This window comes from Rattus norvegicus, chromosome Y (assembly GCF_036323735.1).
Source record: "Rattus norvegicus strain BN/NHsdMcwi chromosome Y, GRCr8, whole genome shotgun sequence".
NCBI lineage: Eukaryota > Metazoa > Chordata > Mammalia > Rodentia > Muridae > Rattus > Rattus norvegicus.
The window spans coordinates 42,402,655-42,474,743 of record NC_086040.1 but is presented as its reverse complement, the minus strand read 5'-3'; the positions used below and the strand labels follow the sequence as shown (position 1 = coordinate 42,474,743).

Here is a 72,089-nt window from a genome sequence, read left to right as displayed (position 1 = left end):
CTGAGGTTTAAACGTCGAGCCAATTTCCCAATACTGTAATGTAATAAATGGCTGAGTAAGACAGCCACACTTTATCTGTCTTCATGGCATGGCCTCGTGAGAAATGCAAGTCAAGGTACCTTGGCAGGGAATTCCAAGGATCAGTACATGGCAGCTGAAAGTTGTCTTGGATGCAAGACTGGGAGTAAGGCACAATTCAGCCGAGCCCCACCTCAGGATTCCGGAAACAGAACATCAGAATATGTTAGAGAGTGAGGGACTAAACTAAACATCTGGGAGTCCTCAGCAGATTGTACAGATCCAGGGCTGAGGGTTCATAATTATGTTCGTCTTTGTGGGGGTGGAAAGGAACACTTATTTAGATTCCCACCTCCTAGTATGTGCTACTACAGTGGAAGCAATACCTTTAGTCCAAGGTATTTTGTTTTGTCCTGTGTGTGTGTGTGTGTGTGTGTGTGTGTGTGTGTTTGTACATGCATGCATGTGAAGTGTATAATGTAGGGCCTAATCCATTTCTCTTCTACCTTATTCATTGAAGCAGCATTTCTCAGTTAAACCCAGAGTTCACCAATATGACTAGTCTTGACAGCTGTCTTTCCATGGGGATCTGCCCTATCTCTCCCTCCCTGGTCTGGGAATCTATGTGGGCCACAAAACCTACCCATCATTTACCTGAGACCTGTGAGCCATCTCCTCAACTGCTAAGGTTCAATTCCCGGTGTTGGACCAATTCCTTTACTTTTGATTTCTTATTTTTTTTTTGTCTTGGTCATAATATCAGAACCAGGTTAAGGTTTGACTGGCTCACTCAAACTATCACTCAAATCCCTCCACACATATGTGTTCTAATAAGGAGGAGGACACTGCTGACCCTCTGTTTTGTAAATCATACCTCAACGGATGAGTTAAAGGATGGGATTATCCTAGTGGGTGATTGGGGATACTGTTGTTGATGTTGAGGGGCGATGGCAAATGAGGGGCCACAGCTGAGTCACTTATAATAACAGATAGAAAGCTGAGTGTGATAGTCCATTCCTATATTCTCAATACTCACGAAGATCACAAGTTCAAATCCAGCCTGGGCTACATAGTATGTCCAAAGACAGCCTTGGCTACATAGTAAGTCCATGGCCAACTTGGGCTACATAGCATGTCCAAGGTCAGCTAGTCCTACTTACCTGGCTCTTTTCCATACAACAACATATTTTTTTTTCCTTTTTGGTTTCTGTCTCTCCTATTTCCTCTACACTGATACCAGTGCTGTAGTTTGGGGTGTGGGGGAGAACTTTCATCATTTCTGATGGTCCAGGATCTCCCAAGCAGCATGGCAAACCAAACTGTGCAGCAAACAAGTCTGTTTCGATTGTTGAAGAAAAATATTAAGACAGCTGAAGTGCTGTCTGAGGAAATGGCTCTAAGATGTGACAATGCATTGGGAGGCTGGGCTTGGATCTTGTGCTAGTTTCCTCGTGAAAAAAACAATGATGTTTTCAACCAGAGTCTGTGTTGGGAATAAAATGCTGTGCTTTCATTTCAACACTGCATAATCTCCATATGGCAACACTGGAAATCTTGTCTGATATTAAACAGATTATAGGAGAGACAAGATGTGTATGAACACATTCATTGAAAAGGGTTTAAACGATAAATATATATATATATATATATATATATATATATATATATATATATATATATATTTTAATTTATGTCTGTGGTACCAGGTTCTGTGTTCTGAATAAACTCTAAAGCACGGCAATTTTTTTTTAATCACCAAACAGAATGGACCTTATATTTTTCTATCTAGGTCTAATCGAGACGACAAATACCATTCCTTGCTTTAAAAAAGAAAACTAATTGTGTATCATTGGATTTTTTTTTGCTAATTTCTTATATTTAATGTTTTGAGATTCATTTTATCAATTATTTTTCATTGAATTAATTATTTTCTTATTTTCTAGTGTAGATAAAAATTTAGGATGCTGGTCTTTGTTTCTAATCTAAGAATTAGTGTTGTAAGGAAAGTTTCCTCTTAGCACCTTCATACATATGTCTCAAACATTTTGATAGTATGCTTCCTATCTTATTCTTTTTTTCTTACTTTTACATAGTTTCATTATTTCTTGACATATGGATTACTTGTGAATGTGTAATTTAATGTATCTGGACTGGGAGACTCCTGTTGTCTCTCATTGAAGACTTCTATTTCAGTTTTGTTGTATTAGCAGAACACATCCGGAGGAGCTGGAGATGCAGCTCAGTGGACAGAGTGCTCACTTGACTCTCACAGAGCTCTGGGCTCAACCTACAGTACCTCATCAGCCTGGTGTGGTTTTACATGCCCATAGTCCCCTTACCAGGAGGAGAACCAGGAATTCAAAATCATACTTGGGTGCATATTGTGTTTGAGGTCAGCCTGGGATACATGAAACCTGTATAAACAAATATGTCCCACAAGACATCTTTTCTTAGGCATTTGCCACACTTTGTTCTGTGGGTTCTGATTGTCTGAAAAGTCCAGGGGTACTTGAAGGAAAAGAACATCCTGGTGCTACTAAGGACTGTCAGTCGGAGATATTGGCTGGTGAAGCCATCTCATCCTAGCTGTTTTTCTGCCTGCTTCTGTTGCTGTTGGGCTGACCCATGTCCACAGCTTTACTCATAATCGCCCTGCTTCCTTTTTAGCTGTACCCATTTTTGCTTCCTGCTGAGGCTGGGATGGAGTAGTGACACAAAGAATTGGGGTCTCCTTCCAGCCCACTGATTCTCTCAACAATAAGTTCTTTCTCTGTAGAAATAGTTTCTCTGTGGACTACATTATCAGAAATAAATACAACACTCTTCTCTGTTTTATTTTGACACTGGGTTTCATTATGTAGATAGGGCTGGCCTGAAACTCACTGTTTAAACCATGTAGGCATTGAACTCAGAGAGATCAGCTTGGTTCTGAGTGTTGGGATTAAAGGGACATACCTGGCTCCTTCTTTTTTATATATTTTTTAAAAATTTATCTCTATGGTGTGTGTGTGTGTGTGTGTGTGTGTGTGTGTGTGTGTGTGTGTGTGTGCTTTCCAGGCTTAAAAAAAATCCCCAAGGCTGTAAATCTCAGCAGGTACCTAGAGAAGGAAGATGAAGGGGAGAAAACGGGGAAAAATCATGTCATTTGAGTTAACCCCACATTGAGGTCAGCCACATAGTAAACCAACAGTCACATAATGGCAGAGGAGTCATAATAGCAGAGAGTGAGTAAAATTCAAAGTGTGAAGGAAAATGTGGTTAAAACTAAGATAGAAGGGAAAAAAAGAAACTTATTTTGGTTCATGGTTTTATAGGTTTCGGTCCATGATCACATGTCCATGAAAGGGGCACAGTAGAGCTCAACTGGTATCCTCATTGGCATCCAAGTAGCATCAACACAAGAAGAGACGAAGGACAAAAAAACACCCTCCAAGACATGTCCCAAATGACCAAGGCCCTTAATTTCCTATCTCCTAGTTTCCCGCCACCTTCATACACATCTATCAACAGATGAACTCATTGATTTCAGCACACAGGTTCCAATTGCTTTTCATAGTCCCACCTTTGAACTTTGTACTGGGACAATGTGTATCTTAAACAAATAGGGTAGGGCCAGAAGGTTGTGTCAGAAGTCTAAACTTCACCTCACACTAGAAAAAGCTGGGTAGGTTTCTCAACATCTCCTACTTCTTTCTGGTATTGAGCTACACCATGTCTGCATTGCAGCATTTTGTCTGGGGTGAGATACCGTCAGCAGTCAATTGTAAAGACGCCCTCCCACCATGTGTTTGCTTGAATGTAAAATGGGACATCTATAATATAGACACACACGCATATACACAGACTCACAGAGAGAGGGCAAAAGGGAGGGAGTTGAGTCTTAGGAACCCTCAAGGAAGAAGGAGTGGAAATATAAGATACAGATGTCAGCGAGAACCAGAACAAAGCAGTGTCTTCTATACACAACAGGACAAATATCCCTCAGCCCTAGCTGATAGGAAAGGGAGAGTCAGTTTTCTACAAAGATATAGCTGGTGATAAGCTGTCCAGGCTCCAGTGGCTTGCCCAATGCCCATGAATTTATGTGCAACAAAAATGACTTGAGTGGGTTATTACAGAGGGCAGAAGGAGAGCTTGAAGTTGGGAGAAGGGATTAGGTGGGGATGGATCTGGAAGGAGTTAGCAAGAGATGTGGGAAGTAAATTCTATCAATATATAGTATACGAAGTTCTCGAGGAACTAATAAAAGTGGTTTTTATAATAACATGTCTGTACTGAACACATACGAACCATTTTTCTTGTCATCTCCTAAATAAGAGCCCTTCATGATTTCATTTCATTAAGTACAAAAGTAATTCAGAGATTATTTAAAATGTAGGAGGATCTGGGGAGACGGCACAGGGGTAAAGCCAAGTGTGTGGTCACACTTGCAAACAACAATGCTTGGTATGGGAACAGGATGATGATGGGGGCTTCCTGACAGGGAGCCTCACCTAAGGTTCAGCAAGGGACATTGTCACAAGTGAATAAAGTAGGTAGTGAAAGAGCAGAACACACTCTACACTCCCCCAGCCTCTGAACTTACATGTCTCTATGAACACAAGCCCACACACACACATATAAATATGACTAGACTATACAAGTGGCTTGCATAGGTTATATGCAAATGCAGTGTTGTTTTATCCAAGGAACCTGAGGACTTTTAGATCATTGGGTGTCCTGGAGGCAACTCTCAGTGGACAGGATATATCTCCTTATTGTGCAAACGAATCCATTGTTGAGTGTGTGTCAGTGACTCCACATAATTCTCTTCCTCTAGGTTCCTGTGTATCACAGAGAATTATCTGGGAATACTGAAAAAATTATAAACTAAAGGCTTTGTTGGGGTTTCTAGGCTTGCGTTAAAATCATATTTATCACGTTTTATTAAATAAAAGGTAAAACTTCAGCTCCCAGCAACAATAGACTCAATCATGTTGGCTTCTGAGTTATCCCATTTGAATAGCAATTATTGCACAGCAATAGCTCCCCATGCTTTAAACTAAATCAGGATGAAGGGATATGTTTCCATATAGATAAGTAACGCCAATGTGGATAATCAAGTAGAAAGAGGGGAGGTATGATGCCTTTGGCTTATGTGAGAGTGATGGCCTGATTGGAAACTTGGTATGCAAATAACCATAACCTCTGAGAAATGAAATGTAACAATAAAATATACCACGAAATGGGATGGACACTCATTACTTGATTTCTTTTAAAAGAAAAAAAAACATACTTTAGGATTTTGAATAAGTGTGACTCTCAGAGGTTCAAATATTTGAATGTGTTTGTTTTCCAGGTTGTGGATTGTTTAGAAAGGATTGGGAGTTGTGTTTTTGTTAAAAGAGATGTGTCAATGGGAGGTGGGCGCCTTGAGATTTCAAAAGCCCAAGAGGCTTCTCTCTCTCTCTCCCTTCTTCCCTCTCCCTCTGACTCTGCCTCTGCCTCTCCCTCTCCCTCTCCCTCTCTCTCTCCCTCCATCCCTCCCTCTCTCTCACTCTCTTTTTCTCTCTCTCTCTCTCATCTGGGGAGCAGTATGTGAGCTCTCAGGAACTACTCCAGCCAGGAATGCCTGCCTGCCAGCCTCCTGCCATGGTGTCTACCATGACGGTCCATGGACTCGCCCTCTGAAACTGTAAGACCACAAATAAATGTTTTCTTTCATAAATTAGTTTGGTCATGGTGTCTCTACACAGCAATAGAACAGTAACTAAATCACACATATTCCTGTTTATTTTTCTAATACTTCTGTATTTATTTCATTTAAGTTACCTGTTGTCCATTGAACAGTTTTATGAATAAGTTTCAAGTTTAAAGACAAATAGTGAAAAAAAGGAGTGGCACTACTAGGAGGTTTGGGCTTGTTGGGGTGGGTGTGGTCTTGTTGGAGTAGTTGTGTCACTGTGGTCATGGGCTTTAAGACCCTAACCCTAGCTGTCTGGAAGACAGTCTTCTAGAAGCCTTCAGAGGAAGATGTAGAACTCTCAGCTCCTCCTGCATCATGCCTGCCTACATGCTGCCATGCTCCTGCCTTGATGATAATAGACTGAAACTATGAACCTATAAGCCAACCCCAACTAAATGTCCTTGTAAGACTTGCATTGGTCATGGTTTCTTTTCATAGCAGTAAAACACTAAGGCATACATACACACACACACACACACACACACACACACACACACACACGCACATATATATATATATGTCCATCTGATACACGTGTTCATGGAACATGTCTCTATCTGTTTCCTGTTCTAGGAAGTACGTGGACAACATCAGCAGACTCGCTTCATTTTGCTTTATTCTCCTTTTCAGCCTTAGAAATCTCAACTTACAGAGAGGGGAATATGGGAACTTGGTTAGATAGTTCTTTTTTCTGTAGGTAGCTTACATCTCAAGTCACAAAGGAAAAATAAATGTAACAAGAAATAATAATACACATCCAAACCATGATGGGAAATTCATATCCGTTCCCCTTAATGAGTGTCAACTTTGGAAATTGGAATCCACAATGAGATGAGACTTTTGAAAAATCCTAATTCTCAGGCAGGCTTTGGTATTTCTCTTTCCCTGAAAAGGAACACCACTAGAAAACGACAGACGGTAGGTTGCTTTTGTCCACAAATCTAATCAGAAGCATTTGATAATGAGCATAGAGGGGGCTCACCCCATGTTTACCAAAGAATAAAGTAATATGGGGGCAGGGGAGACATCTAAAGAACAGTTGCTGCCTTATTGGTATTAAAAAAATCCAGAAGTCATGAAATAATATTTGACAAAAGAAAAAAACAAGCTTTTCATTAGGCAGAACTCTTTTTAAAATAGCCTTCCTTTTAGTCATGGAAAGAGGGGGGTGGAGCAGGTCAGTCTGTAGTCATTCCCATCAAAATATTAAGAATAAAGTGGATTTTTAATTGACTTGAATAAATTAGAAATTTTAGCTTTCAAATGGGAAAAATTGTGTTCCAGAGAGAGACAAAGGAGTGTCCAAACTCATACTTGATTCTTTCAATAAATCTTCTGTTAACCCATTGTTTGTTGATATTAGGATTAAAACGCAAATTGGATATCTCGACTTAAGAGTTCATCGTGTGTGAATAGCTGCCAGTAGAAAGACTTGTCCTCGTATTTCTCAAAAGGCATGAAAATGTCACCGTGGACTTACTGAATTTCGTTTCAAAGACTAGCTCCTTATCTGCAGGGATGCAGAGCCTCAAAGGAAGGGCCTGAGACCTCCTAAGAGGTAGCGTCCAACAACTGAGGCCTGCGCACAGAGGGAAGTAGCCTTTCTCAGAAAATGGAGCTAGGAGAGCTAACAAATGAAGACGACATATCGATCAAATCGCTGTAATAGAACTACGGCAGCCAGTTCACAGAGCGAGGCAGCTGTCAGCGACTAGGCCAAGAACAAAGAGAAGTTGAAAAGATAATAACAACACAGAATTCACAGAAGCCACTATAGAGTCATGGGGACTGCGAATTTAATCCCATGTACTTTGGGCAAAGAAAACAATCCAAACCAGAGATCCCTCTTGCTCAGCCCAACGGAACGCTGTGCCGTGCCGAGGATGTCCCATGTCAAGGACTCAACCTAGGTACTGGAAGCATGTGAGAAACCGGAACTAGGTCATTTATGTTCTGACACCGGAAATGGCTCAAGTCTGCACCTTCATTGGAAGGAGAAAAAATAAGTTACACAGCACCGGAAGTAATCCTTGCCAGGGTCTATATGAGGTCGGAAGTGTACGGCGCCATGATCAATCAGTAAGCACTGCCTACACATGTCGTGTGAGCCCACACAAATGAGGAAATTATTTTTAAATTTAAACACAATTTCTAATAACTAGTAACTTTTAAGTGTCCAGTTTAGCACAATCTTTCAGATTATGTGGTTTCTCAGGCCGAAGAACACCACACAAGAAGTGAGATTGTAACTTCGGAGGTGCCGAATATATGACAGCAAACTAAGAAATGCATGGAGGTGGGGTGTGGTAAAACGAACTAGAGGAAACTATAAAACCAAGAAAGGAGAATTCAAAAAACTTGAATGGGAAAGGCCAGGAACAGGGATGGCTCAGAAGAAAATCCTCGTTTTCAGAGTTTATCACAGCAAAATTGCCAAAGACTGGTAGCAAAATTGCCACTTGTCCCTGTGGACAATCTCTGAACCTACACACACACACACACACACACACACACACACACACACACACACACAAACACGCACACAAAAATACACACAAACAGAGAGAGAGAGAGAGAGAGAGAGAGAGAGGAGGAGGGAAGGAGAATGAGAAGGGGAGGGGAGGGGCAAGGGGAGGGGAAGGGGGAGAGAAGGAGACAGAGACACAGAAAGAGAGTCAAACAAGAGACATACACACAGACACACACATGCAGAGATATACACGAAGACACACACAGCCCAATTGAGGATTTACAGAAAGATAGCCATCAAAGGACACAAATATTTGGGGCTAAATTATTTGAGCTTTCTGGAGGAATGAGTGCCTACCATTCTGCAGCCACCTACATGTTTCTGCACCCCCTTAGCTGTGGGGGTATTGCATACATGGCTGTCACTCCTACTTTCTTCATTTGTATTTTACTGTGGATCTCCCTTCTCCCCTGTTCAATGTGGCCAACTGTTTTTCATGTGGAAGGACTTCAAAATGCACTGTGTCTCCGGAGGCAGGGAAAACAATTTCAAAAGAGGCTCAGTGCTAGGGTAAACAGTACAAACAATGTATACTTCACCTCCAAAGGAGGGGCTAAAAGAATACAGAGGCTCTGATTGGCACACAGAGCCAAGCATACAAAGGTAGAGCCTACAGCATCACTGGGAACCAGACAGCAGCTCTCATTCAGCCCTCCATGCTAATGACTCATTCTCATGTCTTGAGACCAGACGAAAACAAATTTGGAAGATCCTCTCCCTAAAAATGAAGCTTGTACGGAAACTCTTATGAAACTTAAGAACAATTTAAATAGGAAAGCACACACAATGTAAAAAAAAAAGGCAGATTCAACAGCTTCCTCTGCGATACCATCATGTACACACACACACACACACACACACACACACACACACACACACCCCAGAAGACTACACCTACATAAAGGATACATTTCTAGGCACAGATATGTGTTGGGAGGAGGTTGATGTTCTAAAAACCTCAGCCAACCACTCCATTCAGAAGATACAGAAGCCCAAGACATTGGTTTACTCCTAGGAGCAGATCACTATCTATCTCACAGAACCTTTATGAAAAACAAAGACAGTTCAGCCTAGAATGAGTTAAACAGAAACCCTGTCAAGGCTTTTGAAGAATTTTGGAGCCAATCTCCACAGACAGTTAACAGAATAGATAGTGACCCATGACTGCAGTTTGTATAATACCACTGAATCTGCTGAAACATTTCCTACTCTCCTAGGAATCACAGAAGTGAGTGGGAACAAAGACATCCTGGGCAGCACACTTCAGTCTCCATACAATGTGCACTTTGCAGGCTAACACACACATGGCTAGTCTGCAGTTCACCAATCCTGGTCATGAAGGCATTGAAAAACAGTAGACACCCTACCTGGTAGAGCCACTGTCTCTGGTTTCTGCCTTCTGGACCCTCCATGGTCATTTCACCCTTAACTCTCCACCATCCTGTTGACAAGTGTCTGGCCTTTATCTTTGACTTAGGAGTATATTTTAGTCCTTTAGATCTCTCTCCTTCTCTCCCTCCCTCTCTCTCTCTCTCTCTCTCTCTCTCTCTCTCTCTCTCTCTCTCTCGATCTCTCTCTCTATCTCTTTCTCTGTGTGTGTGTGTGTCTGTGTGTGTGTTTTTGTGTGTGTGTATGTTTGTGTGTGTGTGTGTGTAAATGTCATAAAAGTTAATAAAAAGAAAAACTTTCTGGTTCCAGTAAAAATTTAAAAAAAGATTCATTTTTTAAAGCTTTATTTATTGATTCCATGTATGTGAGAACACTGTGACTGTCTTAAGACACATTACCAAAAGAGGGCATGAGATCCCATTACAGATGGTTGTGAGCCACCATGTGGTTGCTGGGAATTGAACTCAGGCCCTTTGGAAGAGCAGTCAGTTCTCTTAACCACTAAGCCATCTCTCCAGCCCTAAGATAAAGTTTCTTAAAAAGCAGTTTAGCATGGGAAGCAATAAAGATGCCCCATTTATGGATGAGCACTCATTCTCTTTTAAATCCTGGGGCTCAGGAAACATCTTGTACAAGTAGGTGGGAATAGTGTAAGACCCAGAGCGTGGGAAAAGTGCTGTGGTTTGCTGCCTTCAGGACATGACATGGCTGCTGTAATCATGAGCTCACAGCAGCTGTGGTCACCTGCATAGGTCTATAAAGGACCACCAGCCAGACAGAATCCCTTACTGAAGAGCTTTTCAGGTACTGATGGCAGCTGGGGTAAAAGAATCATTCTTCTCCGAGGGTTTGGTCACTATTAGAATTCCCACATTTTGGTAGATGGTCACACACCCATAAGTACATAACTAATGCTAATTGGGCTTAGTTGTTATAGGTTGGGAAAGAGGATATGAATTTTGTGGGATGGTTATTAGCAGAGAATTTAGGGAGAGCAGAGGGTGAAATGGAAGAGGTTATGGCCATGTTTCATTACACATGTAAGAAATTATCAAGGATAAAGACAATTTATTATTTGATAAAATCTTTAGACTATTAGCTTTAGCTGCATAATATAAAGCTGTATGACTCTAAAGAATTCAAATATTGAAAAAAAATCAAACCAATTGACTGCCTTATGATTCAAGGAGCAAATTATACGTACTTAATGTAATGGGCTTTCTCCCTCTTTAGGGCACTTTCTATCTCTTGTCTCTCTGTCTCTCTGTCTCTCTCTGTCTCTCTGTCTCTCTCTCTCTCTCTCACACACACACACACACACACACACGCAGATGTACACTTACATTACTTTTATGTCAAGGTGTTAAAATTCATGACACAATCAAAATAAAGGAGTAGAGGTTTGTTTAGGGCACACAGTCACAGTCATTGGGTTCAGACTGTCATGGCAATGACCACATGGCAACAGTGTATTGGTCTGTGGCACTGAGAGCCTGCATGAACCCTGCTTATATTTGAGTGGATCAGGCAGCCAAGAGTTCTGTCTGAACCAGCCAGCTCCCTCCTTCCTGCCCCAGTGGCCTACTTCTGCAAGGTCACAGTCTGTAAAGTTCCACAACCTTCCTAGACAGTACTTGAGACAAAGTCTTCCTACAGCTGAGACCATGGGGAAATTTCACACTCAAACCCTAATGACAATGAGCCAGGCTAGTGCAAAATGTTTTGTGGAAACAGTTTAATTTCAGTTCTGTAAACAGGACAGGGAGGAACCCTTTGATATGGACTGATTTAGACTTTAGCTTACAGAGTGCACGCCCAAAAGATACATAATATAGAACATGCACAGTTTTCTATGTAGTAAGCATGGCACTGAAAACAACACACTAATGAAAATAAAATGCAAAGAATGGGGATATGTAGTAATAATTCCAATTGTTAGTGTGAAAGGCTCTTTTATTTATATATGCGAGCTGTCGTTATTAGTTCCCTACTGGGTTGATTTTACAAGGAAAGAAAGTCATAATCTCTGACTATCCCATTGACCATGGTGTCATTCATCACAGTGTTATGGGGCTTCCATCTGGGGATTATTCATCAGGGTTTGACAGCAAAATCCATTGGCGCAATACATGAGGCTGTAGCGGAGAAAGTGAGGTTACAAGTATGTAATGCCCTTTAGTGTCTTCTCTGCCAGTCTGTTGTATGCATGACTTGTTGTTGACTATTGTCCTTGGTGGTGGTTGTTGTGCTTTTAAATATGAAATGTTGAATGCAAGGGCAAGTGGCATGGATCCGATAGATCTTTGCATCTTCACTTTCTCCTTCCCATCTCGGGCTAAGTCTCCCAATCTTCAGCTATCATTCAAATACACTGAAACAATTCAAATATACCGAAACAAAGTGAAATCAAGACACTGAAACAACTCAAATATACCGAAACAAGGTAAAGTCAAGATGCACTTGTCATCTCTAATTTGTGTTTGCATGTTGAGCGTCATCTTCTGGTAAGCCTTAAAAACTACATGATGGGTCTTAGGAGGATGGGTGGGTAAAACTGCTTGCTGCCTAAACAGACCTGAACTCAGATCCCAGTCATCATGGAACAGGCAATGGAAACCTGTAACCCCAGTGACAGGAAGGGGGAACAGAAACACGAAGGTCTGCTGGCTTCCATCCCGGATGAAAATGTGAGAGTTTGGTATCAGGCAAACACAACCTGTCTTAGTTAGGGCTCCATTGCTGTGAGGAGACACAATGAGCAAGGCAACTCTTAATAAAGGAAACATTTAATTGAGGCTGAGTTAAAGTTTCAGAGGTCCAGTCAGTTATTATCATGATGGGAAGCATGGCAGTGTTCAGGTAGACATGGTGTGGAGAGTGTTCTATATCTAAATCCGAAGGCAGCCCAGAAGGAAACTTGCAACCACAGGCAACTGTGTGTATTTTTGTGTGTGTGTGTAAGAGAGACTTTGTGTGTGTGTGACAGAGAGAGAGAGGGAGAGAAAGAGAGAGAGAGAGAGAGAGAGAGAGAGAGAGAGAGAAATAATTAGTCACCCAGTTAACACATGTGCATGCACACACATGGGGAAGCCCAAGGTACATTCAGGAAATATTCTTAATGTCTGTCTTGTTCACTGTGGCAGCAACTCTCACTCACAGGCAAAGCTCCTTTTGGTATGGTCATATTTCCAGACAGCTTGCTCTGGGCATCCTGCCTCTGCCTTTAAAGGTGGAATTATAGGCTGGTCTCCACATCCACCGAGCATCAATGAAAGTGTCTGGGGAGCAAGAGCTTAACTGCTAGACTCTCTCCCTAGCCCCTTCCAGAACATTCTGTCCCAAATCCCCTTTACCTTTTTTTTTTAGATTTATCGAGTATGCTTGACAAATGGAGACTATATACATTTGAAGTAGGAGGTGTAGTATTCTAATCACATTTTACATTGAATAGATATTGTAAGATCAAGCTCATTCTCTCCCTCTCTCCCTCCCTCCCTCCCTCTCTCTCTCTCTCTCTCTCTCTCTCTCTCTCTCTCTCTCTCTCTCTCTCTCTCTGTCTCTCTCAGATCCACTGACTTAACATTCTCCACATACACAAAACCCCAGTGACAATCAGCTCACTGATCCCAGGCTCTGATGTGTTGTTCATCCCGTAACCGAGTGATGTTGTACATTCTGTCCAATCTATTTCCAAAAGGAAAAATGAGCACACCAGTCACCAGTCAAAACCCTCAAATGTCTCCATATCACTGAGGTTAAGTTGGAAAGCTCCTCTGTTGAAGTCCCTCTGTTGATAGACAGATGCTGTTCATGAAAGACCAAAAGCTATGACACATCATCTCGAGTCAGGGAAGTCATAAGTTTAGCTTCTTGTGTTAGTAAACTGAACAGAATATGGTTTACAAAACAAGGAGAATGTAAAATTTCGTGTTGCTAGAATACTCAGTCACATAGTTTATAGAGCGATTGAACTTAGGGTTCAACAGGGGTGTGGTTGTAGGATTCATGTGTGTGTATGAGTTGAGTGCCTGTTCCCAAGTATGAGGGCACATACGTGTGTACATATGTGCAGAGATGAGTAGAATGTGGATTCTCTTACTCACTACTCTCTGTCTCTCAGTGAACCACAGCCAACCATTTTGACTAGTGTGGATGGCCAGGATGCTAATGGCGATCCACCTGCCTCCACCCTACAATGTTGCAGACATGATTAGCCATGCCTGGAGTTTTACAAAGTTGAAGAGAGAATATGAATTATTCGGGCTTGCAGAGCAAGGGCTCTTGCCCACTAAGCTATCTTCCCAGTCCCCATCAGGATATGGTCTATCGCAACCTTCATGCCATTCCTTCTGCTGTGTGTGTTTCTCAGTGTGCGAAGGGATATTCTCTCACAAAAACGGTTCCACCACCACATGCCTCTGTGCTTACACCCAGAACAGAGTGTCTCTTTTATCAGGAGAACTAATTCAGAGGTGGACATGTTCTGATTGCAGCTTCTGAGGTACAAAGAGAACTGTCTCCATCTTCAAGACTTGGGCTTTCTTACCCTGTGAACTGAAACCTTGTCCCCTTCCCTGGAAGATGGTGAACAGGAGAGAAGGATGAGGGAAAGATAAAGAGGCAAGTGTGTAGGGGAGAGGTTGAAGTCACTTTAAAAGTTCCAAGTTAGCATCAATCCTGAAGAGTAGACAGGGAGAAATTGACAGTGTTAGTGCTGTCAACACACACACACAGACACACACACACACACACAGACACACACACACACACACACACACACACAGACGTGTCTGCTGTGCTCAGATGTCATTGTCCCACTAAATAAAATGCCCTATTAGGCTTATCTGTCCCTCTCACGAGTAGCCAGTAATTAAATAACCACCTTTTAAAATCCTGCTAGTCTGAAAGAAAGCCATTTGAGCATTATCCTTAGCTGAATGAATTACACAGACTAGTGGTCCTTGATAAATGGGCCTGTTCTAAAGCGATGCATGAGAAAAAGAAAACTCTTCAAAAACAATTGATGGGGGATTAGATTCCACATCTTAGGCCTCACTCAGTAGACTCTGTCCCCAGCAGGGAGCAGAGTCTAACTAGGACCAGCTACAAGACTGGTCTTCCAGAGTGTATAAGATCCATGAGTGCCACTTCACGGACTCTGTCAGACCTCACTTTTCCCAGAACAAGTTCTGTTGCTGCCCATGCTGAGACACTGAAGCAAAAGAGTGAGGACAAAACAGCTCCCTTTGGCCACCATCTCTCCTAAGGAAGTTCCCCATCAGGGCCAAAGATTTTTCACTGCTGCTTCAGAGCCTGATCATGGCTGTAATGGCTGTATGTGGTGCTGACCCTTTACTCATAAAGTTCTTTCTAAAGAGTAATTTGTCTCCTCTTCCTTCCCATGGAACCCACCATGCCATTTACATAACAGATGTCAGCGTATCTTTTTAAAGAGAACACAACTCAATCCAGTTCTACCCTCTGGCTTCCAAAACACTTGTCATTTTCATAGCCAAGTATTTCAGAGTGCTGACTCACTCCTGAATCAAAAATTTCATCTAAATCAGTTCCTGGTGAGACTCAGGTATGATTCACCGTGGGGCACATCTCTGTACCGTTTATGAGCCTACAGAATCAAGAAAGGAAGATGCGTGCTGCAGCTAGCAGAAACTGGTTAACTATACCTCTGATCAACTCAGCATCACTTGAAGAGAGAGAAAAAAAGACAGACAGACAGACACACACACACACACGTGAGGGGGGGCTTAGCAAATGTCTTATTGTGTTATTGTGTTGCTCTGTGGACAGGCCTATGAGGAATTGCCTTGATTGTTGACTGACTTAGGAGGGCCAAGCCCACTGTGGGCAGCACCATTCCCTAGGCAGGTCGTTCTGAGATGTATAAGAAAGCTAGAGGAGCAGGAGCAAGCCAATTATGCAGAGTCCCTTGGTGGCATCAGCCTCAAGACCTTGTTGTAGTTCTTACTCTGACTCCCCTCCATGACCTGAAAGTTGAAGTCTAAACATTTTTCTCCCCTAAACTACTTTCCATTCAAGCATTTTATCAGAGGCACAGAAAGGAAACTAGAACAGACTCCATGGGGCACCAGGGAGGACTGATGCCTCACAGATTCTCAGGAGCCTGTGCTTGCAGCTTCTGGCTCTTCTATCACTGTAATCCACAGTGACCTGGGCAGGCTCAAGGGAAGGATGGACAGTCTGCACTACCTAGGAGATGACACAGTCACTTCTCTCCTTATTCCATATAAAAGAAAGAGTTCTAATGACCCAGTGGTTATAAGGTTTAACAGTGGGAACAGAAAGAGAGGAGGAACTTAACGCTTCCCACAGGGCCAACAAGAGGACCAGAGGCAAAGGTGAAGCTGGTGTCTGTAGTACATTTCCTGTGTGGGCTCCCTTCCCCCTCCTAGTAACCCAACTGAAGGTTCTAAGTCAAGAATGAAAGAAGAGAGCCATAAGACGAAAGAAAAACAAAGAATCTCAATACTGCCTCTGCCTCAGCTGCATTGCCCAGAAGTTTGTGAGTCTGTAGACATGTCCATGAGAAAGTGCTTTGATTGTTCACTGACTTAGGAGGGTCAAGCCCATTGTGTGCGGTACCATTACCTAGGCTGGTGGGCTCTGAGCTATATAAAATGACCCAGTCTTGCAGCTTGTCTGCGGCTCATGTGGTGTTTTTTCGGTTTTTTTTTTCTAACTGACAGAGAGGGCTACAGTATTGCCTAAAGCGAAGCATTGAGCCTGATGCACAAACTCAGCATCTTACTGTAAAAGAACTCAAGGAAAATTCCAGATCTCATTAAACAGATAGTGGCCACCTTTCCCCCTTCTCCAATTTCTAGTCATTAACAAATTTTTATGCTCCTGTTATCCCACCTTAACCACAACACACTCTAATTTCATAAGACTGATGGCACTCAAGCAGTGTAAGCCACCCGACAGGGGACAGAAGTAACAAACCCAAACATCCACAGCAGTTCCCAACTCAAATACTTACAGAAGCCTTGTCCACCTTCAGTCAAAACAGGCATCAAGTATCTCTCAATACCTACCCATTAATTGTCAAAACATTTGCACGTCTAAGTTCTTTCAGTTAAAGGGGTGGGGGGAATTCTTTCTACTTTTTGAGCCATTTACTTTAGTGTTGTTAAGCAGAGAAGTAGACAATGCGGTCGAACTTTACTCTAATAGGTGACTGATATATGCATGAGGCTCTCCCTGTTTCTCCAGTAACTATAAATCTAGATGCCTTTTCCTTGCAGGATGTAGGAAACGAGCCTCCTAACCCATCCTTCCTTTCTCATTCAGGAGTTGTCAGGATCACACTGGCATCCACCTCCTACCAGATCAGAAACACTGACCACGATCCCTTCTGCCATTAAGGATCAGACCCCACTGTGGGCTGGAGAGACGGCTCAGCAGCTAAAAGCACTGGCTGCTCTTGCCGGGGACTCAAGTTTGATGACTTGCACCCACATGGCAGCCCCCATACATGTGTAACTCTATTTTCAGAGAAGACTTTCTGCTGGCTTCCCTGAGCTCCAGGCATGCCCAAGGTACATATACATGCGTTCAAATAAAACAACCCTACACATAAAATATTTTATATATATATATATATATATATATATATATATATATATATATATATGCCTTAGAAGACAATGAGGAAAAGGAAAAGAAGAAAGAGAAGTGAAGGAGGCAGCCCTATGAAAGCCACAAAAACACTGAATTCAATTTTTTTTATTTATTTACTTTATTTATGAGTATACTGTAGCCATCTTCAGACACACCAGAAGAGAGCATGAGATCCCATTACAGATGGTTGTGAGCCACAATGTGGTTGCTGGGTTTTGAACTAAAGATGTCTAGGAAGAGCAGTCAGTGCTCTTAACTGCTGAGCTATCACTCCAACCCCTTTGGTTATTTTAAATTTGTAGTCCATAAGTCCGAACTCTTACTTTGAAGTAAATGCCGGGAATGTGTGTGCACACTGTATATTATTAATCCGGTGCTGATATTTAGAGACAGGTGGATCCTGGGGCTTGGGGGGCAAGCCTATCTATCCAAACTAGTGAAATCCAGTACAATGGGAGTCTTTGTTTCAGACTATGTGGGTGGAGGTCCTGAGACTGACACAAGACTTTAAACCTCCACAAACATGTGCACCCAACCGTGTGTACACATGATGCATACATTACAAAAATGAAAAATGAAAGGTGGAAATTCAATAAAGAAAGCTCCTTTCCAGCTGGTGGTGTAGAGAGGATTGCTTCTACGAGTATAGTTATCTCTGAAGAGGAAGTCAATAAATGACTCAGACAAGAGCCTTTGAAATATCAGCTGCCAACCCAGGGCCCAGACCTCCTCTCTGGCTGCAATTACCTTCTTAACATGGCTCCACATTGTCTCCTGGGTTCCAGGTTTCCCCTTCCCCACAGCTCTGCCCTACTTTGAGCCTAAGAAAACAAAGAGCTAGCCAAGAAAGGAGGGGAGAAAGGACAGGAAGGGATGGAGAGGAAGCTGCCAGTAATCCAGTCATATGCACAGGCCATTCCATTGGCACTCAGTCCATGGATGCCAGGCAATATCACTTAGCTGGATGCCCAGGAGGAAAGGCATGGTTTAATAATCAAATAGGTGGCGGTCTTTACCACAGTAAGTTGAGCCAGTTTTGAACACAGTCAGAACACAGAAGAAGATGACACCTCTCTGTGAACTGTGAACCCCTGAGTGCATGTGCATGCTTGTGTAGAAGGACTGTGCGTCTGTGTTTGTGCGCGCATGTGCATTGTTTTTTAAGGTGGGTTTCTTTCTTTTATTTTCACATATTATTAGTTCCGGAACTACTTCATTACTTAATAAATCTTACCAATATTTCTTCCGCTGTGCCTGTTAGCTCGGAAAACCCCTGCTGGTCACCCAGTGATGTGCTTTACCTTGTCAACTATTTCAGGGGACTTGGGGGAGGGTATTTCCGTGAAGCCAAAGAGACAAGAAGAGAACAGAAGCCCCACTTAGGCAAAACAATGCAGGTACATAATTGCCTGAAATTATTCGGGGTGGGCGAGCACGCGGATAAGAGAACGTGATGTGAGAACTGAGTTCAAGCTGGGCACAAAAATGGGGACATTGAACCCCACACAACCCCCCGCACCAAATGGTGCCTGAGGGTTTAGGCTTAAAAGTACCTTCCACGGAGATCCCAGATAAATCAGTACTGAGTCTGTTGGGACATTGGGGAGAATAGAAAGCCTTTGCCTCTGCTCTCAGTAGAAGAGACAACAGTAAAATGGGTTACGGATGTGTAGGGCTATTGGCAGAAGCAGCTTTAAAGAAAAAAACTTGAGTCATCGGCTTTGATTTAAAATAAATCTTTATTATGGGAAATGGTGGTTATTAGATAAAGATGCCTCACACATCCTCCGTTCAGTCAAAATGGCACTTTCAGCCCATTTCAGCTGGTTATATGTTCATGGATTAAAAGCCTTTTAATAATATCTACTAAATTTTTTTTTTTGCTCTCTCCCAGGGCAAGGTAGTACCAAAACTCTTTGTATGGCCATTTCTCAAGCCTGGACCAGAAAGATAATGGCCAAGGTTTATAAGTCAAGTGGTAATGATCAATTATACCCCCACAACTACTGCACAGCTCTGTTCTGTGATCAGCAGGAGTCCTGGAGTTAACCTGGATTTCGGGACCAGCAGATACCCGCTGTCCTCACTTGGGCTTCTCCGGGTGCAGGTCTGTCTCTTGTGCCAACAGGCAGGTAGTGTCCTACCAGCAACTCTGAGGAGCAGCAGGAGGACACTTCATAGAAACCAGGGCAGGAGAGAAGAGAGGAAAGGTGTCCTTCTCTTGCTCATAGACAAGAGGTCAGAATCCTGAGTACCTGCTTCTAACTGAGTACAGAGCACTCCCACCATGTGTATATGAACTGTGCTGGGGTCTCCAGTCTATGATCTTATTCACTTTCGGGCCATCATTTCCTACCGGAAGGAGAAGACAACCAGCTCCATCTAAAGTGACACTGAGAAGCAGCCCAATTACGGCGTGGAGGTGGAGAACAAGATTAATTAGCATCAACACAGACATACACTTTCAAGCATACAGACATGCATGACACATATAGCCGCATGCATATGCACACCAAGAACATGACCACACATGCATGCATGCACACATAAACATACATACATGGAACATACTGATAATATTAAAAATACACATATACATATTAGCGTGTGTGCACTTAGTTTCACACATGTGATATCTTTATACTCTATATATACAATATATTATATATATATATATACAATACATACACACACATATATATATATAACACATACACACATATATACATATATATAACACACATATACACATATACATATATATAACACACATATACACATATATATATACATATACATATATATATATATATACATATATATATATATACTAGTTTTGTAGTATCTGATTTCTGTATTCACTCTAGAAAGTGTCAGCCATTTGGTTCCCATTCCTAAAGCTTTTTCTTTTAATATGCATGACTGCAAATAAGCAGGTCACTAGGTCAGTAAAGTGTCTGCCTCACATATTAGTCTGCCTCTCTACAGCTGTGATAAAACACTCTACCCAAAAACAACTTGTAGAAGGAAAACACTTCTTTGGCTTGCACCTTGGATTACCAGCTTTTGTAGACAGTCAGACAGGAACTCGAAGAGAGAATTATAAAGGAATACTGCTCACAGCCTTACTCACTAGCCCATGCTTAGTTGACGTTCTCATGAATCCCAGACACCCTGGCCTAGGAATGTTGACACCCACAGTGGGCTGGGCCACGCTTCATCAACTGTCAGTTGAGACACACTCTCACACAGTAGGCCACAAGCCAGTCTGATGGAGGCAGCACTTCAGATGATTCTCTCTTACCAGGAGACTCTATATCAAGTCTCTTCTAAGTTATGTCAAGATGTCAGTGAAAACTAACCAGAATACCTCATAAGCATGAAGACATTGGTTTGATTCCCAGAACCCACATCAAAATGTGAATGGAGGGGCGGGGATTTAGCTCAGTGGTAGAGCGCTTACCTAGGAAGCGCAAGGCCCTTGGTTCGGTCCCCAGCTCCAGAAAAAAAGAACCAAAAAAAAATGTTAATGGAGAAAGCTTCTAATGCCAGTTGCAGAAACAAGGACAGGATCCCCAGGATCTGCTGACCACCACAACTGGAATGTTTTGTAAGCTCCTGGCCAATTAGAGACCCTGTCTCAATAACACATACCATGCCTGAGGATGAGGCCTGAGTTTGTTCTCTGACTCTACCTGAATGTGGAGACATATACACACATCTGCACACATATGCATCTACACACACCCATGAATGCACCTTAGATAAGTAGATGATAGATATCAGATAAACAAATGGTAGATAGATAGTAAATAGACAAATTATAGATAGACAGATAGACAAATGATAGAAAATAGACAGATAGATAGATAGATAGATAGTAAGTAGATGGATGGAAGGATAGATAAATGGATGATAATTGATAGACAAATGATAGATTAGATAGAAAATATAGACAGCCAGGCAGACAGACTAATAAGAAAAATAGAGAGCATTGTATTTGAATGCAAATACTACAGAACAGATTGGAGTCCTCCTCCTTCCATTTCAGAACATGACCTGTATTACAGGGGAACTCACAACTTTCCAGCAGAAAACAAGCATCCTATTCCAGCAGAGAGGTGGAAACAGATGTTTATGTTTTCCCTATGCCTTCGTGGGTCAGCACTGTGTATCACAAGATGAAAAACATGCCACTGTAATTAAGCGTTAATTTTGTTGTGGCAGAACATAAAAGAACGGCACCTCAGTTAGCAAGGAAGGCAGTTCCATCCAATGACTACATTTGCCCTGAGCTTTGCTGAGCCCTGAAGCAAGAACTCTGGATCCCAGCAGGCCTGAATTCTCATGCAAGGCTCCTGAGATTGTAAATGTCCTCTCCCTACATGAGTGATAGATCTCCTTTAACTTTAAGCAGCTTCTGTACTGGCTGTGTCCTCCCTGCAGCCAGTGAGGTCATTGTAGTGCTGTAGGTTCTTGAAGTATTGGATCTGGCCGGTAAACCAGTGTAGATGTTCATTGTACAAAGGCTTCTTGCCTGGTGGTATCTGGACCAGCACAGAGGTGAAGGGATGAGGGGCGTGGATAACAAACATCCTTCCTCCCGTGGGACCTCTAGAACCTATGCCCAATACCCTGCATTAGCTTTGTTCCCTTAGCTACCTAGTTCTGGTTATGTTAACATAGGGTGACTTCTGCTACTTTTTAACCTACATGAATGTCTAGCAGCTTATGTTACGTGACTTATCCTGGGTAGACCTTAACAATGTGTGCTCACCTCATGTAGTCCTCCAACTAGAAACAATTCCATTCAGGTCTACCTTATCATTGCTATTCAGGAAGAGACGAGTGGCTCAGACAACTCTATCAGTGGAAAACCCACTCCAGCATGGGAGACACTCAAAATAGCTACATCCTGTAGCTTTCAGCCCAACTAGCAAGCAGCTCCACCCAAGAAGCCCCCTTCATTATGGCTGCCCCCGACCCCCGGGGCAATTATTCTCATCTTATTGCTCTTTGGAACAGGACCTGAGCGTCATAACTTTCGAGATTCCTAAGCCTTATAGGTTTCTTAAGCTTCCTGAATCTTCTGAGCTTCTTTCTTCCCTCCAGAAAGGAATGCTTCAATTTCAATGGATTCCCACCACAACCCATTAATAAATAAAACAGAGTTCCCGAAACAATATTCATTCAGTCAATGTAACTAAAGCCAGAGTAAAGAACGTTCTTGCTAGTGCTGTCTTTGGATACCGAATGTCTACCAAGGTCCCGTGCTAAGGGGGGTGGGGGAGTGCTGTAGAGAATGACTGTTGTTTCCCCAGCAGCACATCCTAAGACCTAAGGTGAAACAGCCAGGATCGCTGCCCAACTCCCCGGACGCAAGAAGAAGATACAAGAAACCCAGAGAGGAAAATAGCTAAACTTGCAACAACCTTGCCCGCCACTTACAAAGTTGTGATTTACTCAAACAGAGGAAACTACATCTCCCAGCTCCACCCCTTTACTTTAGCATTAGCTCAAAATTTGAAACCACAAGTAAACCCAGAGTGATCCTATCAAAAACTGAGTTGAGCAAACAAAACTGTGTAATGAAGATGCATCGGAAACACAAGGGAGCCTGCAGCAAGCCGGGCTCAGTTCTACCTCTCAGGCTGTTGCCCCCTCCCTTCTCCACAGGGTGGACCTGCCTTTGCAGGGAGAATTCCACAAGTTCTGCCCCTCTAAGCAGCTCTGACAAGCTCCCAGGTGAGTTAAGAAGGACTTCCTACACCATCAGCCATGTCTCTTCTATGGTGACATGAATGAGACATGAAGCTTGGGGAAGTGGAGAGAAGAGAGGCTCGCCTCGCAGAGAACAATACTCACAGCTCTGCACATAAAGACCCATCCTAAATTCTCAGATTATGATAAACAGAAGGGAAGGAAGGAGACCCACACTGAGTAGTCCTGCGGCTGAGCAGATTTACCTTGTGTCTAGCACTAAGAGAGGAATAGTCCCACACATTCAGTGCCACTCTCCCAGGAAAAGCTAAGGCAATGGCTCCAGCAGCAGACATCCCACTAACAGTTGGCTGCTCATCATATCAAGAATAGCTTAAGAACAGTGTCCTGAATACAAATGGGACCTGGGATATACAACCACTCAACCCAGAGAACTGAGGACTATGACAGGATCTACAGAGGTTATTTCAGGGAAAGCATCTCCTCTTCTGTGTGGCCATTTCATGCCCACTGGGCTTGGGCCAATTTGAGAGCAGCAATGGATTCAGTGAGAGAGCCATAAAGTAGCTACAACACATGCCCATACATGGGGGATATCACAACAGATGCTCATTCTCTCAGTATTCTGGAGGTAAGTGTCTAGAGCCTAAGTGTCATAAGGGCGCCTGCACACATAAACAAACACACACACACACACACACACACACACACACACACACAGAGAGAGAGAGAGAGAGACAGAGAGAGACAGAGAGAGACAGAGATACAGAGAGAGACAGAGAGAGGCAGAGAGAGAGAGAAAGAGAGGGAGAGAGAGAGAGGGAGAGAGAGAGAGAGAGAGCTCCTTGCCCCTCCCCTTGTTTCTGCAGGATGCCACCATCCTTTGCTTGTGGACAAATCTTCCATCCCTGCTTCTTTTGTGGTATAGTGACCTCCTCTGCTTTCCATTATTCTCATGGTCTCAGAAGTCAACAGCAATGGAGCGGGATCCAACACTAGTCCATATGGGATCAGCTTCACTCGGCTACAATGGGTAAGTCCCTGCCTTCCAATCAATGACATACACAGACATTTGCATGTAAAGATGTCAACTCATCATTCTGGAAGGAGACAACAGGATCTTCACAAACTCTTCTCCCAGCACAAAGCCAGAACGGTACCATTGGCTCTCAAGACTGCTTCTAGTTAGTTGAACTGCTATTAATTGCGCTAATCAGTTCCCTTACTGTCCTAACAAAGTACCTGACAGAAGAAAAAAGAGGCTGCCACTGTACACCGAGCTCCCACGATATAGAGAAGCAGGCTGGAGTCAGGGACAGGCAGGCCATGTACCTCGCAGTCTGCCTCTGTGGCTCTATGGCTACCAGCTTGTCCCCGAGTCAAAGATGTTCCAAAATCTCTTTGCAAAATGTTGCCCACAACTGAGGTCTAACTGTTTAAACATGTGTGCCCTTTAAATGAGAACTTCTAGGAAGAAGCTGTCTGCGAAAGCTGACTGGCTGGTTAGAACTGCAGTGGTGAGGAGATGTTGCTGATCTAGAGACTAATTACCTGATAGTTTTAGCCCCCAGAACTTTTGCCTACCTCTTTTTCAAAACTAATGTATGTCATAGATTTAAGAAAAAAACTATTTGGGATCTATTAACTTAATAAACCCCTAGAAACCACCAAAACAAAGGTAAGAATGTCATCAGATAGCATCGTGGTGACATATAAAAGATCCCCCCAATTTGCTTTAACTGCCAGGCTTCTGTGACCACCAACATATTTTGCATTTCCCTTGCATTATAACTTTCTTTGTTCTGTAAAACTATGAAACTTCGTGAAACTGTGTCCACACTGGAATAAGGGGTGACTAAATTTGTGTTCCTGGACAAGATCATTCTACATGGCTCCAGAATATATCATCCTTAGTCCCTTAAGTCCCTTAGTCCCTTAAGGTGAGAGCTGTGTTTCTGCGTTTACAGTCTCTGAGGAGCATTTCACATTCAAACTATCCAAGAAAAGGAGGGGGTGCACCAGAGGGAAGCAGTGACCAACCTCTTCAGCCTGGAATGTTGAGTGTCTTTGCTCCTGTGTGAAGTCATGTGACTACAAAGTCCAATGCCTTTGCCTCTGTTATGTCTAATAATAAGATGATATGAAGCTATGGTCTTCACCATGGAAAAGAAGTGGGGGAAGGATGGAGGACAGGAAGGGAGGTCAAAGAAAGGAAGTAGTAGGGATGGGGGGAGGGCAAAATCTCAGGGAAGGCAAATCCAGACATCAAACATCAGAAAAAGCTGCAGTTGTCCCAAGTTCACACTCTGTCTCGACTCAGAAGCACAGCATCTTTATGCTAAGACCTACTCTATGCTCCCTCCATGAAGTAAAGACAAAGAGTCTGAAGGGCAAAACTTGGAGGCCAGACTCCAGTAAAAGGGTAATGAGTCAGAGTAGTAATCAGCCCATAATGGGAACACCAATAGCAGTACCGACAACATGTCAAACACGTCTGCAGAAGGACTTGAGTACTCTTATGGAAATCCAGAGAAGCCAGGAGACCTGTGCTGTCTGAGTCACACCAACACCCAGATTCCTCCAGCAAATGCAGAAATCCCAGAGCACACCAGGACAATCCTCACCAAATACAAGAGCCCTCTAGGTTTGGCACTGGGCTGTGGACAGGAGTCAAGGAGACTGAAGGCTTTTCTGAAGTGATAAGCATCTGCCTCCCACCGGGACTAGTTAGACATTTAAAATGGAAATAATGGGGCATTTCCCACCCACTAAGTTGCTAATGGTCCCGATAATCACCAGGTCTCCCTGAAGGGCCTATGTGAGCAGCTCAGACCTGACCCAGGGCTTCCAAAAATTCATATTTCTCTAGACATTTCCTGTAACACAGACATTGCAACAAGGGAATTGGAAGGGAGGGAATGAATAGCTGGATTTGAACTAATAGGCCTTACATGAATCTATATAAATTCTCAAACAATAATAAAAGAGATTAAAAAGAAAACACCTGGGGTTGGGGATTTGGCTCAGTGGTAGAGTGCTTGCCTAGCAAGAGTTAGGTCCTGGGTTCGATCCCCAGCACCGAAAAGAAAAAAAAGAAAAGAAAAAGAAAACACTTCATTCAAGTTCCAGTGCCTCCTTTGGTCAGCATTTTGCTCCAGGCTGATGATATGCTCAGCAGGTCAAGGCCCTTGCTGCCAGGTCTGAGGACCTGAGGTCCACATACGTGCAGTGTCAAGCTCACACATACATGCTAATTAATTAATTAATTATTTAATTAACTAATTAATTAAAGTAAATTACCTTTTCTTAATCAAGAAAACAATATAAAGCTGTCGCTTACATGAAAGGTTCTGCATTGTTAGCTTACCCCTGACCCATTCTCTCTCAGGCTAACCAAAGAGAGGACCATGAGGTACTATCACCAACCTGTGCTTAGCACCTGACAGAATCCTGAGTGTATCTCTGTCTGTTGAATGAAGGGCACCCTGGGCATGCAAAACATCACACAGGTCAAAGACAGAAGGGTGCCTCAGTACACGTATGCAAAACCAAAGTTCAAATGAGGTCATGAGAAACCATGAAATAACATACACCCTGCATTGTCAAACCTGAGCTTTCTCAGAATTAAAATTTGCCTAATTCTCCCTAGCATATCCCCTGAGGACCAGTAACCACGTCTTGTCTTGTTCTCATCCTTTCTACTCTATTTATATTTTGTTTAATAATAATTTTAGAAAATCCTAACTATTGGTGAAACACCATTTATCAAACAGGAATAATCATGTGTCTCTTGTTAAACAAGATGATTTTAATCTTTCTTGGTACTTTTAGACCTATTTGGGTGAGTTTTGTTGTTTTGTTTTTGTTTTTGTTTTCAACTTAATGCACACTTCCACATCATGGAACAAAGACTTGGGGGGAAATGCTGCCGGTTTAGAGTTTGCCCTTGAGAAGCCCCTACAGAGTTAGGCAGAGGACACTCTGGCTGTAGTCTCCTTTGTTCTGAGAGGAAAGAAGGGAGCTCTCTGTGGTGATTACACATACCTGTTTCTCTTTTATCCACTTGTCCCCAGATCCACTCTCGCTGCCTTCCCTGCCAATATCCTGCTATGGAATTAAATAAATGAATACATACATATGTGTGTGGTTGCATAAGCATAAGTATGGGAGGTCAGATGTAAACCTTAGCTGTCTTCCTCAGTCTCTGGCTCAACTCCCTTCAGTGGTCATGTTGACACACCTGGGAAGAGGAGATTGTACCTCCTTGTTCTATAATACTAATTGGGTTCCCCAAATTAGTTTGCAGGAGAAAGTCTGCACCTAGCTTCTGGGAACCTGCCCGCAGTTAATTCTCATTGGTGAATATGAATAAAGATGCTAGCCGCCAATAGCTGGGAAGGAGAGAGAGAGAGAGAGAGAGAGAGAGAGAGAGAGAGAGAGAGAGAGAGAGAGAGAGAGAGAGAGAGAAAGACGGGATTTAGGGTTCCCGGGTTTGGGTTCTGGAGCAAGCAGGACAGAGAGGTCCCCATGCCTTAGGGGAGTGTGGAGGAGGTAAGACAGAGGTTGTCATGGAAGGGAAATAACATGCAGAAGGGCAGAGCTGACGTATAAAAGGGGTAATAGATGACGGCCCAGAGGGCTGCACCTTGGATTCAAGAAGAGCCAAGATGAAGCATAGAAATTAATAAATAGTAACTTGGATTTATTGCTGGGAGGTGGAATCTAACAGGATGGAGGGTAGGCAGCTGCCCAGATATGGGCAACTTTAGATATAGATGCTGGGTGTGTTTCTTTCATTCGGGAACAGAAGCCATTGAGGTGAGTAACCCCGCGTCGGGATTTATTAATATTTTTTTTCCTCAGGGGACCTCAGCTGATGATTTGCTGCCATTGGATTTGCCTGTGGACAGATCTGTGAGGCACCTTTTGGAATAATGATTGGTGTGTGGAGGTCCACTGTGGATGACGCCACCTCTGGGTGGGCGGTCCTGGAAACAGAAGAAAGCACGTTGACCAAGCAATGATCAAAGAGCAATTAAGTAGTTGTTCCTCCATGGCCTCTGCTTCAGTTGCTTCCTTCAAGTCCATGCCTTGAGTTACTGCCCTGACTTTCTTCCTGATGGGTACTGATCAAGCGGAAGTCAACCCTTTCCTCAGTGAAATAATTCACACAGTATTTCATCTGAGCAAGGAGAAGTAACTGAGACAGTTCCACCCTTCCTTGCTTTGTTTTCTTGCAACAAAGTCTCACACTTACACCCCAACATACCAGTCGAGCTGCTGGACCAGAGAACATAGGGGATGCATCTGTCTACCTCTCTGGTACCAGGATTCAAGGCCACCATGTCTGACTTTTAGTTTTTAACGTGGGTTCTAGGGACCGAACTCAGACCCTCATACTTTCACGGCAAACACTTTACTGGCTAAGCCAGCTCCTTAGTGCAAAAACCCACCTCAGAACCTTTGAAAGACATTCCTCTGTCAGACCACAGTCTCTCATTAAGGCACACTTTCCTTCCATGACAATGCCATGTGGGTTAAATTTCTAATCAGAAGACAGGAAGCCAGGTTGAGCTATGAAGGATTTTGCATTGTTTCTCAATAGGGCGTCATTTTGTTTTTGTAAAATGTGAAGTTTCTGGAAGAAACCTTGTCTGCCTTATACTGGACAAAAAAAGGAAATACCTTTTGTCCATGAAATATAACACAACACCCACAGTAATCATGAAGAAGTCAGGGGTGGATATCATCTGTTTTGTTTGGTCCTGAGAAAGATCAGTTATTTAGCAGAGAGTTATCAAACATTTAACGGGGAGAGGGGTGATAAAAGAATGTAACTTAAAAATTATATTGACTTCACTATTCTTTGGGCAGAAGCATTTTAAATAATATTCCGTTGTACTTCCTAGTGCGTGTGTTTTAATTGTTGTATCACATCTACCTCCTGGAACATTGGACCTTATTTGAGTGTGTGTTTGCTAATTGCTAAGGAGGGCCGGAGGACAGGCTGGCAATGTAGGGTTCTGATAGGACAGAAGATGAGTTCAAATGTGGCTGGCAATAATTATGACCTTAGAATGGCAAATACAATAAATATATCTGCTGGAAATGTGTCTGATCACAGAAATATAAAACCAATCATTATCCCTTAATCCCAAGGGTGTGATTTACTTGGGAAGAAACACCAAAGCACACACAGCCAGTTCAACAGCCCAGCCATCCCACAGGACTCTTGGATCATCCATCTTTCTTATCTTACTTCCCTCAGCAGTTTGGCTATAATGTAGTCACAAGATGGCTGCTGCATCCCCAGAGAACACATCACACTCCTCCACAGCAGAACTCCAACACTGCATGGGAGGAATAGGAAAAGAGATGAAACTGTCTAGGAGAGCTCCCTATTTTTGACAGACAGAAAAATATCTTTCCTCAGAAGATTTTTGGTGTGTCTCAGTGAGTCTTCTGATGTACCTCAACACCAGTGGCATGCACAGAACAAAGCTAGCATGACTGATTCAAACTAATCAGGATACCCTCCATGATTAAAGGATAGAATGTCAGTTATACTAATATCCAAATGAAAATGGCTATTTGCAGTGAGAATTTTGGTGTATTTAAAAACATAGAAATATTATAAAAGTATGTTTTTGTTTTAATCTAGGCTGTGGGGTATGGGGCGGCTTCCAATTGTCAACAGTGGCTGACTATGATTTGTCTCGTGCTCTAGCAGGGACGTGATTTTGCGAGCAGCATATAGATTTTGCATGTGTGTAAGATTTGGAATGCTGGAGACTTTTCAGAGAACATATAAATTCTAGAGCCCCATAGGTGGGCTGCTTTTGGTTGCAGTTTGTTAAATAATCATGCCCAAATAAGAAATAAAAGATCCTGACAATGAAGATCAAACTTGCCCCCCAAGGAACTCGATTCCCCTAACCAACAAGAGGTCGTCAAATGGTGATAGAACCCATTTCCCTCTCTCCTCTTTTCTCTCCTATCTAGTGTTATGGGGTTGAATGTGAAAGAAAGGAGATCCTACAAAGTAGCAAAATGACGTCTAGAGCTATTGAATGAAGGTCCATCATCAGCCCCAAAGTATAAGGCGTGTGTATCAGGTAACAAGAGAGACAATTTTAGGAACCAGGCCAGTTGGATGCCACTGTGATTTAAATGGAATTTAGCAGCTCGGTAAACAGGTATCTTCCCTTCCCTATCATTTGGGGACATATACAATTCAAGGGTATATCCTTGTTTGTTCCATATGTCTCAGTCTCTCTCTCTCCTTCCTCACACTCTGGTGTCTGAAGTGGAAATTTCTGGTTGTCCTGTGATGCAGAGTCATGTGCAATTTCGTTAAGGCGAGTCACGTGATATTTGGAGAGATTACAAATATGACTCAGTAGACACTGATGGGGTGCTTGCATTGTTTGCCCTGCAATCCCTCCTTGGTCTTGATTCTCATTGACCTTCATTTAATTGAGGTGTGGCAAAGAGTTCCTGGTATTCCAGCTGGTTCTGGTCACTCCTGCTGACTACTGCCAGTTTGGTGGAGGCCCGACTGTTTCTGCTAGATTGTGCTACCAGTGCTGATTTGTGCTTGGTGACCCTTTTTTTTAAACTGGACTATTGGTGTCCTGACACTACGGGACTGGACTGCCGGTGTATTGACAGCTCAGATTGGATTTGCCCCAAAGAACTAAGTCTAAATAGGTCCACATCCTCTTGCACTATTTATCATCTTTTCTCCCCACCTTTGGACAGTGGGCCAGAAGGGGGCTCTAAGCATTTGAGAACACTTATTAAAGTAGGATTTAAAAAAATCTAAGTCTACATGAATCCCCATAAAATGAAGGGGTGTCAGACTCATTTCCATTACAATTTTTTTCCCTTGCATCTGTTTTTGCAGTTATCTCCTCTTTAAAGAAAGTGCTCTGGAGGTTTTCTGAGGAAAAATCATTACATGCATGGATGTTTAATAACATGTTTTCCCATTTGTGTGTATGCATATATGCATATGTGCTCTGCGTGTATGTGTTCATGTGTGTGACATGCAGGCCAGAGGAACAATTTACCTTGTTTTTGACCCAGGGTCTCTCTGTGGCCTGAATCTCACCAGTATAGCCCAGAAGGGCTGTCAATAAATCCCAGGAATTCTCCAAGTTTTGGTACAAGAACTTATACCCACGCTTAGTTTTTTACCTTGTGTCCAGTTCCTCAGGCTCAACTCCAAGCTGTATCCCTCATTCCAAGCAATGTGTTTGAAAATAAAACATTAAGTAACTATTACGACTAATGACCTGACCAGAGTGATTCAAGCAGCATAAGGGCATTACACACAAAGAGTGGGAATTCCGAGCATTGAGATGAGAATGTTAAAAGGAAACCCAGAGCCTATTAGGAAAAGGTGAAAACTGTGTCTTCACTCACTCAAGACAAGAATCAAGAGAAACCCAAGCTTGTGACAGCTTATATCCTATGAAACAGCAAAAGCTAGTTTCTTATTTAAGAAGCATAAGCCATTTTCCCTCTGATGCTGTCACTACTACGCCAAATGAAGTGGGGAACGGCGCCCTACAGCTGTGGGTTTTTCTGTAGACCAGTACCATATTGTCTCTCATCCCTGTCCCACCCCAATGTCATATTGGCACTTCCAATTAACCAAGTGACAACAATGGCTGGCTATTACTTCTGAAGATAAGCAAGAGTGTGCAAGGTCACAGAGCAGAATGCATTGATTTTCATCCTGAAATTGGTAAACATAACGTTCCCATTTCCTGTTTCGTTAGATGGGAAAGTATTGTGCATATCCGGCCCTATTAGAGATGTGCCTCTCTATGGACAATAGAACAAAAATTGCACTAAGACCTGTATTATCTTGAAAAACATCTACTCGAGGCTGTTCTCCAAGACAAGTGGTGTGTGTGTGTGTGTGTGTGTGTGTGTGTGTGTACACTCGTGACTTGTGTATGTGCATGCGTATTGGGGTCAGAGGACAATATTGTGTGTCATTCCTCTTTGTAATAGTTTTACTTAGTCGGGGTTGACACATACATGCTACAACACATATGTAGAGACCAAGGGACATGTAGTAGGATTCAGTCCTATATTCCACATGGTGAGTCTTGGGGATTGAACTCAGATCCTCAGGCTTGGTGGCAAGTGCCCTTGCATGCTGAGCTATCTTCCCAGTGCCTGTCTTTGTTTTTGAGGTAGGATTTTCTCAATGGGATCTTGGAACTGATGCCTGTGATGGTTTGGGTGTGTGCATGCCTGTGTGCCTATGTGTGTGTGTGTGTGTGTGTGTGTGTGTGTGTGTGTGTGTGTTCAGCCTAGGGAGAGGCAGCGTTAGAGGTATGGCCCTGTTGGAGTGTATGTGTCCTTGTTGGAGTGAGTGTGTTGCTGTGGGTGTGGGCTTTAAGACCTTCATCCTAGCTACCTGAGAGCCAGTATTATCCTAGCTGCCTTCAGATGAATATGTACAACTCTCAGCTCCTCATGCACTATGCCTGCCTAGATACTGCCATGTTCCCACCTTGATGGCAATGGACTGAACCTCTGAACCTGTAAGCTAACCCCAATTAAATGTTGTATTTATAAGAGTTACCTTGGTTATGGTGTCCATTCATAGCAGTATAACCCTAAGTAAAACATTGACCATGGGGTGGCCAGTGAACTTCAGAGGTCCCCATGTTTCTGTATCCTTCGTTCTGGGGTCAGAGTGCATGCTACCACTTTAGACTTGTTAGTTGGCTCTGCAGATACAAGCTCAGGTCTCCATGCATGTGCAGCAAGCAGTTGACCTACTGACACATATACTTTAGCTAACAATGGGTTTAAAAGGAGATAGACGTACATCCCAGAAGCCTGACATCACGGAAGCTGAGCTCTGGTGCACACAAGGGCAGCTGTTACAGGGTGAGGGCCATGGTACAGGGGACATAACAGGGACATGCTTGGGACTTACTTTGCCTGTGCTGCCTCCACACAGAAGCCTGATGATACCGGTGCAAGCTAGAGGAGAGCCATCTCCATTGGTAGAGGTTGCTGTGATCTAAATGTCTCCCCTACCCCACCCCTAAGAAGATGTCACCAAAGATGACATCATTGGGAAGCAGCACTTTGGAGGGTGTGACTTCAGTCATAAAGATGGACTCCCCTCTGTGTTATTGGTGCCCCTGTGTTTAAAAAGTACCCCCAGAGAGCTTGCTGGACCTTCTCAGCCCAGGAAAATATAGGCAGAATGCACCATCTACAAGCCAGGTATCAGGCTTCAGAAAATTTGCCAGGGCTCTTATCTTGGACTTGAAGCCTCTTTATCAGCCATCCAGTCCCTGAGACTGGAATGACAGCATGCTGGCTGGTTCCTGGGTTTGGCAGGAATCAACCAGGAGAGGGGTGAACATAAAATGTGCTTCTTGATTTTAGTGAGAACAGAATGCAGATGAATGCTTCAAGGCTAAGTAATATGAGAGGCACGACTTGGTTAATCTCGGGCCCAAAATATAAAGCAAACAAGAAAAATAAATTGTATGAGAGAGTTGGCAGACATGATCGCTAATCTTGGTTGCTGACTGGAGTGGCTCTGAATTCAATTAAAATGCATGCATCTGGGCACTCTTCTGAGGGATTTTCTTGATCAGGTTATTTAAATCAGGAATTTTTGCCCTAAGTGTACGTGGGACATTCAGGTGGAAACCCAGATTTAAGAATATGAAAGAAGGAGGCTTTGATTATTGTCTGCCTGCTTTCATTCTCACTGGCATGTTCATCTCTCCTGTGGCTGCTGCATTCCTTTGCTAATATTCTAACCACCTTCTCTGATATCTCATTGTAGACTGAAGACCAACGACTCGAGGAAACTCACAGCACAAGATTAAATTGGCTGAGGCATTAATCATCATAGTCTGAGCAGCCAATGTGGTTCTCAATACCCTTGTATGGGACAGCCATTGTTAGATCATCCAGTGTCCTGTAAGCCAAATTAACTTTTTTGTGTTTGGTGGTTAGAATATGACTGGACCACCATAGACTCATGTGTTTCAATGCTTGACCCATGAGGAGTGATACTATTAGGAGGTGTGGCCTTGTTGGAGTAGGTGTGACCTTGTTGAAGTAAGTGTGGCCTTGTTGGAGTAGGTGTGGCATTGTTGGAGGAAGTGTGCCACTGTGGTGGCTTTGCATTGAGATTTGTATATACTCAAACTATGCTCAGTGGTACAGGCAATCCCTTTCTGCTGCCTGTGCATCAAGAACTTTGGGTTCCTCCAGCACCAAATCTGGCTGGATGCTCCCATGATTCCTGCCATGATGATAATGGACTTAACCTCTGAACCTGTAAGCCAGCTGCAATGGAATCTTGTCCTTTATAAGAATTACCTTGGCTGCTGCATCTGCAGCCATGAGCATGCTCAAGCTACAGAAAATCCTTGCCTCTAGTGTCCTCCACTGTGGTAAAAAGAAGGTCCAGTTGGACCCCAATGAGACCTATAAAATCGCCAATGCCTACTCCCATCAGCTGATCAGGGAGCTGATTGAAGATGTCCTGATCATCTGGAAGCATGCAACTGTCCATTCTCAGACTCGGTGAAAGAAACACACCTTGAAGGGCAGGCATATGGTCATAGGGAAGAAAAAGGGTACTGCCAACACTTGGGTGCTTGAGAGGGTGACCTGGATGAGAAGGATGAGGATCCTGCACAGGCTTCTCAGGAGATACTGGGAATCTAAGAAGATTGACCGCCATATGTATCACAGCCTGTACCTGAAGCTTAAAAGGAATTTATTCAGAAACCAATGGATTCTTATGGAGCAGATCCTCAAACCGAAGGCAGAAGAGGACCTCAAGAAGCTACAGGCTGACCAGGCTGAGGCTCGCAGGTCTAAACCAGGGAAGCACAAAAACGCCTGGGAGGAGCGCCTCCAGGCCAAGAAGGAGGAGATCATCAAGACTCTGTCCAAGGAGGAAGAGACCAAGAAATAAAGATTCCTTCATGTCTGTGCATAGTGACCTCACTGTGGCCTCACATGATCAGTCATTAGAATAAAACAAGCCTTAAAATAAAAAAGAGTTACCTTGCCTATGGTTTCTGTTCACAGCTATGGAAATCTAACTAAGACAATGTGTATTCATTCTGCCATTTCTGTTTCTCTGGAAACCCTAATACAATAGTGCTCTAGAGAGATGAACAAGTACCCACCAGACAACATAAATTCCAGTTTACTTTTCTGGTGAATATGAAGTTGTTTGGTTTAAAAAAAAATACAAACTTGTTTTTTTGTTTGTTTTTTTTGGAGTTTTTTTTTTTTTGTTGTTGTTGTTTTGTTGTTTTTAAAGAAGAAACACATTAAGCCTCTTCATTCCTATCTGGCTGGCAAACACCCAAGCCCACATCAGCTAAAGTGATTAAGGCATTACGAATGTGTTTACTCAAAAACATAAAGTTATCCTGTCAAGTTCAGATGAGAGACAACATCAGCCATGTGGGCGAGCCTAGAGCCTCTACCATTTAACACAACCAAATCAGGACACACTGTCAGAAGCCTGTAAGGCCAACAGAGAGGACGGCCTGCAGGTTTTGTTGTTATTTTCTTTTATGAATTTTTGGAGCCACCCTGCTCATTAATCCTGTTTATAATATTAACTCTGGCACTTTTTTCTTGGCTCATCAAGTATTTCCTTAATGAACTGTCAGCTCACAGCCCCCCCCATCTCCATTGTAATGACTTTCAAATTAAGTTCATCTGGACCAAAGGGGTTTTTAGAACTCTATGATGACAGAAAACAAGGGGAAAAGAACCTCGTTCATTGTATTTGAAGAAAGACATAGTCATTCACCTGACGCCTTCCCCCTGTGCTGACAGTTCCCCAGGTCAGTGATGAGAACTCTGCCTCATGAGCACCATCAGAGCTGTGAAATGAGCACTTCCAAACTAGGAGGCATTATACTGACATGACCATACGGTGCTCCCTCACCTACAGCCACCGGGTTTCAAACTTTTTCTGTCCTTCCTCCCCTTAAAAGATAGCTGTAGGGATCCACGCTCAGCATCACCCATGCCCATACATCAAAGCTCATACCTTTTAAAAATCAGATGTGTTTATATAATCAAATGTGTGAATGTTCTGGCTACATGGAACTCTGTGCACCACGTGCCTGCCTGATGTCTTAAGAGGCCAAGAGAGGGCATTAGATCTTCTGAAACTGGCTAAAAGTTCAACTGTGAGCCATCATATGAATGCTAGGAATAGAACCTGGGTCCTCTGCAAGAATAACAAGTGTTCTTCGTGGCTGAGCTGACTGTCTAACCCCCAAAATCTGTGCCCTGTCCCCGGAGATGCTTTGCTACTCTACACAACCACATGGGAGACTTGGTGACCATCCTAGAGAATAGAATCCACCAAATCAATGAAGAGGATGCCATGGCTGGTGGTATTGTAGACACTAGGAGATTTTAGGGAAAGTGCCTTGTATAGGGGAGTCCTGTGAGAACCAAGACTGGAGGAGCACCCTGGACTGGAGAGACATTGAGTTGTGCCATTGCAGAAGATAAAAGAGTGATGGTGCCAAGGACATTAGAGCAATCCCATGAACTATCCAGTCTGGTATCATAGTTAGGTTTCCACTTTTGGGAAGAGACACCATGACCAAGGACAACATGTAATCGGGGCTGGCTTACAGGTTTAGAGGGTCAGTCCCTTTTCATCAAGGCAGAGGGCATGGCAGTGTGCAGATAGACATGGTGCTGGAGAAGGAGTTGAGAGTTCAACATCTTCATCTAAAAGAAGCCAGGACAGACTGTCTCCCACATGGCTGGGAGAAGGATTTCAAGAACTCACCCCCACAGGGAGACCCCTTCTCCAAGAAGGCCAACCTTCTAATAGTGCCATTTTCTGGGCAGTGCACATTCAAACCACCACAGAGTCTCTTCACATATATGATAATTGCACCCTTGTTTTAAAGTCTTGCTTAAAGACTCATGATGTTTGCGTGAAGAACATTCGTTGGGTCTTGGTGGCTCTAAAACCCAAAGAACATGAAGTCTTTTATCACCCTGAAGTATGAAATTGGCATGTGTGCAGAGCCCCTCCCATCCTCTGCAATATCATATTGTTAAGTGTGTGATGCTCCAGTGTGTAGCCTCGTAAGTGCCGGCATGTGTGAATTCTTGAGCCAAACACTCTACAGAATCAGGCATGAGCCTTCTGTACTTTTGTTTATGGCTCTGAACTCTGGTCTAGACTGATGGGCAAGTAGTTCCGGGAAGGAAGATTGCTGGGAGCAGCCAAAGGTATGAAGGTATGTGATTTAATTACAGAGATGAAGGAAACTGGCTTGTTTCTTCCTGTACCACATGAGAGAGGAAGTCACTCTGCTCATCCAATTGAAAAAAAAATCACAGAGAAAATGCACATAGGACACTTGTTTTACCTAGACTAGACCATTAGCCCTGACACATATTTAAATATCCGACATATGTACAGAGGAACCATTGCTTTTTGGTGCAGAGATGCCCATAATTTTAGGCACCCAGTGCAAAATCAGGCAGATCTGGATGTTTGGTGTGAGAACACCTCTCTTCCTGTGGAGTCCCCTTCATGACCATTAAGGTGGCTACATGTTCCCAAGTTCACCACCATTCTGTTCAGCCCCAAAACAGATGAAGAAGAACACATGATTTGGGGAGATGTGATGAGCATATTTTAGACCATATCCTATGCACGACAGAGAGCAGCATTGAAATTACTGGATAAGACGTTGCTTGACCCCAGCCTTTCCTAACAGAAACAGCTGACAAACCGCCCCACAATGTTCCAGTTATTGGTTTTTCCTTCAATAAGAGAGTTTAAAATAGCACCCTTGCCTCCCCCTCCCTCACCGAAGGGATGGTCGGTGGGCTCAGGGACCCCCAGGCTTCCTGTAGGAGAAGCCTCTCTGCTTCCTTCACAGCAGCTCTCCAAGAAAATAAATAACATGTGCTCATTATTTACATGAGGATTAATTAATGCAGAACTCACCCCCAAACTTTCCAAGACACCCATGGTAATGAGCTCTCAACTCTCTTCCCCTCCAGTTTGTGATGTCAAGCTGAAGAGCTGCATGTGACAGAAGCTGGGAAGCTGACGACCCGACAGCAGTTTGACTCCACAGTCTCACAGCTTGTAGAGTATCTTGGCCCCAAAGCCTGTGTTCAGTCACCCTTTCAGGGGTAAAAGTGGTGTGGTTGGTGACGTGCTCCCCAGAGAGCCTCTATGGTTATAAAAGAGGTTCAACTCAAGAGACTTTGAGGCTGTCTCTAATTTACACACCTGAACCAGCCCTGGCTCTAATTCCAGGCAAAACATTTCATAAATAGTACAGCAAAAGGCACTGAGTCACGCTGACCTTTATTCATAGCCAAACGTCCCTGTCCAACCGACGAGAACACACCTCCAGAGTCCTGGAGGAAGCAGCTTGTGCCTGTGGTTCGAACAAGACAGAATAGAGGAACTGGAGAGTTAAGGGTGATGCTGAAATGGATAGAAGCTATCTTCTGGGGTCTAGCCTTTGTCTACTAATAGCTGAGCTTCAGAAACATCAACACCACCGACCCACCCAAGGCTGCCTGCAGAGATAGTGCACGTTTTCCTAAAGATATATCAGTCGAGGCTGAGAAGCACATGGGCCTGAAGAGATAGCCCGTCAGTTAAGTGCATGTTCCAGACTCCCAGGGAACCCAAATTCTGTTCTTAGGATCCACTTAAGCAGCTCACAGCTACCTGTAAATCAGCACCCAGGAACCTGAGGTCCTCTTCTGGCCTCCAAGGGAATGTGCAAACAATATGCATGCACGTGCATTCGTGTGTGCGTACACACACACAATTGAAACTGTCCTTACTGAGGCTCAGGAAGTGTATGGCCTCTGGTTTTATGCTGTTACTAATCCACTCTCATTCCTAGACCCAAACGATGGAACTCATAAAACCATCTTGGAACTTTATTTACAAAAAGAAAATCACCGAATAGAAACAAGTGATGGGCTAGAGAGATGGGTCAGTCCTAAAGAGGAATGGTTGCTCTTGCAGAGGACCCCAGTTCCACTCCCAGAACCCACATGGCAGCTGACAACCATCCATAAGTCCAGTTCGAATGGATCAGACATCCTCTTCTGATCTCTAAGGGTACCATATGCATATAGCACACACACATAGATGCAGGTACATATAAAATAACAAAATAAATCTTAAAAAAATTTAAATAAAACAAGTATATTCAATCACTATATTTTACCTAATTTTTAAACTTCACTTTGTCCTTCAACCTTGCTGTAAATTATATCTTTTGAACAATGGTGCCTGAAAAGCCACAGAATTGTGTATAAAGCTCTCTCTAAATGCCCATGTTCAAATCAGAAACAGTGACAGTCACCTTCTCTGTGTAATAAACTCAGTGATTCCCCCCTGTGGTTTAGTAGGGGATCCAGCTTTACCTGAATGGAGGTCTCTAAGTGGTACAGGAACTGCTCAGGCTCTGACTGCAGTATCCAGTGTCCCCTCCACTGCTGACAAAGGACAGGTCCCTCCCCACGGGTACCACAGACCACAGGTGCTGGTGCAATAATCGAGCCTCTTGATTTCCCTCTCTGTGAGGTAAAGTTATCCATTCACCTGGAATTCATTCAGAACCTTCAAGAGTCAGAAACATCCTGCAGAACAAAGTAGCTTCTCTGGCCCTCTCCAAGGTCCTGAGAACATCCCTGAAGTCCAGTTCACAGAGAAGATGAGGGCACCCTGCCATTGCCACATCCTCCTTGCTAACAGAGAGGATGGGGAGAGGAGGCAAACACTCTCTTTTCACAATTTCCTCATGGTTCCCATTCCTTACATATTAAAAATGCAACTTGCAGACTCATCAGTCAAAACACCAGGGCCTGGGAGATGGCTCATTATGTTAGGGATTCAATAATCATAATTTAAATTCTCAGCAATGGGCACTCTGTCTGGAGCCACAGTCATTCCAATGTGGGCTCTGCCAACAGGAAGACGTCCGGCTGCCATGTACAGGGCAATAGCGTAGCCCCACCCCCTTTCAGTCTTTCATTCACTCACTAACCAATAATCATGGGGCTCAGTACAGAGGCCACTGGCTTGAAGTAGAGCATGAGAACATTGAGTGTGTGTTAATTCTGCCTGATCACACGATGTTTCTGTGATGACAGAGCCACGGTCTCCAGGATACCACCTGGACCCATTCTCACTCTGATTTAACCCCTTTATTGGAAAGAACATAAAGGGAGGATACTTGAGAAAGTCCAGGGTAGACAAAGTCTTGCCATGTCCCCTATAGTGAAGAGGTTCCCCCGCCACAAACCCTTTTCACTGCTCCTTCCACTTACGCCTGTGATTCCTGAATGATATTAATACAAACCTACCAGGCATGGCCATGCCTAGGTGCCATGTCCAGAAACAAATGTTTCCTATAGTGGTTGTATTACAATAACCATAACCTAGAATGCAGCCCAATCATCAGTGCCAGATCACCTTCACTAACAAGGGTGGTGGTGGCGCTGGAAAAGGCAGCTGGAACTTAGGCTGTGCTTAAGCTGGTCCTGACTGTAATTGATCTGTTTCTTGCAGAGGGGAAAATGAGGAATGTGAATAGTTTCAGATGTGGATCTCTAAGCTCTGATATTGATGCCTTTGTTAGGCAGTGTCTGAGATGGCCCAGAGGCCCTGGGGAATCTGGCTTGGGACAGGACAGATGCTTTTCATCCTAATTCACCATGGTTCCCCCAAGTTATGACAACATGGTTTGCCTGTTCAATTGATGCTGTCCTGGCCAGTCTGCTGGCTAACAGAGGAGCAGCACCTCTTCCTCTGCATCCAGCAAGGTCTATTCAACCCACTTCCAGCCCCAGACATGCTTCTCCCATTTCCTCTGATCACAATGAATCAGTAAAGAATTTTAGGGCCACTAAAATGAGGGAAACCATGTGGTATTTGGCCATTTTGCTTGGTATGGGCCCTCCCAATGTAAGCACTTCTCTATATAAAAGATCAGATACCAAACAGACCCACACAGCCATATCTCTACCCAGAAGCTCAGGAAAATACTCAAATTTGAGAGAATCTTGAAACCAATCTCACCACCCTGTTACCTGCTATGACCCAACACATGAACACACACACACAGACACACACACACACACACACACACACAGACACACACACACACACACACACACACACAATCTGGGTGCCCTTTCTTCTCCTAGCATAGAAATTGTAGGTAATAAGTTTTGCTTTACATGTTCCCAAGGATCCCTGTGCCATATTCTATCTGACCACTGACATGACCTGATGCCTTAGAAAACATGACTTGCAAGAGCTCTGGTTCTTGGTGTGGGGGACATGGAGTGGGCACGGTGACCAAGCTCACTGTCCCCAATGCTATCTGCTTTGGTCCTAGTTTCCTTGTACAAAGACAGTCTGGTGTCTACTCCTCTCCTGGCAAACCAAGCCCACAAATGCACCTCTGAAATTCTTTCTCTTCCTCCAACGAAAGGACTTCTTGGTATTTGGAAGGCTGAGGCAGGGGAATCATTGCAAGCATGAGGCCAGCCTAGGCTATATAGTGAGACACTGTCTTGAAACGGTGAGTGGAGGTAGAAGGGGAAGGAAAAGGTGCAGAAGGAAGCAGAGGGGTAAGGAGGGATAGAGGGATGGGGTGCTGTAAACATCTATCTCCAATGCTCACCAACACAGCTACGGCTTTCATAAACTCCATGAAGAATCCCAATGTAAGGGTGCACAGTCATTCACCAAACACACACACACACACACACACACACACACACACACACACACACACACACACAGAGTCATCTAATGCAAAGCCTCCATCCAAAGAGAGAGCACACAGCTTAGGCTCAGAGCCTCTCGGTGAATGGCAGTCAGCCTGAGCATTTGGCAACCATACCCATGGGACTCAGAGGCAACACATCAGAGGACACCTGCACACCATACTTACTGTGGCACTATTCTCTGTAGCCAAGATGTGGAATCTGCCTGTACCTCCATCCATAGACCATTGAATAAGTCCTGGTACACATACACAATGGAATTTTATCTAGCCACATAAGGGATTGAATTAGGTCGTTGGTAGGAAAACTGGAGACCACAGCATTAAGCAAAATCAACCAGACGCTGAAAAGCAAATACTGTAATTTTTGTCTCCTTTGTGAGTCCTGTAATTCTTCACAGAATCTTTATGGGTTCTTAACAGATCCGAAAAAAAAAATATGTCCATATGTCACGAGGCAGACAAAGGCCTGGAGAAAGAAAGAGATAGGCATGGGGATGGGGGATGGGGGTGAGCAGGAAGGTCAAATAGGGTAAAGCACATGACATGGTTAAAGGAAGTGGTCTTGATGCAACCCAGCACTGTGGATAATGAATAGACACTGATATAAAAAAAAACATGAAGAAGGAAAAAGAAAAAGAAAAGGTTACAATTTCAGCGTCAGAGACACTGATGAGGCTGAGGACCGCCACCTACATGCAAAATGCACCAAGAGCCATGGCCCCCTGGCCTGAAATGGCTTAGGAATCTTTCCTTTGCAATTTCAAAACACTTGTTCAGTCAAATATGAGCATTCGACATACACTACAGAAGCCAGGGAAATGGATCCACAACTAAAGCAGTTTCCATGGAAACACAGAGACAGAGGTACAACTCCCCTCCCCTGGAAACCCACATAAATAGGGGAGGGGTCAAAGGGGTGGGTGTGGAGGTTGCCTATAATTAAAGCCTGGGACGGCAGAGTTAGGGAATCCAGAGAGGAAAGTTGCAATCATAATTCGTCATATCAATGAGTCTGCTTTTGACTGAAAGACCTTGCTGCAGAGAATCTGAAAGAAAACAATGAAAATCTATAACATCATATCACACATCCACACATGTCTGCACAATACACATTCAAACACATGAGTACACATACATATCTCTCTCACACACACACACACAAAGAAAGAAAGAAGGAGAGAAAGAAAGAAAGGAAGGGAGAAAGAAAGGAGTAAATGGATAGATAAAATACAGAAGTAGAAACTGAAGTTAGGCTCCTTTTATCCGTTTTTGATGTAAAAAGAAAGGGGTTGGTTGAAATACCCTGTTTTGTTCTTTAAGTAGCGCTGAAGACCAAGTCCAAGACCTTGTGCAGCTAAACTGTCTTCCTGTAGCCCTATTAGTCGCACATGGACCTACAAAAAGGCAGGTGGCCCTCTCAAATTGGAGGGATATGTCTGGGCCCAAGTCAGAGGTGGATGCAGGTCTCCCAGGTGAGATCTCACGGAGATATCGTCCCTCTGACTGGCGCAATAGGGCGCATGTGGCCTGGAGCCCCACTGTGTCTTCTTGGATCTCGGATAGTCCACGCAGGGCTCTCCAAACCCCCACCCTCAACCCACCCTAAACCCGGAAGGAGTGGACAGAGCCTGAAACAGCCTTGCAAATGTCAAGATGGGGGGGACCCTGCCTGCTCCCTCTCCCGCCACCCCAGAGCTGGTGGGAGGGACTGGAGGAAGGTTTTCCTTGTGCACCCTAGAAGAGACCTCAACTCGTACAGAAGTTTTTCTACGTGCACAGTGGAAGTCAAGTCTTAGATATCTTGATGATCACTTTTACTTTGCTATCAATGGGTGGGGGTGGAGATTTGGAACAGTGTCTCTGAGGATGTCTTAAAGCATCAGACATACCGAGAGTGAATTTCTCTCTGCCCTGTCCTTTGCTGTGTGGACCTGAACAAAGGCATCTCTGAATTTCAGTTCTTTCTAGCCTGGAGACAGGATGAGTACCTCTTAACTGTAGGCTTGGGACAAAGACTGTATACCATCCTATACCTACAGGTGGCTCAGAGAGCACCTTTAGAGACAGGAGCCTGCAGCTATGCACAAGCAGCTCCAGTGTTGATTTTTCTGCTTAGGAAAAGAAATGCTTACTTTTCATTCATCCATCTAATGGCATTGTGTGGCTAATCAGCCTGATCTCCATCCTATTGTTTGTCTGCAGTTAGATCTAACTGTTGATCTAATTACCCAGGTCTAGAATTAGACACTCACCCGGAGCTGAGAGAACTGCTTCAACCATCTACTCCTTCTAACGAAAACCTTTCTGAGACTGACAGCGTTCTCCCTGAAGCCTCAAAGTTGCCTTGAGCTAAAATGGCAGGTAGCAAAAGAAATCTTATTTCCCCCCAAAGCCGTAACTAATTACGGGATGTCATCACAGCCCGATTAGTATTTACCCAACAATGTGCTGATTCCTGATCCTGCCAGCTAAACTGCGTTTAAATGGAGCACGATATTTAAATCTTAATTTCATTACCTGCTGGTAATAATCTTCCAATTATAAATGCAAAGTATCACCCGGAATACATTTTCATACGTAAAAGAATCTGTCCTCATTGTTGTTCCATGGCACACATGGCTGTTGGTTTGACTTTCAAACCAGAGCTGAATATCCTTTTATGTAGAAAGAGATAAAGGAATTTTTCCCTGAACCGAAGCCTGCTTAGAGAGGGAGAGAAACACATCCACACCATAAAAGGGCATCTGGGCAAGCACAAGTACCACCCCTGTAACCTGTGAGATATGTTCTACCTTTGTGTGGTTTACTGATTCTCTCACATTTCTGCTGTCAAGTCAGTCAATACAACAAAAGCCACTTCAGAATTCCCAGACTAATTGTCACAGAAGGGGCAGTGGAGACTGTCAGCCTCTGCAGAACTCCCAGGCTGCCATGGCCTTGATGCCTATATTCTGGCTGTTACATCTCTAGGGCAATTTTCTCCCAGAAGAATAGAGGGTTTGCGGGCTTATCAGCACACGTGTGTGCACATGCACAGAAAAGAACCATCTCGGCAGCTGGGAGTCCTGCACCCGTGGAAGGGGAAGTCTCTGGTCCTGCCAAAACTGAACTCCCCAGGGAATGGGATTGTTGGGAAAGGGCAGAATGTGGGGATGCATCAGGATAGGAACACCCCAAAAAAAGGGAGTGGGAGGTGCTATGGAGATGTTAGCCTGAAACCAGGAAAGGGAATAACATTTGAAATGTAAATAAGAAATACCCAATTTAATAAAGATGGAATAAAAAAGACACTCCTTCTGGAAGAGGAGAATGTATGATTTCTTTTCAGGATCTGTGGGAAGACTTTAGACACCTGGGCAAATGTGGAATGACCTATAGATCCTTGGAAACATTTGGATAGCTCCAGAAACTCCTGGAAAAGTGGAAGATCCAAGATATCTATGGCAAGAGAGGAAGGTTTATGTGAACCTGGAATGTGTGGGGAAATTGCCTGTCCAAGTTTGTCAGTAGAAGAGTCAGCAGGAGGTGGGCCAGGCACAGTGTGATCTTCTTTGAATCTTTCACTGTTCTCTCCAGTACTGTGTTTTGTAGCTGAGGCAGGCACTCTGAATACCAACTCTTCAAAGTCCACATATTCTTCAAACCCAGTAGACATAACGCGGCTTTTTTTTTTTTCACCTTCCCAAGAATGGGCACTAAAGGTGTGGCCTCTCTTTTTCTAGTAGCAGGATGTAAGCAGATGTTCTGGTATCCCTGGTCCTCAGCATCAAAAAGTATTTAAAAAATTAAAGCACTTGTTTTATGTGTTCCCACCACACCTGGTATTTACAATATGTGTCAAAGAATACAGACTCATCCCTAGTTAAATACTTCTTTAGTTGTAATAATACGTACCTGTGGAATCTTTTATTTCCAATTACTCCTTCCCATGTGCTCTAACTTGCTGTCTTATTTATATTTACTTCAGATGTGAACATATATTGATATTATTTCATGTTACAGAGCAATCATGACTGAAAATGTTAATTTTAGTCCTGTTTTAAATACCATGTCCCTCATGCACTGATTTCTGTGTATGGATATGAATTTCTGACTTATTATTTCGTCTCCTTAATTGATTCTTCTGTAACATTCTTTTTTTTTTTTTTGGTTCTTTTTTTTCGGGGCTGGGGACCGAACCCAGGGCCTTGCTCTTCCTAGGCAAGCACTCTATAACTGAGCTAAATCCCCAGCCCAACATTCTTTTTCAAAGTCTACTTTTTAATTTTTAATTATCTCTATGTGTTTCGGTGTATATGTGTGTGTGTGGTGTGTGTGTGTGTGTGTGTGTGTGTGTGTGTGTGTGTGTGTTTGTGTGTGTGTATACACATAAGAGCATGATGTCCAAGAAAGCCAGTAGGGGGCTGTCGATCCCCTGGAGCTGAAACAACTAGGGGTTGTGTGTCACAGGGCACTGGAGCCTGAAATCAAACTCAGATCTTCTGTAAAAGATGTGTGCATTGTTAATTACTATGTTGTCTCTGTTGCACCATTTTATCATTTCTTCAATTAGCCCAGTTTTTTCGCAATTCCATTAGATGTTGTCTGGGAATAAACAAAACTTTTTAAAAGTTTTATCTTTAATAGGCACTTTATTTCTTCTGAGCACAGAATTGGAACTTTAGGGTTATTTATTTGTGCCATCCTCCCTATTTTGCAGTGGGCATGATTTCCAGTATAACCACAACTGTATCTTCTGTTTTGATTCTCTGTTCTTTCCTTGTTTTCTTTTTCTGTCTTTCAAACTTTTTCCACTACCAAATTTTTTACTATATTAATATATGATCGTATTAATTATGTATCTCTCCCAGCTCAGCTTTTAACTCTCAAGAGCACTGAAGGCTGTGTCCGGCTGTACCCTGTGTTCAGCCCCTAGGAGTGCTCCCGGGTCTCAGCAACATTAAGTGTTTGTTAAACAAAGGGGCTTTTTATTCTTATTTTACAGATGAGATGCCTAAGGCAGAGAAAGGTTATGGTAGCGGAACACAGTGGGATTCCTACCGTGGTTTCTGAGAGACTTAATGAGTTGAAGACATAACAGGAGAGCCTAGGATAGTTAGGGTTTCTCATACAAGGTCTCAGCCACAGAGGATTAAAGGTAACACGTTCAGGATGGCAAGAACAGTTCAGATTTAGGTTACTACAACTCAGTGTGCATCTGCTCACATCAGCCCTTCCCTGGATGTGTGGGTTGCCTGGAAGAGTGTTAAGACAATTGTACATTGAATCCATTTCTGACATGCAAGCATAAATGTTGAGGACAAATAATCTTTCTATGATTATAGCTATAAATTTTATTTTTCTTGTGTTTATTATATTTTATTGTATTTATTGTATTTTGTGGCACTTTATGTTTGAGACAAGATCTTACAATGTAGCATTTGCTGCCCTGGATCTTATTTTGTAAACCATGCTGATTAGAAGAGAATCTTTAAAAAACATTCTTAGGAGCAAGTAAAAGCTAGCCTGGTTATTGCCCTGCCATGATCTACCTTGCCCTGGAGACCCATGTTAAAAAGTAATGTGTCAAAAATACTGATTAACTGTTATTGATCCTCCTCTATGACTCTGCTGGGAAGTAGCCAATAGAAAGCTCACAACCACCATATAGCCAGGCAGAAGAAAGGACTGAAATTGAAATCTTGAAAGAAGAGAGTAGGGACAAGGGCTTCTATACTGAGTCCATGTGCATATTCCAGGAAGCAAAAACTAGCCCATAGTGATAAAGGCATCATAATGGTTTGAATATGCTTGTCCCAGGCTTGTCCCATGCCTGGCAATCTAAGTTTGATACCCAGGACCCACATGGTGGAATGAGAGAGCTGACCCTCACAAGTTCCCTGGGGACTCCCGAGTTTGTGTGTGTGTGTGTGTGTGTGTGTGTGCTTGTGTGTGTGTGTGCACTTACAGATTAAAAATGGACTATTTCCTAGACAAATACCAGGCACCAAAGTTAAATCAGGAACAGATAAACCAATTAAACAACCCCATAACTCCTAAGGAAATAGAAGCAGTCATTAAAGGTCTCCCAACCAAAAAGAGCCCATGTCCAGACGGGTTTAGTGCAGAATTCTATCAGACCTCCATAGAAGACCTCATACCAATTCTATCCAAACTATTCCACAAAATTGAAACAGATGGAGCACTACCGAATTCCTTCTATGAAGCCACAATTACTCTTATAACTAAATCACACAATGACACAACAAAGAAAGCGAACTTCAGACCAATTTCCCTTTTGAATATCGACGCAAAAATATTCAATAAAATTCTGGCAAACCGAATCCAAGAGCACATCAAAAAAATCATCCACCATGATCAAGTAGGCTTCATCCCAGGCATGCAGGGATGGATAAATATATGGAAAATCATCAATGTGATCCATTATATAAACAAACTGAAAGAACAAATCCACATGATCATTGCATTAGACACTGAGGAAGCATTTGAAAAAATTCATCACCTCTTCATGATAAAAGTCCTGGAAAGAATAGGAATTCAAGGCCCATACCTAAACATAGTAAAAGCCATATACAGCAAACCAGTTGCTAACATTACACTAAATGGAGAGAAACATGAAACAATGCCACTAAAATCAGGGACTAAACAAGGTTGCCCACTCTCTCCCTACTTATTCAATATAGTTCTTGAAGTTCTAGCCAGAGCAATCAGACAACAAAAGGATATCAAGGGGATTCAGATTGGTAAAGAAGAAGTCAAAATATCACTATTTGCAAATGATATGATAGTATATTTAAGTGATTCCAAAAGTTCTACCAGAGAACTATGTCATTTAATTGACTGGGTATAAAATTAATTCAAATCAATCAGTAGCCTTCCTCGACACAAAAGAGAAATAAGCCAAGAAACAAATTGGTGAAATGACAGCATTCATAATAGAACCAAATAATATAAAGTACTTCGGTCTGACTTTAACCAAGCAAGTAAAAGTTTTGTACAATAAGAACTTTAAGACTCTGAAGAAAGAAATTGAAGGAGACTTCAGATGATGGAAAGATCTCCCATGCTCATGGATTGACAGGATTATATAGTAAAAATGGCCAATTTACCAAAAGCGATCTACAGATTCAATGCAATACCCATCAAAATACCAATCCAATTCTTCAAAGACATAGAGAGAAAAATTTGCAAATTCACCTGGAATAACAAAAAACCCAGGATAGCTAAACGTATTCTCAACAATAAAAGGACTTCAGGGGAAACACTATCTCTGAACTAAAGCAATATTACAGACCAATAGTGATAAAAACTGCATGGTATTGGTACAGAGACAGAAAGACCAATGGAACAGAATTGAAGACCCAGAAATAAAACCACACACCCATGGGCACCTGATTTTTGACAATGGAGCCAAAACCATTCAATGGAAAAAAGATAGCATTTTCAGTAAATGGTGCTGGTTCAAATGGAGTCAACATGAAGAAGAATGCAGATTGATCCATACTTATCACCCTGTACAAAGCTTAAGTCCAAGTGGATCAAGGACCTCCACATCAAACCAGATACACTCAAACAAATAGAAGAAAAACTAGCGCAGCATCGCAAACATATGGGCACTGGAAAAAATTTCCTGAACAAAACATAAATGGCTTATGCTCTAAGATCAAGAATCGACAAATGGGATCTCACAAAACTGCAAAGGTTCTGTACGGCAAAAGACACTGTGGTTAGGAAAAAATGGCAACCAACAGATTTGGAAAAGATCTTTACGATCCTACAACAGATAGAGTGCTTATATCCAAAATATCAAAGAACTCAAAAGTTAGATTAAAGGGAGACAAATAACCCTAGTAAAAAATGAGGTTCAGAACTAAACAAACAATTCACAGCTGAAGAATGCCAAATGGTGAGAAACACCTAAAGAAATGTTCAACATCTTTAGTCATAAGGGAAATGCAAATCAAAACAACCCTGAGATGTCACCTCACAACAGTGAGAATGGGTAAGATCAAAAACACAGGTGACAACAAATGCTTGCAAGGATGTGGAGAAAGAGGAACACTCTTCCATTGTTGGTGGGATTGCAGACTTGTTATACTATTCTGGAAATCAGTCTCGAGGTTCCTCAGAAAATTGGACAGTGAACTACCTGAGGATCCAGCTATATCTCTCTTGGGCATATACCCACAAGATGCCCCAACATATAAAAGAGACATGTGCTCCACTATGTTCATAGCAGCCTTGTTTATAATAGCCAGAAGCTAGAAAGAACTGAGATTCCCTTCAAAAGAGGAGTGGATACAAAAAAGTGGTACATCTACACAATGGAATATTAGTCAGCTATCAAATCAATGCCTTTATGAAATTCATAAACATAGGGTTGTTACTGGAAAATATCATCCTGAGTGAGGTAACACAACTACAGAAAAGCACACATGGTATGCACTCATTGATTAGTGGCTATTACCCCAAATGCTTGAATTACCATAGATGCATAGAACACATGAAACTCAAGATGGATGATCAAAATGTCAATGCTTCACTCCTTCTTTAATAGGGGGAACAAGAATAACCTTGTCAGGGGATAGAGAAGCAAAGATTAAAACAAAGACAAAAGGAACACCCATTCATAGCCTGCCCCACATGTGGCCCATACATATACAGCCACCCAATTAGACAAGATGGATGAAGCAAAGAAGTGCAGGCCGACAGGAGCCAGATGTAGATTTCTCCTGAGAGACACAGCCAGAATACAGGAAATACAAAGGTGAATGCCAGCAGCAAACCACTGAACTGAGAATAGGACCCCCGTTGAAGGAATCGGAGAAAGAACTGGAAGGGCTTGAAGGGGCTCGAGACCCCTTATGAAGAGCAATGGCAAGCAATCAGAGCTTCCAGGGACTAAGCCACTACCTAAAGACTATACATGGACTGACCCTGGACTCTGACCTCATACGTACCAATGAATATCCTAGCAAGATCACCTGTGGAAGGGGAAGCCCTTGTTCCTGCTAAGACTGAAGCCCAGTGAACGTGATTGTTGGGAGGGGGGGCTTTAATGGAAGAGGATGGTGAGGGACACACCCATATAGAAGGGGAGGGGGAGTTGCTAGGGGGATGTTGACTGTGAAAACCAGAAAGGATATAACAATCGAAATGTAAATGAGAAATACTCAAGTTAATAAAGAAAAAAGGAAAAAAATTCTAACATAATTATGCATATCATTCATTCTACACTGGAGGGGTAGTGAATTTCAGTGGGATCAGGTTATGGGTTGTTTTCTTTCTGAAAATGTGTCTGCAAGTGGGTTAAAACAAAAGGCTTTTACATGTCCTTATTTAAATTAAAAGAAATTAGTAGTCTATTAAGAGATATTTTGACAGAGCTTGACAGTAATAAAGAGGGTCTAACTTCAGCACACAGCCAAAGGGATACAGGGAGAGGGTAATTGAAAGTGATGGGTACTCAAAAAAAAAATTGGAGAGAATTGCTTTGTCAGTTGTCAACTGGTTTTTGAAATTACATTGGCAGAACAATGGAATGGAGATGGGGTATTGGAGGAGACATTAATGAATCAACTTACCAAAGTTTTGGAATTAATTCATCTCAAGTATATATTTAAGATAGAGAAATAGATCGCACCTGCAATAGTCTTAAAGTACTTCTAGTAATTTTAAAAACAAAATGTTCGAAATCATCTAGAATCTTTCCCCAAACTGAACAATGATGATTTGCATCCTTTCTCTCTTACAAAGAAAATGTTTATGGAATGGGTTTTGGGAAGGCTTCATTTCCAAACAAAGGAGACTCACTGAGATGCAGGCCTAGGCTTTGATGAGGTTCGTTTGCATGTGTTCCATTACACATTCAGACATAGTTACTGTGTTTCTATGACTCTTCAAATGTAGGCTTGATTAGACTAGATACACTGTTAATTGAGGACATTTTCTAATCTGTGACATAGACGAAGTACATTGATAATTGTGGATGTTATCTCATCTGTAACACAGACTAGGTACACTGATAATTGAGGACCCTTTCTGATCTGTGACATACACAATGTACACTGATAATTGAAGACCCTTTCTGAGGACAATTTTTCATCTGTGACATAGACTAGGTACAATGATAATTGGAGGACATTTTCTCATCTGTGACATAGTCTAGGGAAACTGATAATAGGAAGAATTTTTTTTTTGATCTGTGACATACTGTAATTCTGTCTCTTGCCAGAGTATGTCCTGTGCAATGGGAACCTCTCTCACTTATTTTTCTTCATTTCAGGAAGGCAGTTGCCCTATTATGTTTAGACATAGCACCTCCTCTGGCGTGTGATGTGGAGTGAACCATTTCCAAAGAGGGTCACTGAGATTGGGTTGAAAAGCAATCACCTTCTGCTACAGTAAACCATTCCTCATCATGCTTGTCGCCACGTCTCTTCCAATGCAATTCCGAGTGTGGAATTTATTTTTATACAAATGGCTAGCACTGTAACTACATTTCAGGACGTTCGTAATTCTGTCATTAGACTCAGGACAAATTTTAGATTTATAAGGTATGTTTCAGTCTGGGTCTCAGAAACTTTTTTATGTCAACTATAACATCAGAAACTTCCAAATCTACCCCTAAAACATGCATTGGGTTAAGGAACCCAATGAGCTTTTTATTATTTTGATCATTCTTACAATGAATTTCTCTTCCATCTAACTGATAGATACATGAATTGCCCTGTTATAGTGTTGCCTCAGTGTCACCTACTGCATTGCACCTGGACAGAGGGTTCACAATAGTCCAGCTCTGTAGCAATTCACAATGTTGCATTTCCAAATACAAAAGTATCCCCATCCCCTCTCCTTGAGTTTCTCACTATCAAACATTCTGTTCTATTCTTCAAATCAAAATTTATTATAGGCCACATAATTACTGAAGTCATCTTGAACATTTCAGCATTTAAAATATAAAATTTATAACAAAGAAACAGAAGGGCAGGGGATGTTACCATTTGGTAATTAAAAAAAAAACTACAAACTTAAAAATATACATGATGAAAAACGGGACATAACTATTTAACCATGCAACTTAGCTCTGATATGTCCTGAAATGATCACCACTATTTTTATATCAAATATTCATGTTTATTTATTTCTCAATATTTTATGCCACGTTTTAATTACTGATTATGTGTAATCAGAAAAAGAATGTATTATTCTTTAAGTCCAAGGAAATTAAATAACTTACCTTCTGATACATAACACTGAAATTCTACATTTTCATGAGGAATAATATAGCGTATAGGTAAAATTATTGTGTCTGTATGTAGATTAGAAACTAAGTCTGTTATAAATATAAAGTTGGGACAAGAACTTACCTTACTGTGAAAGGCAAACTAAACTTGAGTATCTACTCTGAACAAAGATGCATTATCATCCTTTCTCATGTGTAGGTCTGATTTATCGACACCCTTGCTAGTTTTTTCATGTAGGGACATAAAAAAAAGTGAAATTAGTGTCTCAAGTTATTATTTTATTTTAATATAAACTATGTAGACATCCTGGAAAAATATACTGATACATTTATACTTCACATCATTTCTTTAGTGGTACATTAATATGATTATAAAAGAGATGTTGGAAGGGAGTTCAAAATGAAATTAAGATAAGAGTAACTGCAGGTCAAGTTTCATGACATGATTGGGTCCATGATTCGAGGCTGGAAAGTTGAACTCTAGTTATCCACCTGCGAACTATGACATGTACATGTGCAGACATATATGCAAATAAACATAGAGATGTACACACATTCATATATGAAGGCACACACATTACAAAAAACAAAGACTTTCAAAGGTGGTTTTGTTTCATTTTCGTTGCTTTGCTTTGCTTTCATTTACAAGTAATGACTCATGCCATTAATTATACCATAAAATCTGAGAAGGGCTGACAAATAGGAGGTCAGAGCTTCACAGGTGAGAGCTTCAGATCAGTTAGTACAAGGCTAACATGAAAAACGTGAGAACTTTTCTCAAAATCCTAATCGCTTGAAATATAGATCAGGGCCTGCCTGGCACACAGTAGGTTATGGCTTTGATCTTCACAACTGAATTTTTTCATTCAAATTTCAGGTATTTCTCTATTGAATGATTTTCAAATAACTAAATTGTGATTAATTTTTAGAATTCGTTTTGTGTTGAAATGCAAATCTCCTAACTCTAACTTTATCTCTGACTTTCTAAACCAGAAAAAGAATAGGAACATTCAATATATCTGGCCTTATATGTTGTATATTTTAATTTTAAATAGCTTTCTTTGTAGCATTATAGTGTTCCTGGGATTTACAGATAACCTCCTTGGAATATTAGGGGATACAGATTTAGAACCATTGGGTCAGAACTTCACTGGTTCTTTCACACAATTTATCATTCCTCTTTCAGGAGACATAAGGAGCTATTTCTGAGCTGTGGCTAAGACTGAGTGTGGGGTACCATAGTGTCGACACCCTTCTCCAATGTGAAGCCATACATGTTCCTTAAACACATTCTTGAACGATAATTTCCATAATTCATGGAGTTTTCATTAGATAGCTACATTGTTTCATTTTTGGAGGATGTTTTTGAAGACTATTCTGGCATTTATGTCAATTGCTATCCCTCCTTCGTGGGAAATTTCTGTTTCTTTTCTGGATGCTTCTAGGAACACTATTTCTGCTGTTTGCCGGGTTCAGTTTGATCACCTGGGTTCAGATTTCTTTTTATTTATCATACCTGACATTTGTTTGGTTGAGTACTATATTGTTCTCATTCTACAATACCTTCATTGTTATGCCTGCATACTTTTCTCTTCTTATTTTGACTTTTCCTCCTTTTAGTCTACTGTAGATCCATGGCTCTTCCACCTGCATGAAGCCTGGCTATTGCTTATCACTGTTTCTCATGTGTGAGCTGTTCTATAGAGTTATTAGTTTTCAATTTCTAAGATTATAGATTCTAGTTTTTGGTATTTATGAAATTTGAAGAGATCATAACTTCTAGAATACCATGATATCCTTACCTTTTCATTTTTTAGTTTTTCTGGAATGATTAAAATTAACAATTATAGAGAATAACAAGCATAAGAAAAATGTATATTGTGAACATATTTTTGCAAGAGTTCTCATGTATTGATGCAGCTGAAATAACGGGATATGCCATGCTCTCTGTGACTGCCCCCACATCTCCCTTCTCCTTTCCCCAAGGTGATAGTATTTACTCATTTACTTTTCTTCTCCACTTACATTTGTTTATTCAATTGTTGTGTGCTCAAATGATACAGTATTCTAGTTAGGTGAAAGGACAATTTTCAGAAGTGACTTAGTAGCTTTTGCCATGTGGATCACAGGGATTGATCTCAGCAGGTCAAGCTCAGGTTGGCAAACAACCACCCTTAGCCAGGGAACCTTTATGCAATCCCAAAATTTAATATATCCTAATGCTATCTGAGAGCATTTCTATGACTTCAGAATTAGTACCTGGATTATTTTTGTGGAAAGTGATTATTTGGGATTAATTTTGTACATTATAGCCACAGTGCTATAATGCTACCCACTCTTCTATTTTATGCACTACTCATTATATTTGTTTTAAAAAACCCTGCTTAGACAACAATCACAACCTCTGCTGATAATAGTATTTAGCTTCCTTCTGTTGATGGCTATGTCTCTACATCATTTTAAGCTCACTGTTTTGGCAACTGATTTCTCTTTAATTTATATTTATGATGCACATCATGGAGACCCTTTTGTTTTGGCTCTTTGGATGATAGTATTTTCCCTGGTATTATTTCAATGAGGACACAAACACTTACTGAACATTCACATAATTACATTTATAGTGTACATTTTTGTCTGGTGATTTGACTATACTATTTATGGTGAAGCAGAAAGTAATCCCTAGTGAAGTCCAACAGTGTTTAAAAAATTGACTACCTGTATTCTTTTTATCTATCACTTATTTTCATAGTAAGATACAAAGTAGCCTCTCTCATCCTAGTATTTACACTTACTTATGTAAAAAATTATTTAGCAAATTAATTAAAATTATTTTAGAACAGTAATTTTTCTATGCTTATAATACCTAGATGTAATACTTTAGCCATGAGCTTTCTGAACTCTCCTGCATTCTATAGTGTAAATACATTTAGTGTGCATGTGAACTCCACATAAGAGGCTACAAAAATACCTCAGCTGTTAAAGGCTTGTGACCCAACCAAAATGTCAATGAAACTGAAATTAGTCACTGTATATTAGGTATTTGTATTGAAATAGTCACATATTAGCTCTTTGTAATTCTCTACATCATATCAGGTCTAATTATAATGATAGTGAATCCATCCAATTACAAAATTCACCATTTTAGGTAATAACTTATTTGAATTATTTAACATGTGTTTTGGTTTTATCTTCCTATCCTATACCAAAGGAAGCATAGTCCGTGCTCTCTTATAATCAAATCGCCACATCGTCTGCGGTAATCTGGTATGTTAGTAAAATATCAAAATCGGTTTCTTTAGTTCATTTACTTTGAGAGATCTAATCTCAGCAGAAATGCTGAAATGAAATATAAATAAAATAAACAAACTGAATAAAATATGCATCTTTATAAAAGATAAATGATATAGTAAAATAAGTTATAAAACACAGAAATAAATTACAAAATTCAAACTCAGATTACCCCCACCGAAATCCAGCTCTATGAAAATAAAGACCATGAACCCATTAGATAAGTAAATACCTGTGAGCACATGCTTGACAACACTCTAAGTTCTTTCTCTCCCTTTACAATAAGGGAGCAGAGGTAATGATTTCCCCTATGTTCTCTGAATTATCCATGATTCTGGTTAAGACACAACCAAAAATCTAAAATGCCTGTTTATGGAAGATTAGTTTTTTTTTTCTTACTTGCATCCTTAATGTATCATAATCAATGAAATTCTAGATTCCTAGTGAAGATGTGTTATATAAATAAATGATGAATTAGATTCGATTTAAAATGATATTATGTTTATTAGAAGAATTTTTCCTCTCAATTTCATAATCCATTTTACATCATACAGACTCTGTCATTCTTCTCCACAGATTCCAGTCAGGATGTATGTTAATACACTTTGCTTATTCAAGTGTATTTTGTATCTATTTGTATCCACCTCCCCATGTCAATGCCCTCAATATATATTTCATATACTGGAAATGCCTATCCTGATATTTCCATTTATTAGGAATAATATATATCTTGTATCAAGAAGATACAAGCTTCCTGTTTCTGGTTGCGCCTAGAGATGACATAGCACAATAGCTCTCTGTACCCAAATTCGGTGGGGGAGAAAGCTGGACTCCCAGAATCATGGACAATTCTGAGAACTTAGAGGAAACCATTTCCTCTGCTCATATTCCTGTGCTGTGAGGAAACTGCTTAGAGCCCTATGGATAAACGAACCTTGGGAGAGTAAGGGAGGGGATCCATCCAGTATCTACCTGTGTCCAGCGATTAAAGACAGTGGCCAGGAAAAGTAACACATCTGAGAACACAAGCAAGACCAACCCTTCTGCTCCAAGCAACCAGGCTGGAGGCCTGAGGACACAGAAAACAAGAGTAGTCTCGGGCAGGACACTTCCTGTTTCTGCTTGCACTCATTGCTGATCTGGTCCTACATATCTCTGTACCCACATCTTGCTGGGAGAAAAGAAGTCTATAGGAACAGTGACAAAGAATTTTACAGGATGGTCATGCCACTGTCAGAGACAGTAAGACCACAAAACACCAGAGAAAACCTGATGACATTAGTCAATCACAGAAACCTAAGCAAAAGAAACTAAAACTACTTGGCATATCAGAGCTCCCTTATCCCAAGAAAGCAAATATTGGATATCCCAACAAACTGAAAACGCAAGATGTGGATTCAAAATCATTTTTCATGATGATGATAGAGGACATTGAGTAGGGAACATATAAAACTCTTCAAGAAATACAGGACAAAAAAGGTAAAAAGTAGAAGCCCTTAAAGGGGAAACACAAAATTCCTTCAAGAATCACAGGAAAAGACAAACAGATGAAGGAATTTAAAAAATCTAGGATCAATAAGTGGAATTAGAAGCAATAAATAATGCACAAAGGGAGACAACCCTGGAGGTGGAAAACCTAGGGAAGAAATCAGAAGTCATAGACAGAAGCATCAGAAAGAGAATACAAGAGATAAAAGATGAAAATCTCAGGGGCAGAAGATACTGTAGAAAATATTTAAACAACCAACAAAGAAAATGTAAAGCTCAAAGAGCTCCTAATGGAAAACAACCAGGAAATCCTGGACACAATTAGAATATCAAACCAAAGGATAATGGGTATAAAAGAGAACGAAGAATCCCATATAAAAGGGCCAGTAAATATCATCAAAAATTATAGGGGAAAACTTCCCTACCTAAAGGGAGAAATGAATATAATAATAAAAGAATCATATATTTCTCCAAATAGATTGAACCAAAAATAAATTTCTCCCTCCACATAATAGTCTAAACACCAAATCACAGAACAAAGAAAGTATATTAAAGGCAGTAAGCGAAAAAGTCAGGTAACATATATAGGCATATCTATAAGTTTTAAACCAAACTTCTCACCAGAGACTATGAAAGTCAGATCCAGAGTGGATTTTATAATATTCTAAGAGAAAATAATTGCCAGCCCAGGCTACTATCCCCTGCAAAACTTTCAATCAGCGCAGCTGGAGAAACCAAGATATTTTATGATAAGCTAAATTTACACAGTATATTTTCACAAATCCTGCCCTATGAAAGATAATAGATGGGAAACTCCAACACACGGAGGGAAACTACACCCCATAAAAAGCAAGAAAGTAATCCTCTTTCAACAAACCATAAAGAAGACAGTCACACAAACATAATTCCACCTCTACCATAAAATAATAACAGAAAACCACAAACACTATTCCTTAATATCTCTTAGCATCAAGGCAAATTTCTCCAATAAAAAAGACATAGACTAACAGACCGTATACATAAATAAGAACTAGAATTTTGTTGCATTAAGGAAACACAGCTAAGTGACAAAGACAGATAGTATCTCAGAATAAAAGGCTGGAAAAAATTTTCCAAGAATATGATCTGTTGAAACATCTTGGAGCATAGATTCCAGTATCTAATTCAACCAAAAGTTATCAAAAAAAAATAAAGATAAGGACGGACACTTCATTTTCATCAGAGAAAAAAATACCACCAGGGTCAATTCTCTATCCTGAATATCTATACCCTACATCCAACGACACCTAAATTTTTAAAGGAAACAGTACTAAAGCTCAGGCGAACGAAATAGTCGTGGGAGACTTCAACAACCCACACTCAGCAATGGCCAGATCATGGAATGGGAAACCGGAGACACAGAGAAATTAATAGATTTTGAACGAAATGGATTTAAGAAATATCTTTAGAATATTTCATCCTTGAACAAAAGGATATACCTTATTCTCAGAATTTATGGCACATTCTCCAAAACTGATCATAGAGTGGGGCATAAAAGAGGCATCAACAGATACAAAAGACTGAAATAATCCCATGCATTTTCTCATACTACCATGACTTAAGGCTGGACTTCAATAACAAAAAAAATGTAAGAAAGGCCAAATACACATGAACGTTGAATAATATTTTACTCAGTGATATCTTGGTAGAGGAAGAGATAGAGAAAATATTAAAAAAATGTTTTAGAATTTAAGGAAAAGTAAGGCACAACAAACTCAAACTTCTGGGACACAATGATAGTATAGCTAAGAGGAAAACTCAAAGATCTGAGAGTATGCAAAGTGAACCTAGAGAGAGCATACATTAGCAGCTTGACAACAAATATAAAAGCTCAAAACAAAAAGAAGCAGATACACCAAAGAGGAGCAGAAGGCAGGAAATAATCAAACTCAAGGCTGAAATCAACCAAAGAGAAACAAAAAGAACTCTACAAAGAATCAATAAAACCAGGAGCTGGATCCAAGGGTAAATCAACATGATAGATAAATCTGAGCTAGAATAACAAAAGGGCACAGAGAAAGTATCCAAATAAGAAAATAAGTAATGAGAGGGAAACAAAACAACAGAATCTGCAGTAATTCAAAACATCATCATACCGTATTACCGAAATTTATATTCAAGAAAAGTAGAAAATCTGGATAAAATGATTAATTTTCTCTACAGTGAACAGTTACCAAAGTAAAGTCAGGGTCAGATAAAATATCTAAACTGTACCATGAATCCTATAAAATTAGAAACAATTATTAAAAGGCTCACAATTGGGAAAAGATCCCAGGACCAGATGATTTTAGTGGAAAATTCTATCAACACTTCCTAGAACCTAATACAAAATATTCCACAAAATACCAACAGAGGAACACTACCCAATACCAACGATGAAGCCACAGTTATGCTTTTACCTAAAGCAAACAAAGACACAATAAAGAAAGTGAACTTCAAACCAATTTCCCTTATGATTATTAACAAATATAGTCAATCAAATCATTGGAAACCAAATCCGTGAACACATCAAAATGATCATCCATCACTATCAAGGAAACTTCTTAACAGGAATGCAAGGATAGTTCAACATGGAATTCCATCAACATATTCCACTAGATAATCAAACTGAAAGAAAAAAATACATTTTCATCTCACTAGATGCTGCGAAAGAATTTGACAAAATAAAACATCCCTTCATAGCCAAAGTCTTACAATAATAGGAATTCAAGGCTCATACTCAACAACAGTAACGTAATGTACAGCAATCCAGTAGACAAAAATCAAACTAAATGAAGAGAAACTTGAAGCTCTTCCTCTAAAATCAGGGACAAGACAAGGCTATGCATTCTCTCTCTACTTATTCAACATAGTACCCAATTTGCTAGCCTGACCAATTAGACAACAAAAGGAGTACAAAGGGCTACAAATAATAAAGGAAGAAGTCAATATATCTCTATTTGCAGGTGATATGATAGTATACTTAAGTGACTTCACAATTTCCACCAGAGAACTGCTGCAGTGATAAACAACTTCAGCAAAGTCTTGGATATAGAATTAACTCAAGCATATCAGTATCCTTCCATGAATAAACAGACCAAGAAAGATATTAGGGAAATGACACACTTCACAATAATCAGAAATAACAAAAAATACCTCCGGTAACTCAAACCAGGCAAGGGAGAGTGCCATATGAAGAAAACTTAATTTCTCTAAAAGAAGAAAATCTCAGAAGATGGAAAGACTTTTCATGTTCATAGATTGGCAGTATTGATATAGCAAAAATTGCCCTTTGCCAAAAGCAATTTACAGATTCAACGCAATCCCCAAGAAATATTCAACAAAATTCTTCATACAGTTAGAAAGAGAAATGTGCTAGTTCATTTAGAATAAGAAAAAAAAACAAGAAAGTTGAAACTATTCTCAATATAAAGAAATTCTGTGGAAATAAACATCCCTAACCTCAAGTTAAATACCCAGGAATAGTAATACAAATTATATGGTTTTGGTACAGAGACAGACAAGTAGAACACTTGTGTTGGATCATCTAGATGTCAGCATGTAAATTAATGTAAATCCATCCATTCTTATCATGCTGTACAAAGCTGAAGTCCAAGTGGATTAAGGGTATCCAGAAAAAAGAGATATACACAAACCAATAGAAGAAATAGTGGGGAAAAGCTTGAACACATGATAACAATGGAAAATTACTTGAACAGAACACCAAACCAGTGGCTTATGCTTTATGATGAAGAGTTGACAGATTGGATCTTGTAAAAATGCAAAGTGTCTGTAAGGCAAGGAACACTGTATGACAAAATGGCAACTAATATCTTGAAAAAAGATCTTTGCCTTCCTTTATCTGAAAGAGAATTAAAATTCAATATGTACAAAGAACTCAAGAAGTTATACTCCAGAAAGTCAAATAACCCTATTTTAAATGGGGTACAGATCTAAACAAATAATTTTCAGCAGAAGAATTTTGAATGGCTGAGAAATACATAAAGAAATGTTCAAAGTCATTGATCTCAGGGTAATGCAAATCAAAAATAAACCAGGCAGAATGGCTAGGATAAAAAATTCAGTTAACAGCAAATGCTGGTCACAATGTGGAGAAAGAGGAAGACTCCTATATTATTGGTGGGATTGAAATATGGTACAATATTCCGGATATTACTCTGGGCTTTCCTCAGAAAATTGGCCATAGAATATCCTGAGAACTTAGCTATCCCTCTCCTGGGTATATTCCCATATGATGCCCCAACATATAACTAGGACACATGTTATACTATGTTTATAGCAGGTGTAGTCATGATACCCAGAAGCTAGGAAGAACCCAGATAATTTGACCACATAAATTGATACAGAAAATGTGGTTCATCTACATAATTGAGTTCAACTCAGTAATCAAATACAATGACATCATGAAATTCATAAGCAAATGAAGGAAACTATAAAATACAATCCTGAATGAGGCAACAAAATAACACACACACAAAAAAAAGAAAAATAAAACACACACACACACACACACACACACACACACACACACGCACAAACACACACACACACACACAACCCCAAAACCTTGTATTACAAAACATACAATTCACATACCGTTTAAGTTCAAGAAGAAGGATGAAACAAGTGAGGATGGTCGGTCTTAAAAGGGGAAACAAAAATATTCATAGAACATGATATGGAGATTAAGTTTAGAGCAGAGATTGAAGGAATAGCCATTCTGTGCCTAAACCACCTGGTGATCCAGCCCACATACATACAACCCCCAAACCTAAACAATATTCCTGATGCCAACAAGTGCATGCTTACAGGAGCCTGATATAGCTGTCTCCTGAGAGTCTCTTCCAGATCATGACAAATACCGAGGCTGAATCTTCCAGTCAACCATTGAACTGAGAACAGGGTCCCCTTTGGAGAAGATAGAGATAGTGTTAAAGGAGCTGAAGTGCCTTGCAACCCAGTAAGGACAACATTGGTCACAAACCAGATCTCCGCGGGACTAATGCACTTCCTTAAGACTGAACATGGACAGACTGGTGGCTCTAGCTGCATATGTAGCAAAGTATGACCATGTTCTATACCAATGGGAGAAGCCCTTGGTCATGACAAGGCTGGACCTTCCAGGAAATAGAATGTCATGCTGGGGAGGAAGCAAGGGGATGTTTTTGCTGAGTGGAAACACCTTTGAAGAAGACAGGGCAGTGGAAGAAGATAGGGATAGGGGGCTTATGGATGGAGTCCACACACATACAGCCTTTATATTTTTCTATGCCTTTAACAGCTCAATGGCAAGGACACTTCCTAACCTCCGAGTAGCTAAGCTATCCCACACTGATATTCCCACGTTTTTATTTGCTAAAATCTATATCACATCTTTCTTGCCCTGGACACCATTGGGCAGCTCTCCTGGGCCTGCTTATTCTCATCCTCTTCTATGTCAGCTGCTTCTCTGTCCTGAAAGTCTGTCCTGGAGAATCTCCATGTCTTCTTCCTCTCTGGACCTTTGTCCAAGCATCCTGAAACTCCTGCTCTGTCTGCCATGCCTAGACACTGCCTATCAATATTTCTATTTTCCAATAAGAACCAACTGAGGCAGGGTCACTAATTCATAAGTTCAGGACACTATGAAAAGCATGAGAATAAAATCAGCTGCAATAACTATTTGTATGTGATTTTATGGGAACAATATTCCCCAAACAAGAAAGAGATACCTGTTAAAGTACAAGAATCATAGAAATTATCAAGTAGACACATAATAATAATATATACATTTAAATAATTTAATATATTATAATAAAAGTGATGATAACAATAATAAATATAATAATTATAATAATAAATTATAATAAAAAATAAAGTAATCATCATCATCATCAAAGCATAATTGAATAGAGAAATAAAAATAAAAAACTGTGAAGGAAAAAGACTAAGTCACATGTAAAGCTGATCAATTGAGACTAACACCTGGATCTTCAATGGACATTCTAAAATATAAATGGGCTTGGTTCACCTTTTAACACGTCTTCAAAGAATACAGATACTAGCCTAGAATTTATTACTGAGCAAATGTATCATTCACATCAACAAAGAGGAGAAACTTTACATAGCCTAATCATTAGGAAGCCATGTCTCTTCAGCAATCTTAGTCTACAAATGGTAAACCGCGTTCTGAAAATAAGGGATAGTCTCAAGAGGACAGAAATGGTAAATAACCCTGTAGTAATTCATCGGAATAGGGAAAAAGAATATGGCAAAAACAAAATAAAAAAGACCCATAACTACTCCTCATTAATAACGCTAAGAATTAACTGTCCCACACTAATAATATACAGGCTTTCAGTTTGTATAAGAAAACAGGTTTACTTCTCCTGCATCCAAAAAGTACATTTGTTTTAGATGCAATTGCATACTCATGTTTAGAATGCAATTGCCCATATTTCTTTTTTTCTTTTTCTTTGTTTTTCTTACGTACATTTTTTGTTCATTAGTTTTTTTATAATAATCTAGTAGACTTTCATTTTAATTTTAAGTATAGAATTTTCATTTAAATGTATTTCTTTTTTTTTCTTTTTTATGGAAGGGTGTTCCCCTACTCATTCCCCCCCTCTTTACCGCCCTTCCCGCAACAATCACGTTCACTGGGGGTTCAGTCATAGCATGACAAAGGCCTTCCCCTTCCACATATTTACATATATGTATGTATATTTATGAAAATATGTTCTGTATATTTTTTCAAAGCATTGTTTAGATATGTATACTAGATTAAGCATTCTAATTGAATTTTTAGCTTTTTCCAACAATAATTTTTATCATATTAGGTGTCTGGACAGAAATACATGGTAGCATGAATCATCTCAACTTCAAATGTCGGTACACTCAATTTTATATCTTCCTTTTAAACATGATTGTTCATTGTTGGTCCTATATATATATATATATACATATATATATAATTTATTTGCTCTATTTATATTAGAAATATGTGCTACATTGTATATATGTATTCGTTGATAACTTCCCCCTGTGAACAAATTTTAAGAATAAATGACTTATGTACATTATTATAAAATCTAAGATAATTGAGTTTTTTCCGAAATCAAATATCATAATGCATAAATATAAGAAGCATTTCCTGACTGAGGCTATTAACAAAAAATATTTGATATACAATTCTTAAAAATTTATTTTGATATTATCTATTCAAGTTTCTTCAAGGAGTTGTCCAACTTTTAATAAAGGGAAGTCAGCAATTATGTCAATAAGTTTTTCATTCTATATTCCTTTAAATTATAAAATATATTTTTATTTAAATAAGTCATAACAAAAAGGGAAATATTAAATAGACAGCAAAAGAGACCAAAGGAAATTAGTACCAAACTCTAATATTTGTGTCAATATCAGAAATGGCGAATGATAATTACTGTATTATTAATTAAATGAGACAAGGTATCATTTTTATTTAATAATTTTCCTGAATATTTTATGTATTTACATTTCAAATGTTATTTCCTTTCCTTTTTCTCCCATAACATCCCTGCCCGTCTTCTGTGAGGATTTTTTAATTCCCACCAATCTACTTCAACCTCAATGCTCTGGCATTACCCTACATCGGGGATACAAGCCTTCACAAGATTAAGGGCTTTTCCTTCCAATGATGTTAGACAGAGCAATCCTCTGCCACATATGTGGCTGGAGTCATGGGTCCCTCAATCTGTACTCACTAGTGGATGGTTTAATCCCTCGAATTTCTGGTGGGTCTGGTTAGTTGATATTGTTGTTCTTCCTGTGGATTTGGAAATCCCTTCATCTCATTAAGTATACTCTCTAAGACCTTCATTGAACTCCCCTTGTTCAATCCAATGATTAGCTACAATCATCCTCACCAGACTCAGTAGGGTTCTGTCAGTGTCTCTCAGGAGATATCCATCTGACTCCTGTCAACAAGGACTTGGTGGCATCAGCAATAGTGACTGGTTTATGAGACTGCATATGGGACAGATCCCCACATGGGTCAGTCTCTGGTTGACCCTCTTTTCAGTCCCTGCTTAACTCTTTATCCTTGAATTTCCTCCAATGAATATTTTTTTATCCCTTCAAAGAAGGAATGTAACATCTACATTTTGGTCTTCTTCCAGCTTTAGCTTCATATAACCTGTGAATTCTTTCTTATGTATTCCAAACTTTTGGGCTGATACACAGTTCCAAGAAATGTATACCATTTGTGTTCTTTTGTGACTGAGTAACCTCACACAGAATGATAATTTCTAGTCTATCCTAAGAATTTTATGCAAACATTGTTTTTGATAGGTTAGAAGAACACAGGTGTGTAAATGTACCATATTTCATTTATCCACTATTATGTTGAGGGACATCTGGTTTCTTTTCAGCTTCGGGCTGTTATAAAAATAAAGGTTGCTCTCAATCTGTAGCATCATGTGTCCTTCTTATATATTGGACCATCTTTTGGGTATATATCAAAGAAATGGGAATGTTGTATCCTCAGTTAGTACTATATCCACCTTTGTGAGAAAATTCCAGACTGATTTCCAGAATGGTTATAGCAGCTTGCAATCTGACCAACAATGGAGGAGAGTTCAAGTTTCTCCACCTCTTTGCCAGAATCTGTTGTGAATTTCTTTTCTTAGCCATTATGAGTAGTATTCTGTGTAACCTCAGAATTTGTTGACTTGCATTTATCTGATTGGTTAGGATGTTAATATTCCTCAGTAGAGAATTCTTTGTTTAGTGCTATTCACCATTTTTGAAAGGACTATTTGATTTTCTGGAGTCTAACTCCTTGAGTCTTTGTATAGATTGATTTTAGCTCTATATCAGATGAAAGATTGGTAATGATCTTTTCTTAACCTATTGATTTTACCTTTTTCCAAATTCCAGTGACCTATGCCTTACAAAAGCTTTATGAAGTCCCATTTGTCAATTCTCGATCTTGGATCAAAGCCATTGATGTTCTGTTCAGTAAATTTCCCGACTTTTTCTTCTATGAGTTTAAGATTATATGTTTCTTGTGGAGAGACTTGATTCACTTCAACTTGAGCTATGTACAGGCTGATAAGAATTGATTGATGTCCATTCTTCTACATGCTAACCTCCAGTTGAATGAGAACCGTTTTTGGAAAATGTTATCGTTCCATTTGATGGTTTCGGTTCACTATCAAATATCAAGTAGCCATAGGTGTGTGCCTTCATTTCTGTGCCTTCAATTATATTCCATTGATCTATCTGACTGTCTCTGTAGCATTCCCATTCAGTTTTTATTATTATTGTTCTGTAATACAGTTTGAAATCATCGATAGTGATTGCCCCAGAAGTTCTTATACTGTTGATGAACGTTTTCCCTATCATGGGGTTCTTGCTATTCCAAATGAATTTTCAAACTGCTCTTTCTAACTCTGTGAATATTTGAGTTGGAATTTTGATGGTGATTGCCTTGAATCTCTTGATTTATTTTGGCAAGATGGCCATTTTTACAATATTAACCCTGCACATGCATTACCATGGGAAATTATTCCATCTTCTCACGTCTTCTTCAATATTTTTCTTCAAAGACTTGAAATTCCTGTCATACAGAACTTTCACTTGCTTGTTTAGAGTCAACCTGAGGTATTTATGATTTTTTGTGACTATTTTGAAGGCTGTCATTTCCTTAATTTCTCCTCAAACTGTTTATCCTTGAAGTAGATTGCTACTGATTTGTTTGATTTAAGTTTACATCCAGCCACTTTGCTGAAGTTGTTTATCAGCTGAAGGAGTTCTCTGGTGGAATTTTTGGAGTCACTAAAATATAAAATCACATCATCTAAAATGAAGATATTTTAACTTCTTGGTTTCTAAATTTTTCCATTTTGCCTCGTGTTTTTGTCTAATTTTTGTGGATAAGACTTCCAGTACTATATTGATGGAGTAAGTAGAGATTAGGCAATCTTTTCTTGTTCGTGATTTTTTTGGTATTACTTCAAGTTTCTCTCCAGTAAGTTTGATGTTGGCAACTGTTTTGTTTTTTTGGTTTTTTTTATTTTGTTTTGTTATTTTTTTGTTTTTTTTTAATATTGCTTTCATTATGTTTAAGGATGGGCGTTGAATTCCTAATATTTTCCAAGACTTCTAACATGAAGAAATATTTATTTTTTTTAAATTTTTTTATCAGCATCTGAAAAGATGATCATTTGCCCCCCCCCCGCGAGTTTATTTACACAATTGATTCTTCTATATGGTGACATAGAGTTGAACCACAATTTCTTGAAAATTCTGTCTTTTTTCCATTTCATGGTTTTAGCACCATTGTCAAAGAAAAAGAGACCATAGGTGTGTGCATTCATTTCTGTATCTTCTGGCTAGGATATCTGGTGAAATTTTCAATTACCATGGATCGAGAAACCAAGATATTCCATGACAAAGCCAAATGTCACAATATCTTTCCACAAATCCAACCCTACAAATGATAGTACATGGAAACTTCCCACACAAGGTGGGGAAATACACCTTAGCAAAAAGTAGGGAATTAATCTTTCAACAACCCAAAAGATGATAGCCACACAATTTTAATTACATTTCTAACAACAAAAATAACAGGAAGCAACCGTCCATTTCATTTAATATCTCTTATCATCAATGGACAAAATTCCCCAAAGAAAAAGACATAAACAAAGAGACTGAAAACATAAAGAGGATGCAAGATTTTGCTGTATACAGGAAATACACCTTAGAGACAAAGACAGAGAATCTCAGGGTAAAAGGATGGAGAAAAATGCTAAGCAAATGTCCCCAATGAACAAGTTGGAGTATCCTTTCTAATATTGAACAACATTGACTTTCAAAAAAAAGTTATCAAAAATGATAAGGAAGGGAACCATACCTGTCAACGAAAAAATAATACTAAGATGAACTTTCAATTCTGAACAACTATTTTTCAAATGCAAGGACACCTAAATTCATTAAAGAAACATAACTATAGCTCAAAGCAAATATTGCACCACACAGAATAAATTGTTGGATACTTCAATTCTGCACTCTCATCAATGGACAATTTATGGAAACTGTAACTAAACAGATATGGTTAAAATAACAGAAGTTATTTTAGTATCTTAAAAAATCCAAATGAATTTAACAGATATTTAGGTAACATTTCATCCTAAATCAGAACAATATACCTTTTCCTATGCACCTCATTGTAACTTCTCCCAATTTGTCCAAATACTCATTCACATAACAGCACTCAATTGATACCAGAATATTGAAGTAATCCTACGCATCCTATCAGATCACCATGGACTAGGGCTGCTCTTCTTTATTTTATTATTTTATGTATTTGTTTAAATTATCTAAGACTTATTTATGTGTTTTTTGAAACATCATCTTTCTTGATAGTTTGTCACTATGCAATAAAGACTAGGTTTAACCTATTATTAGTTCTTCCATTTTTGCCTCTTCAATAGCAAGAGTGATTTTTCCATTTCAATCCTGGTTTATATACTACATTTTGAGTTAACTCTTTGTGCATATATTGCATTTAATGTTTGCCTCTTTGTTTGAAAATATATTTGTATTATATAATCTAACAAATTTGTAATCTTATAAAGAAATTTTTAATTTCATAACTTCAAAGTCTAACTTTTGATCTCATTTTGCTTATATATTTCTCCATTATTATGCATTTTTTCTTTGTGAATACTTTTCCCTCTTCATGTATGTTCGTGCTTTAATGGGATTTTGTTATTGTTTATCAATGGAAAAATGCAATTTATTCACAGCAGCAGCCATATTTGAAGGAGAATATAAGAGTTAATTAGCTATTTCAATAGGATGGATTACTTATTAAAATAAGAATCTCTGAAACAAAGAACAGTGATTTATTTCACACTACTCTTCCACAGTGATCCCAGCATGCAATAATGCCAGGTAGTATGCTGTGCTCATGTGGTGGTGGGAAATAATTTATGGAAGAATAAAAGCACAAAACAGAGAAAATTGAAAGAATCCCTTTCCCCCTACACACAGATACATAATGGTATTATAGGGTGATCAATACAATTAAGTGAAGCAAAAGTAAACATTTATGTTGCTACAAGAAATTGAAGTCAAGGAAGGATTTTAAACCATGGTCAACTATATAATTGTGAACATTTTTTCCCAAACTTGTGGGTTGTAACCCAGGACAGTAATAGCTGAACTGAACCCAACTTTTATCTATACAAAGTGGGGATCCCTGCCCTAATGGGAATGATGAAGACAAAAATCAAAAACAATAACAAAAGAGTATATTAATAGAAGCAAACCATTACCACAAACTACCAGAAACAACTTTATGTTCTAACCAGAAAAGGCACCAAAACTAAAGTCACGTTTGAGCACCCTATGTTAAGGCAAAAGTGAGTGGGCCATGGACTTTCCCCCCTTTCATATTTTTCAAGTACTTAACAGAAACAAGAAACTCAGACTGCTTTTCCATGATTTATTAAAGATTTTTATAGCCCTCATGTATTAAAATACCATTTGAAAGTATTGATATTTTCTGTCTATGTTTTTTCCAAGTTCACAAACTTCTTGGAGTAAAGTTTCAAAATGTAACTAGGCCCAACCCTGATCTGTAAAACTATGACAAGGCAATAATAATAAATATTTTCAAGGCCCAATGACTATAGTACTATACTACTGAGTACAGTGTTCCAAATTAATTCAAATAGCTCAAGAGAGCAAGAAGATACATCTAAAAAAGGGTTACAAAAGTGTAGAAGAATCAACTCCTTCCTCGTGTATGCCAGCATTTACGGATCTGTAGTAAATCCTAAGAGACAGTATTCAAGTAGCAATAGGAAGAAAGAATTCAGGACAAGACAGGGAGATAAACTAGCATGGTGGTTTTATATAAGAGAAATACTTAGAAATGAAAATGTCTTGTAAAATTAAAAAAACTGTTTTTTTCATTATTTTCTACTTCCAATCAAAACAAACAGCCTTGAATAATTCTCCTCTAAGGCTTCCCTAAAACAGGTTAAACAAAAATTAACATAAACATTTAAAAGTTTGAAAATGAAACAAAAGAAAAAAAATTTGCGTATGTTTCAGAGCAGGATCACAGGGATATGATATGAATCTGGTCAAGATTAAAACTAGAGTGGCAAGTAGGATCTAGAATTAAGAATTGCATGAGAAAGGCAGTGGAGTAATGACAGGAACATGGCCAGGCCTGACAGATAAGTCTGGGACCTTTACAGTGGCACAGAATGAGGTAAGAAAATATTTCAAATAAAGCAGCACCTTTCCTTTTTTTTCACCTCAAGTATCCCATCCCCGAAAAAAAAAAAAAACATTTTGATAGTAATATAGAAGAGTTATGGTATGGCACTCACTTCCCATTTGCATTTAACCCTCTCTCCGAACTCAGGATAAGAAAATTTCGAATTTCCAAGAACAAAAATTCATTGCCAGGTATATGGATGTCCTGAGAACCAAGTGACAAAGTGAAATATGTGAGGCCAGAGAAGGTGGAGACTGTCTCATTCCACAGAGCAGAAATGTGACTGGGCAAGTTAAGAAGGGATAAGGCAGCCATAACAGGTAAACTGGTTCTCATACCATTAAACTTATTTACATTATTCTTCACTGTACTTAGTACAAAACACTTTCCAGTTCAATCTTTATTATGAATGATGCTGAATTATCCTGCAATGTGTCTGTACTATCTTCTCTTCCTAGTATTGGCTTTCATCATGGGGATAATAGATGATTGTGGCTGCATAGGTGATGTTTTTTATTTCTACATATCAGTCCCTTTACGTACTATATGTGTAGTAACATTTAATGAGTTTCATTTGGAGAAGTTATGAATGATTGATCTAATATATATGGTTTAATCCTCTATTGAGATTATTTTGAAATTATCAGGTATCCATTCTCTGTAAATAATTGCTTCTCTCGGGGTTGGGGATTTAGCTCAGTGGTAGAGCGCTTGCCTAGGAAGCACAAGACCCTGGGTTCCATCCCCAGCTCCGAAAAAAAAAAAAAAGAACAATAATTGCTTCTCTCATATGATAAAGAAACAGTAAAATTTTTCTAGTCAAAATAATTCTCTATAATTTTAATGTATAATTATACAGAAAAACATTGAGATAATGTGGAATATTAGAT

General features: G+C 40.4%; 1 pseudogene; it reads left to right on the top strand.

The window, feature by feature from the left end:
• LOC103694619 (Y-linked testis-specific protein 1-like) lies at nt 25,523–47,990 on the top strand (annotated as a pseudogene).